The sequence below is a fragment of the Lactuca sativa genome, chromosome 4 (genome assembly GCF_002870075.4).
Source record: "Lactuca sativa cultivar Salinas chromosome 4, Lsat_Salinas_v11, whole genome shotgun sequence".
Lineage (NCBI taxonomy): Eukaryota > Viridiplantae > Streptophyta > Magnoliopsida > Asterales > Asteraceae > Lactuca > Lactuca sativa.
The window spans coordinates 102,126,408-102,198,496 of NC_056626.2; the positions used below are offsets into that span (position 1 = coordinate 102,126,408).

The 72,089-nt window shown below is 36.0% G+C and overlaps 4 protein-coding genes across 4 annotated transcripts; 3 read left to right on the forward strand and 1 right to left on the reverse strand.

Annotated features, from left to right (window-relative positions):
- The first annotated feature begins 4,549 nt into the window (after positions 1–4,549).
- LOC111883022 (uclacyanin 1) lies at positions 4,550–7,326 on the forward strand. The gene is made up of 2 exons (XM_023879385.3): positions 4,550–4,748; positions 6,807–7,326. The coding sequence occupies exons 1-2, from the start codon at positions 4,574–4,576 to the stop codon at positions 7,115–7,117; spliced, it is 486 nt and encodes a 161-aa protein (XP_023735153.1). The 5' UTR covers positions 4,550–4,573; the 3' UTR covers positions 7,118–7,326.
- A 6,360-nt stretch (positions 7,327–13,686) lies between these two features.
- On the forward strand, positions 13,687–14,331 carry LOC111883096 (uncharacterized). Its single transcript, XM_023879472.1, has one exon. The coding sequence runs from the start codon at positions 13,687–13,689 to the stop codon at positions 14,329–14,331; it is 645 nt and encodes a 214-aa protein (XP_023735240.1).
- A 7,111-nt stretch (positions 14,332–21,442) lies between these two features.
- Positions 21,443–22,602, forward strand: LOC111883031 (BAG family molecular chaperone regulator 5, mitochondrial). Its single transcript, XM_023879390.3, has one exon. It carries the CDS (start codon positions 21,591–21,593, stop codon positions 22,224–22,226), a length of 636 nt encoding a protein of 211 aa, XP_023735158.1. The 5' UTR covers positions 21,443–21,590; the 3' UTR covers positions 22,227–22,602.
- Positions 22,603–44,743: 22,141 nt separating this feature from the next.
- Positions 44,744–46,035, reverse strand: LOC111883106 (acyl-CoA--sterol O-acyltransferase 1). Its single transcript, XM_023879480.3, has one exon. The coding sequence runs from the start codon at positions 45,986–45,988 to the stop codon at positions 44,936–44,938; it is 1,053 nt and encodes a 350-aa protein (XP_023735248.1). The 5' UTR covers positions 45,989–46,035; the 3' UTR covers positions 44,744–44,935.
- Between the last annotated feature and the right edge of the window lie 26,054 nt (positions 46,036–72,089).

The window sequence follows — 72,089 nt, forward strand, 5'->3', positions numbered from 1 at the left end:
TGGAAAGCCATGACAATTAGGGTTTACCCTAATTGTCACTAACTATATAAGCATCTTATTGTTGACAAAATCGGCCACTATGTGTGGAAATGAAGGGCTATCCGATTTCATGAAGTGTGGATTTCTCTCTAATCTATTCCAAGTGTATTTGGTGTTGTGTGAACCATTTGAGGTGTCACACTTGGGGCACTAGGCACTCAAGCTTCATTAAGACATTCTACATCAAAGAGGTATGTCATTCTAACTTGATATGTTCATATGAATCTATGTTATTATGCTAGTTAGGATGAATACCTTGGAAAGTTCATATTTGCATGTATAATAGAGAAAACATATATCCAAGGTATTTAGGGTTGCACGTACACTTACGAGTGTTAGAATGCTCAAAACCCAACAAGAATGAGATACTGAATGCTCACCAGGAATACTACATGTTTAATGTGTTCATTTCGAAAATGAAACCCAAAATAGTTAAGGTTGCAATGGAAGATCCTAATTGGATTGTTGCAATGTAATTTGAACTTGTTGAATTTGAAAGAAATAAGGTTTAGATACAAGTTCCAAAACTTGATGATGTTTCGGTCAATGGTTTAAAATAGATTTGTAAAAATAAAACTGATAAAGAAGGCGATGTTGTTTGGAAAAAAACAAGATCGGTTGTAAAAGGATATTCACAACACGAAGGTATTCACTATGAGGAAACCTTTGCCCATGTCGCAAGAATCGAGACAGTTTGAATCTTCCTTGCTTATGCAACACATAAAAAAATTGATGTGTACCAAATGGATGTCAAGTGCATGTTTCTCAATGGAGTCTTGGAAGAAACTGTTTATTCAAAATTTTGAAAAAGAAAAAATTAAATTAGTAGACTTTAGCTAACAAATCATTTCGATCTTTTATGTATAATGCAAATGATCACAATATATACATATAGGATTTTGATCTTTTAAATTAAAAGAATCAATGAGAAGTGAAAAAAAATAAAAAAAAAACATAAATAAACAAAATTACATATTTAGGTCTTTGGAGCTTTAAGACAAAATGCATGTTGTCGTTGCCCTCTAGCCATCCTTGTCATCCACTGCTTTTGGACCATATTCGTCCTTTGCCGATATTTGCACAATGTATCTTAACATTTGTTGGGTACATATTTGCATAGATTTGATGATGCAACATATATACATTATAGTTATAGTTTTACTACTCATTGTAGATAGTCGGTCTTGTCTAAGCAAGTGTAAATAATGCAACTTAGACAAATTGATATGTCAGAGTTTGTTTATTTAATTAATCTAAAGACATGTTGATGTTTCTAAAGATTTATATTGAAGATATATGTTATTGTTCTACTAAACACTAAAGTTCAGATGTTGAAGACTAAAGACCAAATTTGAGCTGCCTTAGTTCATGGGATCTGGAACTAATCTCTGAAGCTATCATGATTATGGTGGTCTTGAGGATCATCCCCTGATGACTAAAAGACAGTGAGGACATTATCTGCATGAAGACTATCCATTCACTGAAGACCTGATCCGCTGGTATTAATGATTGATCAGTATATCCATACGTTGTAGTTCTTATATTGATCACACATTAATGATATCATATGCTGATGACATGATACGCTGATGACCATACATTATCTATTGAAGCTAATAATGCATGAGTTGAAGTTGAAGCTAATCAGCAGATGACTTCCTAATGTTGACGTTGATGCCATGATTAGTAAATGACGTCCTTGTGCTGATGCCCGAATCTGGAGCAAACCAGAATTACTTGGTGAAGAAGTATTCTAAACATCTTATATGATATGTTCTTTATTTACCATATCTAGATTTATATTAGAAGATTCAGTCCCTACAAATTAGGGATTTGATTTAAATGGAAGATTTGGAGAATCTGCAAAAAGTTTTATCTCCTATCTTTATGATAATCAGTTAAGTTAGACTAGTATTTATACTAGATGCTCTGATCATTAGTTAAGAGTTGATGATTTGTATTGTATTTTAAGTGAGAGAGTTTCTATAGAAAGATCTGAGAGTTCTTTGTAAGTTCTTGGAGAGTATTCAAAATATTTGTTATTCTGAGTCATTATGCTTAAAACGTAAAACCCGACAAATAAAATTAGTTTATTTGTTAAATACTTGTGTTTTTATTATGCGTTTCTATTAGATTCATACATGAGTGTTCGGGTTTGGGACATTTAATATTCTCGTCTGCATTTTCTTTGTTCTTCAATTAACTTATAACTTGTAAGTAATCTTAATCATTTCTAATCTTTATAAGAACGAATGTTTTGGTTTAGGTGTGGGACTAGAACTGCACTAAAAAACACCACGCCCTAGGTGCGGGGTTTCATTGCATAGGGTAGACTCCTCCTCTTCCCCTTCCTTCTCTTCATCCCCTCTATCTCTTATTAGCCAACGGCTAGAAAATGTTATATATATATATATATATATATATATATATATATATATATATATATATATATATATATATATATATATATATATATGTGATGTGCACAATTGATACCTATCTAGATTCAAATTTATAACCTAACAAACTTTTACTAACTATGCACTTAGAGGCAGTGTACTTAGTCAGATTATATAATAACTTAAGAAAGTCGGGTGTCGAACACATGAAACGGAATTTAATTAAATATAATAACTACTCCTAATTAAACTAAGAAACAAACTATGATTGAGGGTTTTTACAATATCAGAAGAAGTTAATATCAACCATCAATTAAGTAAACAAAGAAAACAAAGTAACTTCAAGAATTAAAAAAAATATTTCTGCTTAGATCTGATTTCACCTTCTCATATGGTTGATTTCTAATAGATGGATTATATTGATTACCAATTTGTTATCTAGCTATTATGATCAAATATTTAGGCCTACCAATTTATGAATTACCAAGCAATGATCATGCACAAGTTAAACAACAAATTGATAATAAGCACAAATTGGACTATGAATGATAATAGTTACTTTCTTATGATCAAGTTAAGTAACCAAATACAATTTAGGATCTCTAACATAGTTAAATTTACTAAGTTTAATTACTTAATCTAAGATGTGATTAATCCTAACTCTAATTATTTAATGATCATAAGCAACCATGAGACAAATTCATGCAATTAATATGATCAATTATCACACAAAATTTGATTTATAAACAATATAAACTAGAACTAAAACATGCAGGGTTTAATTATCAAACACAAGTAAAATCAATAATAGTCATCCAAAATTTGAAATCAACATATATAGATTAGGTTCATCTTCACCAAACAGAAGTAAAAGAATTTTAGCCTTTCATTGTAGTAGAAAAACACACCAAATTCATATAAAATAAGCTAGATATAGTAATGATTAGCAAACCAAATGGATCTATGCAGAAATATTCTAAATCTTCTTCAATCATTGAGCTTCACTTGATTCTTGGCCTTTTTCTAAGTTTCCAACGGGTTTTAGTCATAATTCTCCTCAGAAAACTGGTTACATTCCTTCAGATTCGATCTAATGTTCGGAATTTTATAGTTGCCAAAATCTGATCACCACGTCGTGGTTAACCGCCACCACAAAATGGTCCTCAAGTGTATCCCGTATTCTCTAAGTCGACTTTGATGGTCACAGATTTTCTTTTCACCGTGTCGTGTTAAAGATCACCAAGACGTGGTCTTATATATTCAAATCTTCATTTTCTTCTTTCCTGCTTTAGCTCATCCATTCATACTTCCAGTTTTGTGTTTCCTTCCATTTTGTCCCAAACATGTCATTCGTACTTCCAGTTTCTTGTTTCCTTCCTTTTTGCCCCAAACATGTCTTTGCGACTACAAAACATATTTCAAATATAATAAGTATCTTTTGTTCCATTTTAAAGCATAATTATACTTAAAAATATTAGAAATAAACATAAATTATATATATATATATATATATATATATATATATATATATATATATATATATATATATATATATATATATATATATATATATATATATATATATATATACTAATTTTTTTTAAAAAAAATTATATTAAAATTTATGGTTTTCTATTCTCCACAAAAAGAGTACTCCATATTAGTATAAAATATATTTTGAAAGATAAAATAAAATATGATTATTTTCTAGGTTTTAAAGAATGACAGAGAATGAAGGGAATAGCTCGATCAAAAGTGTTAGGTTCGCCCATGTTCGATGCCAAGCTTTCCTTTAGTATTTTGTCATCCGTCCTGAATTTTGCTTTTCTAATGTTTGTCTACTACTTCATTATTAACCTACACAATTTCATTAAATTTTAGTTGGAATTCCATGCGTAAACGTATCGGCACCAAACTTATATAATTATATGGCGAATTTTTAATTTATGCATCGAAGGAAGTACACTGAACGAATATGGTGTGTGTTAGCTTTAGAAGCCCTTTCTATTTTAAATCAATAAATGCCATTCACGTGACGATGAAGTAGTTTAATTGAAGATCACGTGCTACCTTTGGTCTTTATAAAACCTCGACTTCCCGCCTCCATTTTCTTTCTCATATTCACAGATAACAAGATGGCTTCAATGAAGTTGGTGGTGGCGCTTTTCTTTGCCACGGTGGTTGCCGGCGGAAATACTGCCGGAGCTCAGTTAGTACACCATGTGCTTTCTGGTGACCGGACTTCAGATATGACCACAGATGTCGGCTCTTGGTCCTCTGGCCGTATTTACCGAGTTGGAGACCATCTTTGTAAGCATCATTTTTCTCTTTTATGTTTTTATCACCTACCAATTTATTTGTCAAAAAATACTTTAGGAGTAAAGTACTATAAAGGCATATGATGTAAGTTCTTTTAAAAAAATATACGTACAAATGACTTAAAAGCCATTAACTTTGACAGTTTAGTCTATGTTTGGCGGACTAGCTGAAAAGCTAGCTGATGGCTTAAAAACTATATGATAGCTGAAAAGCTAACTGATAAAAAATAACGTTTGGTAAAACTAACTGAAAAGCTAGTTGAAATATATAAAATTACATAAAAAGACATATAAAAATATGTGTTTCTATAATTAATTAAATGGTGTATTTGGAAAATTTTAAAAAAACTCCTAAAAAGCTAGTCTAAGTAGCTTTTCAATAAGCTACTTTTTGGCTTACCAAACACGACAACATAAAAAAGCTCAAAAAATAAGCTAGCTTATCAGCTCGCTGTGGCGCGCCAAACACAACCTTAGTAGAAAATTTAGAAATATGTGGTTATATTTTTCCATGTATTTTAATTTCATTAAAACTATTACTTTGCAACTTTTTTTTAATTCTCTTTTCAGGTTTATCTAGTAAACCTAAACATTTCTCTCAAACTTAAGGATTTCAATGAACCATAAATTTTTTTTGAACATTTACTAAAGGATTTTAATAAACCAGAAAATAAAAAGAAAAAACTGAATATTTCTACCGGTTTTAATAGATCAAAACTACACAAAATGGTAAAACTGAAAAAAAAAAATTATAAACATCTGGCTTTAATAAAAGATAAATACGTATATTTGTATTAAACTTAAAAGCATTTACGTCATTTGGTCAAAAATATATTAAACTATGAAACAAATAGTATATGATAAGTACTATTGAGGAAACAACTTGTTGGTTGAAGAAATGTTTAGTAGGAAAAACGAAGATGACTACCAAATTGTACTAAACGAGTAAACTCAAATAAGTTGTATTTTTAATTGGATATTAAAAAATTTAGGTGTCTTTAGAAACACGGTCAGAAAATAGACACATATAAAGAAAGAAAATAATTAATGTTGAATTCGTGTAAACTGTACGTGGGCGTCCTTTGTGGCTTTATGTCCATCAGAAATAAGTAAATGTACCCAAGTTAAAGTCACGTACAAAATAGTTTGTTGAAGATTTAATAAACTATGAAAGTAGGTACAAATAAAATTATTATTATTATTATTATTAGTTTATCTTCTTGTTTTATAATATTAAAAAGATTTATATGTTAAATGGTATATATATATATATATATATATATATATATATATATATATATATATATATATATATATAGTTAAATTAAATTAAATTGAAAAGTATCTATTAGTAGTTTAACAATGATATTTTTAAATTCTATAGTATTTAGTTTTGGATGTTTCAGTTAGTGCATCATTATCCTATAAAATTTTGTTATTATTGAAGTTTAAATCGTTGCTGCAAATTTATACATTCTTCTGGGTTGTATATAATGAAAGTAATTATGAATAAGTTAATAGAGATCTTATTTCTTTTATTGAAATTAGGTTCTTAATATATTTTTTAATTAAATTGTACAATATATATATATATATATATATATATATATATATATATATATATATATATATATATATATATATATATTGATAAAAATTTGTAGTAGGTCCTATCTAATTCCAAGCTTTAAAAAATTATATCTCTTGTATAAATACAATTTTAAAACTTTTATTCAGGATTGCACCTAATAACAATTCTCAGCCAAACACTATTTTTGCAATATAATTTTTTCTGCAAAAATAATTTTAAAGCTCCTAAAAAAATGTTGATAAAAATGATGAATTTCACAATAATATGTATATTTTTATAGTATATGAAAAACAATTTTATAGTATATAAAAAATAATTTCGCAAAAACTTTAAAGCAGAACTTTTTTGTTGCATGTACTTCTTTATTTATTTTTTTGTCTATTATTGTTCACTATTAAGCTTATAAATTATAATACCTGAGAAAACGCAACGAACTTATTTTAAATATCATATGAGCAGTGTTCAGGTACTTGTCACCACAAGACACAATCGTGGAGCTTGCAAGCATCGACGAATACTATTCATGTGATCTAACTAACCCCATAAAGATGTACACCGAACATGTAAATAAAGTGCCCCTAGACAAGGAAGGGATCCGCTACTTCGCAAGTTCATCGTACGAGAAATGCAAAAATGGTCTGAAGTTGCCTGTACACGTAAACCCGCCACGTGACTACCCTGCTGCTCCACCCACCCCATCATCTGCACCCCAGTTACATGGGATTCCAGCCCTAATCGTCGTGTTTATCGGCTTAATTCTCTTTAAGTAAACTTGTAGTGTTGTACACACCACATCGTATGCTTTATATTTTATCGGTGTAGTGGTGGAGTTGTACTGTACAACTCAATGATGCTTTGTTTAGATGTTTTCTATGTTCTTGGATTTGAAATTATTGTTTGTTTGCGTTTAAGGCATATATAGCCTTCTAATTTCGGTACTACGTACCAATGAAATATTATGGGCTTATTATCAATGTCACTTGGGGTTATATTATTGTTATTTGACTCAAATTCCATATTTACAACGATTTATTAATATTGTTATACATCCATTTGAGTAGAATGTTTAAATTTAAGGGTTGGAGATGAAGTGGTAGAAATGATCGGTCGGAGGTGGAGGAGGGCTAATCTTCTGGTGGTTGTTGGTGGTTATGGGGTCTATTCTGACAGTGGGAGACATGGTGGAAGATGAAGTCAATGGTGTGGGAGTCAGTGGACGCACATGGGGTTTTAGGTTTAGTAACGTTTATTTGATTTAAATAAATATGGGTTTTTTGATTAATTTAAACTAAAATATGAATAATAAACACTAATAAAATATTAATTATGGGTAAAATAATAAGTTTAGATAAAATTTGTAACAAAATGAATCATAAGAATCAACCACGCAAAAATTATAAACATGAGGACCATCCATGTATAACAAAAAAAAGAAAAAAAAAGAAAAAGAAAAGTGAAGGATAAAACCAAAATCTAAGAGACCATTTATTTAAACTTTTTGTCTTATGTTTTTTTGTGAGATACGATCCTTGAAGAATTCGAACGGACAATTCTAACTCATTAGATAACACAAATTAGGACTGTAGAAAAAACCCGAAACTCGTTCTACCCACCCGACCCGTTCCGAATTCGGGTAGAATGGGTCAGATAGAACGGATAACGGGTATGAACATTCGGGTAATAGGTTAACCCAATAATAATATAGGTCGGGTTTTAGGTATGAATATTTATTTTCGGGTATACTCGAATACCCGAATTCGTTTTTTAAATAATATCAAATATACAATGCAGTCACGTACGCACACTTCAAATAAAATAAAACTCCTCGTTTCCTTCTTATGAACGACGGCTCGACAGCTGACGCAAACTTGCAAAGGGAATACGACGCTGAAGCTGAAGTCATAAACCGTCATCACAATTCTTAGTTTCTCTCTATCGCACGTAATGGAATTAAAAAAGTACATAGCATATTATAATTATTTGCATTGTTATTATAGATGTACTTGTTAACTGTATGGAGTATTTTTCTACCCAATTTTTTATTAAACCAAACAACATGTAAAAAAAATATCAATAAGTGTCATTTAAGAAATTTTCGGGTATACCCGATAATTACCCGACCCGACCTCAAATCCAAATACCCGAAACCCGAAAACCCGAATTACAATATAGGTCGGGTATCGGGTATTATTTTCTTAAGGAAATACCCGTTCTACCCGAAACCCGAAAATTTTTACCCGTTCGACACCCCTAACACAAATAGAGCTGATCACAAAAATAATAAAAGTGGGAAGAGAATGTCATGTCATTTGCTATTTATCAATATTAAGCGTGTACCATAAATTTCTCTTCTCACCCGCTCCCAGCAAGCACCAAAAGGTTTTTAATTTGACCATGTTATTTAAATAAATTGGTTTGGCCTAAAGCTTGTACGAGCTAATGTCTAGCCTATCTATTAATATTCGATAGTTTGTAAGTGTGTCTACATGGTATCAGAGAGTGCCTAATGAGGAGAAAGCAAAGAATGGTAGATACCGGCGATGGGTGGACTAAGATTCAGCACGATAAGTCGGACATGTCAGACACGTCTACATTTTATGTAGTAGGATTTCAGGATGGGACCAGTAAAGTAGATCTGCGCAGTGTTTATGATAGATTTGGTCAAGTCTCGGATATCTATATCGGTGGTAAAAAGAACAAAAGAAAGCAGAACTTCGCTTTCATCAGATTCAAGGGAGTGAAGGACACAAGAACCCTGGAAGCTAATATTCAGGGGATAAAACTTGGAGGTATAACTCTTATGTCTAACTTGGCTAAGTACCAAAGAGGAATGTCTCACTACCGTGTACCTCTAAGAGGTAGACGAGTAGGTATGCAAATGAAGCCCAAGATCTGGGGTAACGTTAGAGATTCAAGGTCCTTTGCATAGGTGGCTGCTGGCATCCCTGGTACTCGAATCCATAACTCTGCCCCTATCATCTCTCTTAACCCAAAAACTGTGATGGGCAATGGATTCATAAGAAGATGTTGATTGGAGAGGCACATAGCCTTGATCACATTGCCAACCTACCATATCCCATCTTCCATACTGATGACACTAAATACCTTGGTGGATTAAGAATGGCCATTAAGTTTGGCTCGTCTAAAGAGGCACGTGAGTTCTTAGAAGATAAAACTCGTTGGCAGGAATGGTTCAAATGGATGGTACTGGAAGATCATAATGATTTAAGTTATGAAAGGTTAGCTTGGCTGAACATTAATGGGGTTCCTCTAAGATACTGGGATGTTTAAAATTTCTCCTGCATTGCCAGTAGATTCGGGAAGGTGATCTTCCCATTCAACAATATCCTTGACAAAAGAGATCTATCCGTGGGTAAGGTCGGTGTGATAACATCAAGAAAGACGTGGATCAATGAAGAAGTTCAGATTAGTGTAGATAGAGCAGTCTTTGTGGCTGGAGTCATTGAGTATTTTGAAGACTGGTTGCCATTTAACTCCAGCCATTTTGATAAGGATGCAAATGATTCCAACTCTGAGAAAAGTGTAGAAGACGATGTCGAAAAAGGTATCTCCGATACTTGGCTGCCTGAAAATGATGAAGATTTCGAAGACGGTGAAATCCGGCCTGATGGTTCTCCGGAAAACCTCTCGGAGAAGATGAGTAGTCATGATGGAATTGGAAAGTCTCCCAGGAATCTTGTAAAGGAAGTTGGAACGACCTCTGAGCCTATCATAAGGACGTCCCAAGATGTGGAAAAAGTCAACACGGTAAATTTACATGCGTCGATTGGAAATCCCCACGCAGTAAATATAGATGTGATCATTGAGGATACTGGATGCAGAGTGATAAATGATCCGGATAAATCGGGTATGGGCTACAATGTTGATGCTGTTGGGCCTTTTACTGATAACGGGTCATATGACCCCCTAGATCAATTCCTAATTCTTCCCATCCTGCCCTAAATACTTTCACGGCCCAAAATTGTATCTCGTCGTCCAGCTCTAGTCGATGCAGTAGTGAACGGAAGTCAAAAAGAAGAAAGAGAGCCAGAGGTTGTCGATCCCCTGCTAATGCTACCCCCACTCCAGCTATTATCTCTCATCCACTATATGGCAACGATCCTCGACCTCACAGTAGTGGTATATCGTTGGATCTTAATAGGGATCCTTCTATATCAGTATCGACTCATACTCATATCTCATCTGTGGGTTACGAGGAGTCTGTTTCAAATGAAATTCGGCAAATGGTGGCCATTGGAACAGAAGTTGGTTTTCAAATAGAGGCCGATAATCATATATTGGCTGAGGTCGTGGGTGAATTGGGGGATAACAATCCAAATCAATGAACTTCTTGTCACTGGTGGGTGAGGATGCGAAAGTAGGTTGGGTAAGACGATTGAAGATCAAACATAAAGCAACCTTCGTGGGTCTACAAGAAACGCAGATGTCATATTTCTCTAATATTGACGTAAATGGGTGTTGGGACTCTAACAATTTCGATTATGTTGGCGTCGATTCCACCGGGCGTTTTGGTGGTCTTATCTCCATATGGGACACCACTTGCTTCCAAAAATCAGAAGTTATCAAAAATCGTCACTTTCTAATAGTATCTGGTAAGTGTAAGAATTTTGAGAGTAATTTAAATACGATTAACGTTTATGGTCCCCAGTCTTCATCCGAAAAGAAGAAGGTTTGGAGTGAACTACTCAAAATAATCAACGATGGAGCTGGCATGTGGGTTGTATTTGGAGACTTTAATGTTGTGAGAAATGCGGGTGAAAGATGTAACTCTCATTTTTGTCCCTATAGTGCTCGGGAATTCAATTGTTTCATTCAAAGTGCTAACTTAAAGGACTTTAACATGGGTGGCGAGAAATTCACTTTTATGAGCCGTGCAGATGCCAAACTCAGTAAGCTGGATAGATTTCTGGTTTGTCCAAAATTTTTATCATATTTTCCCCTCAGTGTTGTAACAGCTTTCCCTCGGGAGCTTTCAGATCATAGTCCTATTACCCTAACCTCTACCAAGTCAGATTTTGGACCGATCCCGTTCAAGCTATTTAATTCCTGGCTTCTCATGGATGGTTTTGATCAAATTGTAAAGGACGCTTGGGACCAATTTGTTGGATACGGTTCTCCTGATGCGTACTTGGCTGCCAAACTTAGATACTTGAAGGACTCTATTAAGAGGTGGAGGAGAGTTGTGAGTCTTACGGAAAAAAAGGTGTACAACGATACTACGTCTGTGGTTAACAACCTAGTGAAAATTGCGGAGACCAGACCACTTTCTACTGCTGAATTGGATGTCTGGAACACAGGTATCAAAAAAATTGAGGAGTGGGAACGTCTTAAAACCTTGGACCTGAAACAAAAGGCAAGAGTTAAATGGATCATTGACGGGGATGAGAATAGTAAGTTCTTTCATGGTTACATCAACAGCAGAAATAGAAGGAATCTTCTTCACGGTCTCATGATTAATGGGCGCTGGTCAACTGATGTTAATGAGATCAAAGCGGAAGTATTCAGATTTCACTCTATCAAGTTCTCTGAAAATCATGTTTCCAGGCCCAAACTTATTAACCCACAGTTCAAGTCAATCTCAATGATGGAAGCCATTAGAGTAGAATCCCCCATTAGTCTAGATGAGGTGAAGGCTGCGATTTGGGACTGTGGAAGTGAAAAAGCACCAGGCCCTGATGGCTTCACATTCAAGTTCCTTAAAAAATATTGGGACATTATCAAGGGCGATGTGATGAACTTTGTAAATCACTTTGAAAGGTGTGGTTCGTTTGCTAGGGGATGTAATTCGTCATTCATTGCACTGGCTCCCAAAACCAAAGACCCCTTATCCTTGAATGACTTCCACCCTATTAATCTAATGGGATGCTTGAGTAAGATCATTAGCAAAATACTCTCTAATTGGCTAAAGACAGTTATTGGGAAATTAATTGGTGTAGAGCAGTCTGCATATGTAGAAGGGCGATGTATTCTTGATGGTCCCCTCATGATCAATGAAGTATGTTCATGGGCGAAGAGGGCTCGTAAAAAACTCCTGCTCTTTAAGGTCGACTTTGATAAGGCCTTTGACTCAGTCAATTGGCAATATCTTGACTCGATTCTTGAGCAGATGGGATTTGGTAATAAATGGCGGATGTGGATTCGTGGTTGTTTGAGTTCGTCGAGGGCCTCTGTGCTCATTAACGGTTCCCCGACGAAGGGATTCCCTATCTTTCGGGGGGTTCGCCAAGGTGATCCTCTCTCTCCATATCTCTTTATTATTGCTATGGAGGGTTTGAGTGTAGCCCTCAAAACGGCGTGCGATAAAGGCCTCTTTAAAGGTGTCCCGATCCCGAGTAATGGTCCGATCGTATCTCATCTATTATACGCTGACGACACGTTGTTCTTGGGTGAGTGGTCCCGAAGTAATCTTAAAAACCTGGCTCGTATCTTGAGATGCTTCCATATTTCGTCGGGCCTTAAAGTGAACTATCATAAATCGGAAGTTTTTGGTATTGGAGTCTCTGCGTCTGAAACTGTTCATTGGGCTAACTTACTGGGCTGTGTTGCGGGTGCCCTCCCGTTCGATTATTTAGGTGTTCCAGTCGGTGCTAACATGAATATAATAAAAAACTGGAAGCCGATAATTAAAAATTTTCACTCCAAACTCTCCGTGTGGAAGTCTAAATCACTGTCTTTTGGTGGCAGACTAACCTTACTAAAGTCAGTCCTCGGTAACCTGCCTACCTACTATCTCTCGTTGTTCAAAGCCCCAGTGGGAGTTTTAGAGGAATTGGAGAAGATTCGGCGGTCCTTTCTTTGGGGTGGTTGTGATGGGTGTAAGAAAATCCACTGGGTCAGTTAGGAGAAGGTGCTGGCTGCCAAAAGTAATAGGGGTCTTGGTGTGGGTTCCATAAAAGCCTTAAACATTGGGCTACTAGTAAAATGGTGGTGGCGACTAAAGAATGTGAGCCATTCCCTTTGGGCCCGAGTGATCTCCGGAACACATAACTTATGGAATAAACCCGGTGCATACTTATCTAATCAATCGTGTGTTGGGGTTTGGAATAATATTTGCAGAATTAAACATGCATTATTAGAGTATGGGTTAGATGTCCATGACATATTCAATGTTGTGCTGGAGTTGGGGCAACAAACACTCTTCTGGTATGATCAATGGTTGGGGTCCGAGAATCTTAAGACTAAATACCCTACCCTATTTGAACTAGAAACAAAGAAAAGATGTAAGGTGTCCGAAAGAATTGTGGATTCGAACCATGTATGGAGTTGGAAGTCTAGACCGGGTGATCTGGGTTTAGACTCTGCGGTCTCTGCCCTAACTATGGATATTATTGATATTCGCCTCGGAACGGGACTGGACCACTGGAGTTGCAAATTATCAGGTGATGGCAGTTACTCGGTCAGCTGTCTCAGAAAGATTGTGGATGTTTCGCAGGTCTACATCCCTGAGACTTCTGTGATTCTTTGGTGTAAGGTGGTACCCATTAAGGTGACATGTTTTATTTGGAGGGCAGTACAAGCTAGAATTCCAACCACTGTGGCGTTAGACAAGAGAGGTATTGCAGTAAATTCCTTGCTGTGCTGTTCGTGTATTGGGGCGGTTGAATGTTCAGAACACGTTCTTATGAACTGTCCATTTGCGACTATGATCAGGAATAATATATTGGGTTGGTGTGGATTATCACATGTTCAGGACTCTTTGAAGAATTCTTATGATCTTCTTCAATTGGCTGGCACAAGATGGAACTTCAAAAAGAAAAAGGAAAGGCTGGTGGCGATCTGCTATGGTTTGCTGTGGAATTTATGGAGATTCAAAAATAAACGCCTATTCCAAATGGAAGGGACTTCACCATCTTATGGTATCGATTGCATAAAGTCAATGGTTTTTTACTGGTTGAAGCATAGAAATAAGAATAGTATTTGCAATTGGGAGGAGTGGTTAATCTCTCCGTTTTCTGATTTGTAATTTTCAATTTGTTTTGTATTGTTTGGTCCTTAATCTAGTTCCTTGCTAGGTGAAGGCTCCAGTTTTTTAATATATTTGCCGTTTCCAAAAACAAGGAGGGATGACAATAATAACCTAATCCAGACATGAAAAAATGAACCCAAAACTTTTGGGCCTGATTAGAGGTAAGTGTGTCTTGTGATGGAACGGGTTAAGACAAATTAAATATACTTTTAATTTTTTTGTTCATATAAATATTCATATTTAATTAAATAGTGGTATGTGTAACATTTAATGTTTATTTTGTTGGTGATTTTAGTGTCACCATATCATTTTAAGTAACTGGAACCAACATGTGAGCTAAGATGCTTCATGATTTGTACTCTAATATATGTACGGGGTTGTGCGGAGTGCACACATGTATAAGATCAAGTCAGAAGCCGGTTCGACGACTAGTCGGGGGTTCGGGGGCAGCGCCCCCGTGTCCGAGGTATCCAAAGGGGCAGCGCCCCTTTGGCGAGGTCTAGGGGTAGCGCCCCTAGCGGGGTCAAAGGGGCAGAGCCACTGGATGGGGTCCCGCTGCCATGTCAGCGGGCGGGGTCGAGGGGCAGCGCCTCCGCGGGTGATTATGGTAAAACTAACGAAACTTGTTAGTTTTTGGTAACCCTAAATCGTCATTAAATCTGGATTGATATTACTTGTTTCCAAAGCAACTAATAACGGTCCAACCCTAATGAAACCCTAATCGTGTTTAATATATTTACAACTCTTTCTCTTCAGGAGGGGGTTACGATCTTAAGCTCTCGTTTTTCATTATACATTCACAGAATCCTCTAGCATATTGGCTTACGTTTTCTGTGTCTAGAAACGTAAGTGTCCACTTGGATTATCCTAGGCTGAATTTCTTGTAACCCAGGTATAGGGTAGAAATATCAGTTCGAAAAGTGGTATCACGTTCCAAGTTGGTATCCAGATCTCCACCACATACCCTAAATTTTCCTACATATTTATTAAAATTTAATTATATTTTAGTATATTAATATGACATATATCATCATTTAGTTAAGTAGGATGATTTATAAAAACAAAAATAAAAGAATATTTAATTTCTCGTATTATAAAGATGATATATATATTTTTTTCTATAAAACTAATTTATTCAATAAGGTAAAAAAATTTGAGAACTGTAGTGGAACAGTTGAATTCGTTACCACAAGGGGATTTATGGTCAACATTAATTTGTTAACCAATAAATCTATTAAGTTAAAAATAAACAAAAACTATACTATTGCATTGTTATTCGCAGGAACGCGATCCAGTGTTGGATGTATTCTTCTTCCTTATTGATGTATCAATTTGCAATAGGGTGAATCGCTTGCATTTCTATTAAAAATTATTAACCTTTTACTTTTTGCTACAAATTTTATATGAAGATAATGTAGAGTCCTCAAACAATGGTAGGAATTGCTACATTTGATGTAACCAGTGGCGGATGCTAAGAGGGGTCAGGGGGCCATGGCCTCTCCGGCTTAAAGGCTCATAATATTTTATATATATAGTTTTTTTTATAAAAAAATCTAATATCAGTATATTTGCCAAGTGGCCCCTCCGTTTTGAGTTCACCTGTATATGTGATGTAAGTTACAAAACTTTGTTATCAAGTGATAAACTTAACTCATCCGAAAATCACTCACCAAATACGTATTACATTAGGAAATTAATTAAGTTAAGAAACTCTCTATAAAACAAAATAAAAAATCAAATCAAACATAAAATTCTTTTAACTCAAAGATTTGGGTTTTTAAGAAAACAATGGAGACCTAGAAATATCGACGCCGGAAAAATTCCAAATCTCACCGGAAAAACGTTGTCGTCTATCGCCCACCTGCATCTCTCCCATCGGTCTCTGTGACCGCTCGCCGGACCACTGCTTCTCCGTCGTTGGACCGCTTATTTTCCGCTCGCTCTTTTTTTCTCCTTCGTTTGCCGTCCCTCTCAAATAATTTGTTATCTTCTTCGGCTCTTCGCTCTCCACAAGAGTTTTCAGGTATTAATTTTCATTCCCGTTTTTGTGTATGTACTTGCCTTCTCTTTTTTTTTTTTTATTGTTTCTCTTTCTATATGTTAAAGGAGGAGTGTAGCTTTGGTTATAGACTGACAACTGAGAATCACTATTGCTATCCACTCGATTCCTGTGAAGAAATAGACTCCTCACAAACTTATATTAAATATTATTTATTGTTTTTTAAACTTGTGGTAATTTAGACATTTAGTATGCAAATACAATATGTAAAATATGAAGACTATAACAACTATGCTTGTATACGAGTGTAAAATCATAATATATTGTTTATTTAGGTTTTAATATAATAAAATAAATCGGTAACTTATATAATTATTAGTTAATATTTTATGTAGTTCATATCAACTTGTATACGAGTGTAAAAGCATAATATATTGTTTATTTAGGTTAATGAGCCTTTTCGAAGTGGTGATGTATGCCGGTTAGTGGAAAAGTTTTATCCTGGAGATTTTAGTGAACAAGAGAAATTACTTTTGAAGTTGCAACTTCAACACTATGAGATTGATGTTGTTAAACACACAAATTATAAACTATTGATCACATCTATTTCAGAGTTGTGTCAATGGTTGATAAAGACCGGAAGAATGGCTAACTTTCATCTTATTTATCGAGTAGCTAGTCTCATATTTACTCTTCTGGTTTCCACTGCTACTACAGAAAGATCATTTTCAGCGATGAACCTTATTAAAACAAGGTTACGTAATAAGATGGAAGATGAGTTTTTGAACGACTCATTGATTTTGTACTTTGAAAGGGAACTTGCCGAAACGATTGGTCTAGAAACAATTGTGTAAGATTTCAAAAATGCAAAAGTTCGGCGAGTTCCACTTTGAAGTGGGATGTAACAATATTTATTATTAGTTTTCTTGTTTCAAATTTTGATATGTCATAATTTTGAACCAATTTTTTTTTGTCTATATGGTTTTGTTTTAAAGTTTTATTTCGGCCCCCCTAACTACAATGCTTGTGTTCCGCTCCTGAATGTAACAATATTTTTTTCTTTAAACTTATCTACAATTTGAAACGTGCATTGCAACATATTCTTTAATCTTTGCATATTTTGTTGTTTGTAGCCATTAGTGCTTATGATTCTTTAAACACAAAAGGTATCTATATTAATTTGACCGTTTTGTAAGTTTATACTTTAGCTTTTAGACTTTAGTTGGTATTTGCTCTTTGTGGCATAGAGGCTATTGAAGAAAGAATTAATTGATGGAAAATAAATCGTTAGTTTTTTTAATGACTAATGTGTAGGGTATATTTATATGAGAACTGATTCGTATACAACAATTTGTTGTTTTTTTTTCATACACAACAATTTATGTTTTAAAAATTTGTATTGTAAAACAAAAAAGGTATCTATATTAATTTGACCATTTTGTAAGTTTATACTCTAGCTTTTGACTTTAGTTGGTATTTGCTCTTTCTGACAGAGAGGCTGCTGAAGAATAATTAATTGATGGAAAATAAATTGTTAGTTTTTTTAATAATTTAGGTGCAGGGTATATTTATATAAGAGCTTATTCGTTTACAACAATTTGTTGTCTTTTTCGTACACAATAATTTATGTTTTAAAATTTTATATTGTAAAACTCTATAAAACACAAATTGTTGTGTACAGAGAAAAATTATTGTTTATAAATCACTATACCATAACATTTGCATAATAACTTATAAAGTCCTTAAAACTAATTATTTATAGTACGATGAAAGACATTGTTCATAATTTGAGAGACCAAATGACTATGGTTCTAAAACTTTCCCTATGGTTTAATTGATACATTAAACACACATATATGAGTGCACCACTATCAAGTGTGTAAATTTATCCACAAAATTCGATTAATAAGACATCATTACCGGAAATGAAAGAATCATATACTAGAATGGTTGTCTTAAACATCAGTAGGATATCATCTTCAAGTAAGTGTTCTTCAAATATTAGAATATATGTATGTACTTAAAACGTTCTTAATTTTTTTTCATTAATATTACTTTAAAACTTTAAATATTAGAATATATGTAGGATCTTATAACAATTAATTAAAACAATATATATTTTGTAGAACAAAAAGAGTTTTAATTATGCCCCCGATTTACTCTACACATTTAGACGAATATTAACGATACAACATTTATTTGATAACAACCAAATTTTTTCCGTAAAATGTATCAACAAGCGAGTATATATCACCATAGCATTGACAATTCTTTTTTGAATTATCTCATTTTCTGTCGAGTTAAACTTAAAGTTGATGCCCCCGCAACTCTTGTAGTAAACCCATATTTTTTACATTTAAGTAAATTGGGTAAAGAGGTACATGGCATACAATTATAGAACCAAACATTTAGTTCTTTCTATACATTAAAGAAACCAGTTTAGTAAACATGATATAGCCATAGAAGAAAAATGAACGGATGGGATAAAGAGAATATAACTTTCTACATAGGATGCGAGATGGTGATGATGGTTTTGGAGATTTTTGCAGGTTATGAAGTACTTTTTGTAGTCATTGGTTCCACAACAAGATTTGAACTTGAAAATGTAGACATATTCAAGCTCAATCAGATAAAATTGCTCTAAAGATATAAAAAAATTGATACATCAAACAAGAAGGTTTCAAAATTAAAACTAATTATACAAGAAGTCCATAATGCAAACAACTATTAATTTCTTAATCATAAATGAGATGTTTTAAACTCAACAGTGAAGCTCATAACATATTTAGATAATTTATCAACAACTATAATCTCTCATTTAACAAGATCATGGGGGCGTTGAGTGAGGGCAAAATGAACAGTTGCACAAGACCTAATTGTTTTTATTATATATTTTTATTTAAAAATAAAAAATTATAATAAAGAGAAGGGCATTCTTTTTTCTTGTTCGTCCTGGGCCTTTAAAAATATTTAATTTCTCAGGACCGGTCTTGAACAAGATCATTTCAAATGTCAGTTTATTATTATTATTATTAATTATTTTTTTTTGTGGATTATTTAAAACCATTGAAACATATATCTTAATTGTCTTTTTTATTATATTATGTGGTTAATATACATATACACATGGTAAAATTAACTCTTCATTTTTTTTTAATAACATTACATTTTTACCCAATTTGATTTTCGTATTACATATTTGTTATTTATAAACTAATTAATTATTTCTACGAAATATTTATGGACAGCTTATTAATAAAATATATATTTTTTAGTAATTATATAATATTTTAAATTCTTTTTTATTTATATTTTTATGACCTAATAACTTTTTCGTAATATATATATATATATATATATATATATATATATATATATATATATATATATATATATATATATATATATATATATATATATATATATATATATATATATATAAAGCTGCGATTTTTTCAAAAAAAATTTCAAATTTTTTTTTGTGATCTCTAAGTATTTTTTTATGCATTTTTTTTTTTAATTTAAAGGTTTTTTTTGTTCTCCAAATAACCCTTCCCTATATATATATATATATATATATATATATATATATATATATATATATATATATATATATATATATATATATATATATATATATGATTTTCTAGCAAGGTAAAAAGTATTTTTTTCGACATATTTTTTTGCCGAACAAAACAAATTAATCACTAGATGAATAAAAAATAACATGATTAACAAAAAAAAGTCCTGAAAAAACGTTTTGATGATTCATTTTTACGATAATTTTTTTTTAATATTCACTAAAATTGTAATAAAATGATTTTTTCTTGATTTACATTAAAATTAATCATGAAAGTGTTTTTTTATGATGTTTTTCTTGTGAATCATCTTATTTTTGAATTATGTAATTATTTATTTCGTTTGTTTGCTAAAAAATTATACATATACAAATTTTCTTATCTATCTATCAAAATTTTCCTTCTTATGTTATCTTGGTTATATATATAAAGATTTGTATGTTTGTGATATTTTAGATATAATATATATTTAAAAAACGATTAAACAAATAATTGTGTTTACATAATATTTTAAATAGATGATGACATATCAATTATTTTTTTTTGAAAACGATATTATAACAAATTTACTATTGAAAATATAATATAATTAAAGATTAAAATTAATTTAATAATAAATCTCCCAATTTTTATTAAGTAATAAGATGGTTTTAACTAAGGGTGAGCTAAAACTTCACCACTAACCGTAAATACAGTTAATCTATTTTCAAAACCGCTTGGTGCGGTTATTTTTGTGGTATAGTTACATGGTTATTTTTGCGATGAGATTTTGTTTTTTCTGTGTTGCGCTTATTAACCAAATGGATTTGGTGTGGTTATTTTGTGTGTTTTTTAACTACAATTTAGAGTTCAAACGGTTTTAAGAGTTCAAACATATTACTTAGGGAGATGATTTGTACACAACAATTGCTGCTTTAAAATATTGTATTGTGCAACTCAGTAATGCATAAATTGTTGTGTATGACAAAAAATTGTTGTGTACGAATTACTTCCCAATTACTTATAGTAAAAAAAAAACATAAGGTATAAGACATTTAACTTAAATTACAAACAATTAATATCTTAAAAAGATCAAATCAATATTAATTAACAATAATTTCTTAAAATTGTCTAATTTCATCATTTTTCAAAGATAAACATAAAAAAAACCAAAACTTTTATCTTCTAGTATTTTATTTATCTTTTATTCATAAAACTTGTTTTACTTTTAATATTTAATATATTAGTAATTAATAAAAAAAGTTGTATATAATATATGCGATGCGGTGCGGTTTTTTTTACGATTTTTGAAAACTAATAACCTCACCGCACCGCAAATTTGTGGTTTTTGAAAAAACATAAAACTTAACCATTGGTTTTTATTACTGTTGCGATTTATCAGTTGCGGTTTATGCAGTCTTTGCGATTAGCTTTATTTGCGGTGCGTTTTTTTTTATCAGTTTTAACATTGATGATGTTTTAAGTCCACCTCACTGAAGACGAAAATCATTTTCAAAGTTTTAGTTTTATTTTCGTAATATATGTGACGAAAGAATGACGATCCATTAAAATAAGAACGGTCACGTGACCAACGAATAAATAATTACCGACACCTGTTCCGTAATATCAGAAAAATACGATCCTCATCACTCTCTTTTCACACTTCGATCACCATCAATCTCTGTGCAGTGCTTTCTGCCATGAAATCTTCACGAAGAACCCGATTGTACTCTTCCTCTTCATCCTACTCCGCCGACACCACCACCACCACCACCGTCACTTACGCCTTCGAAGATAACAATTTTAACGCTAATCCCCAAACCACTTCCACCGAAACCCCTATCACTTTTCACCTCTCTGATCGTCAATCCACCGCTGCTATTAAGATTCAATCAGCTTACAGATCTCATGCAATCCGCAACTTAATCAACAAGGTAAGAGCCGTCGATTCCCAAGCCGATAAACTACAACGACTGATCCAAATGCAGGATACAGTTGATGCGGTGCGAAGCAACAATCGGGAACGAATCAAGATCAATGAGGCGTTGATGAAGTTATTATTTACGCTTGATTCGGTTCCTGGGATTGACCCGACAGTGAGAGAATTCAGGAGAAGTGTTAGTCGACGGATCGTTGGGTTGCAAGAGATCTTAGACTCTATATGTGAAGCAAGAGAGGCGAATTGGGATGGGTTTTTGAGGGATTGGGACGACGTAATTGTGGGGATCGAACAAGAGATTTGTAGAGAGAAAGGCGGATCTGATGTTCATGAATTTGAGAGATTTTGCGCAGAGCATCTAGGGTTTCAGTGCTTACAGAGATTTCTTCGTCAATGAGGCGCAGGTGATGTTTATTTTGATTCAGTTTCTACAAATTGAATTAAAATCTATTTGGCACATCAATATTTTAAACTTACAGATGAATTTACATGTATAATGCCATTATCCAATAGAAATTGGAAGAACTTAGAAGAAAGTTTATATAACATAGCTTATATCCTCAGACGAAGTTTTTGTGTAGTCAGAAGCTTTTTGATTGCGACTTTTGGATTTTGAGAAGTCCCAAATTCTTGGGGTATGTAATAAATCATATAGGAATTAGGGTAGATATGATAAAGATAAAGACAATGATGTAATTCAATGTCCAAAACTTTAAAGACTTTCATAAGTTCTGGTTTCTTGAACAAAAGGAATTTTATCATATATTTGGATGTTTATTAATGTAAGAAGGTGAGGTCATATTACATGCATAACAAATATTAGGGTGTATACTAATATGCACCAAGGTGAGACAATAATATATGCATCATGATGATTTAGAAACATGAAAGAATGTAATTAACTGACACATGATTTCATATTGGTTGGAATATATGTGTATTGAGATTATGTTGCTGAAAATACTAGGGACATAATTAGTCGGAAATGAAAATATGAAATTAAATTGTCCTAGAACCTATGGGTTCTGTGTTTGTATCTATGTGTAAGTAAATTCATATGTAAATGAATGTGTATAAATGTGTATGTGTATGTGTATGTATGTATATGTGTATGCATGTGCATATAAATTCATGTGTATATATATATATATATATATATATATATATATATATATATGTGTGTGTGTGTGTGTGTGTATGTATTCATGTGTATGTTTATGCATGTTTTAAGTCATCAGGAAATGGATAGTTTAGGTAAAACCGTAAAAAGGACCAAAATTAAAAAAAAAAAAAAAATTGAAGGACCCAGGACCCCTTGTGGAGACAAAAAAAAAAATTCCTAACAAAAATGAGACGGTTTTTTCGATTTTTCCTATTACAAAATGACAAACAACAGGGGAACTCAAAGTAGTTAAAGAACCAAATTGAAAAAAAAAAAAAGTTTAGAACCCCATGGACAAATTTAGGACCGAAATGGGATTGAGGCAATAGTTCCTTGGAGATTTTCAACATTTTCCCGTTAAAAAAAAGGTTGACGCTCTAACGGATTTCCAGTCAACTTCCCTAAAGTAGCGTAATGTATGATTTCATGTTATAAGAGAAATCTCTTATAAGTTTTAATATTTTGGGTCACTTTATAGTTTAATTCGAAATTAAATTTTGTTCATAAAAAAAATAGAACACCGTCAAAAACTTCTATTAGTAACTCTTTGTGGTCGGTTTTGCAGATTTAGCCAGTATCTCGTCTTTTTTCGTTAATTCGGTCAAAATTTTGAGACTTTTATGAACATTACGTTATTTTTAACAAATAACCAAAATATTGAAACTTTTCCGAACATTACCTTCGACTAATGTATATTGTTATCAGCACATCATTTATAAACATAACACATCTTTTTTTTTTTTTTATTATAAACAAAAGAAATATAATTGTTTTAATTTATAGGTGTCATGTTGAGATGCATTTTGTGGATGATCTTTTGATGTTTGTGTTACTGGTATGTTCTTTAATCTAACTACCACTAAACCTCCATAAAAAGCATCAGATAACACACATCCACCGTGAGTGAAAAGCCAACCTTGAATGACATGTAAGGTGTGTAGGCTATGTGCTAGTTAGGTTAAAGAACTTAAGATCAACACTAATACGAGACACCCACATAGTGCATCTCACTTACACCCATAATGATACATAAAAGAACATAGAAAGTTTGAAGTTGTCAACAAACAAATTTTCTACTTAGTCCACCTTTTCATTTCTAGAAATTAAAAGCAAATGTATTTTTTTTATAATAAAAAAGATGTGTTATATTTATAGACGATTTGTTAATAGAACATATATTAGTTCAAGGGTAATAATCTTCAGAAAAGTTCCAATATTTTGAATAAATTAACGATAAAATATCGGATACTGGCTAAATCTGCAAAATCGACCAAAAAGGTTATTCCAAAGTTTTAGTCGATATTATGTCATTTTTTTGTAAACAAAATTTAATTTGGGAATATATCATAAATTTACCTAAAATATTGAGAATTTATAGCCATTTCCATAAAAAGAATTCTAATTAACTAGTAAAATATTACTGAATTACAAGCTGAAGTAGTACATGTTCACGATGTGATCTCTATTTTTAATGACAAAGAATTCATCTTGACCAATGGTGTGAGGTGGCTATTAGTGTATATTTATTTATATTTGTATCGTCTATTATAGAGGGCATGTGTATGTATTTTGTATAAGCGCACATTGTAATTCTTATGTATTTTGATTTATTGAGATGAGAAAATTATCCTACGCACATGGTATCAGAGCAATCCATACACATTCTTTCCTAAATCGTCTCCTTCATCTTCTATAAACCCTAAATTGTCGGTGTTTCCTGATCATCATTGTTGCCCCCTCTTTTTTCTAGATATCATATCGTCTTTACTTTTCATCAGACTTCACAATGGAAGACGTATCCAAACCTCAAGCCATCACCAAGGAGCCTTACAGTATTGCAAACATTTGTGCTTCGATCCCTCTTATCCTAGATTCGATCGTATGAATTATCATGCTTGGAGGGAAGTCTTCGAAACCCATTTTTATGGTTTCCGTGTCGTTGATCATCTCAAAGAACACAAAGATTCTGCCTCTTCAAACATGGATATATGAACGAATTGACAACTTTGTCAAGATATGGATTTATAGTAACCGTTTCCCATCTCTCTTCAAATGTCTCTGAAAAGGAAAGCAAATGGATTTATTTTGTTGACTCAACTCGAAAACCTTTTTCGTTCAAATAAGGAATCGAAAGCTATATAATTAGACAATGAATTGCATAACATTGTCATTGAAGATTCTTCAATTACCGAGTATTGTACAAAAATTAAAACCACTGTTGAACTGCTTGATGGTGGGATTTATTTAAAATTTTGGTTTCTAAAACGACAAATTGGAAAAGGAAGCATTATACGATTGAATAAAACTATTTTCTTCCCACCGAATATAATTTTGAATGTATAGAAAGACTAAAAGTTTTTCTCAACCATAGGGAAAAAATCATTTTTCCCTTAAACTCTTTCTCATTTTTAGAAAAAAATCATTTCTTTTGAAAATTTTTCTCATCCCCAGTTTGAGTCCAGACACACCCGAAGGTATATCCGAATCCCTAAAATGAAGGCTCTGATACCAACTTGTAACACCGTAACTTTTCAAACAAAATTTTCATTTTAAAACTCACGTAATTCTCATAACATAGTTCACAAAACCCCCAAATGATAATGTTTTCAAACACATATTCAGAAATGTTTTAAACACAATCCAGGATCCTCAAACTGTATCTCTGCCTCGTGTGTACAATCAAGCCGAAGCCTTCCCGTGATCCTGAGAAGTGCCTAAAACACATAACTTATAACACGGTAAACACGAAGCTTAGTGAGTTCCCCAAAATACCACACACATCTCATTAGCCTCTCAAGGGTATACTCAAACAAGACCCTCCGGTCAATGTGTCTCAGTGGAACCCTCCGGTCCCACAAATCAGGTAGACCCTCCGGTCCTAACTCAGTAAGCTCAGAATAATACACAACATAAATCACAAAGACATAATGCAGGATATCACAATACTAAAAATAAGTACACAAGACCCTCTGGTCACACAAAGGTTACCACTCTAGGTAAGTATAGTGAGAAGACTCACCTCGTAACCAAGCAAGTAATAATCTCGTACACTAATCTCGAACTAGCCTTCGCTTAACACATAAGATAATAATCTATAATTAACACTTAAATCACGACTCGAAATAAAATAGGATACTCTCTCTCTCTCTCTCTCTCTCTCTTTCTCTCTCCCTCAAACTCTTGGAATGGGTAAAAGACCATTTTAACCCTCCATGGTCCCCATAACCCTTGCCGTGACCAAACCCTAAAGTCAACAGAAGTCAAGACTCAAGTTAACTGTCCATGTTGACCTGAATCGCCGGGTGCATCTATGTGACTCGCCGAGTTCACCTTGCTCCCTCAGAACATCGCGGAAACCCAACTTAACTCGTCGAGTTGTCTCATCAACTCGCCAAGTTACCCATGTCCAGACTCATCGGGGGAAACCCTAGTCGACTCGTCAAGTCCCTTAAGTTAAATTCTCATTCAGACGTTTTAAGGCAGAACCCATGCCCCATACTTCAGATTTGACCTCCTAAGGCTTGATTATGACGTAAATCTTCGATCTTTACATTCATGCATGGCAAATTTGCTCCATAATGCCAATACAAGCTCTAATAAGGGTTAGATGCACAAGATCTTGTCTCTAGCTAAATAAAGCTCGGGTATTTTGTAACGATCCGAATTTGTTTCTGTCAACGGTGATATCTCCCGTTAGACAAATATTTATTTTCGTAAGATTGGTTTGGGTTTAAGGTCATATAATGAAATAAACTAAATAAAAATGATGTTATTTAATATTTAAAAGGGTTAATTAATAATTAAATGGTAAAGATTCAATTAAACTTAGTTAAGAAATTTCTAGGGTAAATATTATTAATTTGAATTGTTTAAATAGAACTGAGGAGCAGGAAAAATATAAAAAGATAATATAAAAGTTAGAATAAAGTTGTATTTTTGAAACATATACTTTATTTGTTAATTGAATGTTATGTGTGGTGTTTAGGTGGAGCCTTGAGAACTTCAAGTAAGTTGAAGACTTGGAATAGGAGGAAGATTTCATCAAGGCTAAAGGTGAGTTCATAGTTTTAACTCACTAAGGTTGCATTATTGAAACGTGCAATCCGTAGATGGTGATTTGATTCACTTTAGGATGACCATGTCATTACTTGTGCTTGATGATGATATGATATTTGTGATGCTAAAATACGCTTTGTGCTAATGCCATGATATGACCTAATTGCTATGTTGCTTACACTTTGATGTCCTTGATGTATACGACATGCTAGCTTAAGTTACTTGAAATATGATGTATGGTTATGTTTTGATGTGTTGGTTATGAATACATTGCATGTTTAATACACATTTATATGGTATGCATTACATGCTTTACTTAATGTATAAATGACATTGCGGGGTTATGCGTAGTGGGTTTGGGTAGTTTGATGACCTTTGCCTAAAACCTTATCCGGATCATTGAGGGTGCCTACTAGGTTGAAAGAGTACCTATAGGAAGAGCTATAGACACAACAGTGATTAGTTGCCGGTCTTTCTAGATGACCGTGTGACACATGGTTTGCGGGCATTTCGATGTTCGTGGGCTGGAGTGATGTTGGTCCCTCGTTCACGGCCAACGTAAACATCACGTGGGATTCGGGAGGTGTATCGTTGGAATTGACACTGTTTGTACTGATCCTGAATGATACCTCGGGGTACTTGTACTTTGCAAATTCGGAGTAGCGAAAGTGGAGTTACTGGGTTGGTGTTTCGGGTGGAAGTCATGAGCCACTTAGAGCATTCAGCTGGCCGTGCACACAAGTAGTGAATGGGGTGTTTCTCTTGGGTTAGGTAGCACTAAGAGACTTTTCTATGAGTCGGTTGAATAAATATAATAAAAGGTTGAGCATGTAACAAACGGTTGGTTGCATATTAAAAGGTTGAATATATAACAAAGGTTGGTTATTGATAAAAGGTTGAACATGTAACAAAAGGTTGGTTGCATATTAAAAGGTTGAATATATAACAAAGGTTGGTTATTAATAAAAGGTTGAACAATTAAAGGTTGCTTAAATATGAAATGTGATTATGTCACAACTAGAAATTTTGTGTCATGTAATCTATACACTCAAGTTAATGTGAATCAAAAACTTAAGAGCATGTGTGATACCTATTAGTATGACATCAAAAACTTCAATCAAATACATCATACAAGTACTTCAAATGGTCATCAAACAATTGGAAACCCTAGAAGTTCCTGTTTAGGTCCACTTTGGACTAGGACTTCCTTATTGGACCCAAATGGACCAATAAGCTTCCAATTGGACTATCATGGGCTTAGAACCCTAATTGGGCTCTAATTGGACCCACAATCATTTATTTCAACATTTTGGGCCATTTTGGGCCTAGAATGAAATGAATTAAAAGCTTTGATCCATGATTAACCTAATCTAGCTTAATGAAGCATAAAAATCACAATTTTATTTTATAAGGCCAATGATCACCCAAACTAACTCTAATATTGGGCTTAGGGGCAAAAAGCCCAAAAATCTTTTCTTCCCTCTCCATTCTCGGCCCAAGCCCAAGGAAAAAGGGGGAGTTGACTTTGGATTGCCACCTCACTTTTATTTGTTGGGTATCCATGCATGCAACTCATACTTCCAAGCACCTATCTCATCAAAGTCACTCTCTTCTTTCCTCTCCCTCACTCTCGGCCGAAACACACACACACATACACAAATGTCTCTCAAACTCTCTCTAGAATACTCAAGAACACATCCTTCCTCTCCACTCAAAAATCTCGAAAATTAGGAGGCTTTCAAGAGGAGATTTCCACAAACTCTTCATCTAAGGTAAGGTTATGCTTGGATCTATGACTTAGATTCTTTGTTTTATCAAAATCTTTTCCTAATCCATGCAAAAATCGTGATCTTACATCCTAGAAGCACATCAAACTCGAGATCTTCAAGAAAAGGGTGCTAAGGTCAAAAATCACCAAGTTTTCTTCCATCTTTTCTTCAAAAACCGAAACCACACCCTAAGGTGAGCTTCATACCCCCTATTTTCTGTTTTTATGAGTTTTGTGTGTGTGTGTGTGGGGGGGGGGGGAATACAAGTGAAAGTGTAGATCTATATGTGTTTTGTATGCCTTGTATGATTTCTATGCTTATATGTGTGTTTTTGTGTGTTTATGATGTTGGATCTAGCCATAAACCCCTAAAAATCGAGATATACTCTATGTTAAATGATACTAGCATCAAATATATTTCTACATACAAAGTGTTTCAAGAAAAATAGCTAAATGGCATTATAACATTTTCTTTGGGCTAAAAACTCAATTTTTGGACATAAAATGTTAAAAATATAAAGTTAAAGGGCCCAAAATGAAATATTTCGAAATCTGATGGGTGAGATGAGTCAAAACAGTTTCCATAATGTATTTTCTGAAAATATACTTTTTGGAGGATTAAAAACATACATTTCAAGCTTAATGGGCTAAAAATGGCATTTTCGGCCCAATAGGGCCCAATATGCGAAATTTTATGTTTTGGAGGGCCAAAACTGTGTTTTTCTGTAAAACAGTGGACTACTAGTGTTCCAAGTACTTTTCAAAGGTTTAAAATGCTTTTCAAATTTAAAAAGGACCAAAGTTGCAAAAAATTTCCAATTTGGGCCAAAATTGTAAAAACTGCGAAAAAGAGGGGTTATAACCGAGAAAACTGTATTTTCAGGGACTCAAACTGTTTTCAATGAAAAATATGCTGAAAAATATCAATTTCAATAATTTTTGGTGTTAAAATGTCAAGAAAAATGATTTAAGGACCAAACCGGAAAGTTATTTAATTAGAGGGTTGAAAAAGTAAATTTACAAACAAAGAGGGGCTGAAAACAGAAAATTTTCAAGGCTAATCCAATACACTCAACTTGATCAAATATTGGCACCATGACTACCGAAGAAATACAATACACAACAATACCAAAAATCGTTGTTAAACGAATTGGTTCGGTCTCGAACCAATAAAAATCCGAAACTACTAACGCGACGATACCTCGATTCACACAAGTAACATTTGGGAATTTAATACACACGTGAGAGTGCACAGACGTCGACGCACCATCTTTGGGCCCCAAAGTGTAAAATCTTGTTTGTTGGGCCTAGCTAGCCCAATGACCTGATCTTAAGGCCCGAAGACTTCTACCTTACGAGTTGTTGGGTCTTACACGATCTAACACGGCGTAAAAGGACTTTCAATGGCTTTTATACTATTGGTCCCCAAGGGTCCTTTGGTATTGCTAGTAAAGCCGGTTATTTTAATGCGAGGCGGGTCAAGGGCCCCTCGTACTCTTTTTTTTTATCCCCAACCGGCTACGGAGTTATCGAGGTCTTCGTGCCCTCTTTCTCTTCGGATGTGGGATTACCTGAAGTCAGGGCAGTTGGATAACGTGATTAGTACGGACGACGCCTACGGGATCGTTAGTATAGTTATAAACTGGTCGTTTGTGTAACGCGTGTTTATAGCAACTCATCATGCGCAAAATAATCCGACGCCGCTTGGAATTGATGACTTCACACGTTGCAATGGTTTTATTTTCAACTTCATGGAATTCAAAGAATTAGGAAAACATTGGGTTTTCCTAGGGTTTTTCAGTACATACGGTTTCGAAATGTACACAAGTTTAATGAACATTTCTTTTACAACTATAGAAACAAACAAGCATACTTATGGATCTTCACAAACGTTTTCAAATACTCTTTTCAGAAAATATCGGATTTTCTGGTGGTTTTCAAAATAATACAAAACGTTGCTTTTCAAATACCGCTTATGAACTCACCAACATTTCACATGTTGACGTTTTTCAAAATACTTGTATTCTCAGGTAACAAGTGAACCAAAGGAAAATGTACTCAGTGATGGCTTGCAGTTTATTTATTTATGAATCAAACAATTTATTTTTGGGAATGTAATGTTTAAACAAGGTACTTCATGTAAACTTTATCGGTTGTACTATATTAATGCATGGTGACGAATGTTGTTACGTTTCATATATATATATATATATATATATATATATATATATATATATATATATATATATTCAATGTTATGGTATTCAATTAAGTCACGACAGCCCTCGGACGTTTCCGCCGTCTGGTTTGGGGGTGTGACAGATTATTTATATGTTATGCGGTTGCTTATGTGGTATTTGGTTGATCATATATGTTATGTGGTAGAATTGTGATTAAACATATATGCATCTTTGCGGTTGAATAATTATGAGATGCGGTTGTTTTCTAAGTGGTATTTGTCTATCATTTTTATGCTTCATCATAAAATGAATGATTGACCCATTTGGGGTTGTATGTTTTATGTGCAACTTTATGAACTCACTCAGCAGGAGCTGACACTTGTATCTTTTCTCTTTTGTGCCTTGATTGGTGCAGGTAGTTTAAAAGATTGGCCTTGGTGAGAGGGGTTCTTATGGGTAGTAGATTTATATTAACGATACCACTCTTGGACACGTTTTGATTCTTTACTTTAAAGTACTTTGTTTACTTTTAAATGAGATAGAATCATGATTTTGATTTTTGAGGTAATGTTGTGATTTGAAAATGTTTTAAAAACTAAGTCTTCCGCTAACGTATTCTGTTAAATAAATGTTTTAAAAAGAAACAAAAATTATGGTGAATATCACGATGTTACATATTTGGACTCACAAGACCTCCTACACTCTAGATCTGAGGTTTCAACCTCAAATCATGCTCAAAGGACTTAAATGACACAAAAGGGATGGGAGAAAACCCTAGAAGCTCCCTAAACCATGATCTCATAAGGAAATGATCAAGGTAGCATCTTTTTACCTCCAACTGAAGCAAAACTCTTATGAACCTCTAGATCCAAAGCCTCCTCTTGATCCAAGCTTTGATACTCTCCCCTTTTCTTTCAAAAGTGTACTAATAACCACAATATTAGCTCCTCTCTCACTCTTTAGCTCAATTGGACGATTAGGGTTTCTCTCGGGGTGTAAGGTGACTGGTGAGGCGGAAATGAGGGCTTAAGGCCCTTTAAATAGGTCACAAACCCGGGGATTTAGGGTTTCCTCACACATCACCAAATCGGCGAGTCAGCTCTCTGAATCTCCAAGTCGGTCATTAAACCCGCATGCTCAAATCCGACTCTACTCGACGAGTCGAACACACAACTCATCGAGTCACTCAGTAAATATCAAAAATAAATAAATAAATAAATTTAATACCTGGGAGTCGGGATGTTACTTCATTAGACCATTCAAAATCCTTGCCAGGATTGGCCCAGTAACCCATACACTTCAGTTACCATAAGAACTCAACAACATACATCCCACATTCAACGCGACCAACCCTAATAAGTATCTGACCGTCGAAACTCTTGTATTCCCACTCGACGAAATAAAGGTAAACAAGAACCTACACCCCGAAGAGGAACATGTGGGGATCATGGACAGGGAAATCAAAAGAAGGAAACAAAGTAAAATACCAATTGCGAAGGTCCGCTAGGACATCAAGCGAGGACCCAAATTCACTTGGAAACATGAGAATCAGATGAAACGAAAATACCCACAACCTTTCCCTCAGGCTACCAAGAACACGTTCAAGATACGAATTTCGGGAGAAAATTCCCTCTAACAGGGCGATGATGTGACAACCTGAAAATTTAGATCAAGCAAGGTCAAAATTGTAACCATGTGCAAGTGAATTCACAACATAGTTTGTGGCAATAAAATATTACAAACAAAGAGGGCATTGTTGTATAAGTTGATATAATATCTATACTTAGGAAACCATATCGTAATTAACCTTGAAAATCAACAAAACATAAACAAAACCACACATTAATAAAATACCCCTAAGACCGAAATCACCCCTTAGTGGGTGATCTCTAAACCGAAATCACCATTTGGTAAGAAGGTAGGACCGAAAACGCAACAATGGAATAGCCTAGGACTGAAATCACCTGTAACACCCTGTTTATTTAATAAATAAATAAACGAATAAAATAAATAATAATGGCCGTAAAACCCCGATATGTATTTTATATTATTTTAATTTAGCATTAAGGTGATAGTAAGTTGATAGGAGTGGTTGCTATTGGGACTCGAATGTATTAAAATCTAGAAATGTGGGTTAAAATGTAACTTTCGTACCAATTATGAATAGAATTCTGATGCTAGGGGCTGTTTGGCAATCTTTTTTGACTTGTATTGAAAGGAATTTTAGAGTCAGGGGGCTGGAGAGTAAATTTTGGCCTTGCTTTGAAGGAAAATATGAAGGGAGGGACTATTTGTGGCATTATGGAAAAATGCCTAAAGGCGTCGGGTATATAGGGAATAAACTATAACCCTATCGACCATTTTATGCAGCTGTCACCCTCCAACCTTATAATTCCCTCCAGCCGCCACCATTCACATCTTTAATCTCCGACACCGCTGCTACCTCCAACCACTAATGTTGGGAACAAGAACCGGTAGCGTGAACCACCAAGCCGCTGCTGTAGTCGCTGTTGCCGACTTGCGCAATCGTTGATGAAGCCGGAACCGACAATCTCCGCCACCCCGCTCCACCTTTCTTCTTCTTCTTCTTCTTCTTCTTCCTTCTTATTCTTCTTCTTCCTTCTGGCGCCAGCTGCACGTACGTCTCACGATGGTTGTCGGCGTTTCTCCGACCACCGTAGCCTTACCATGACAATTACGACGTCGCACCGCTGCTGTTCTCGTGGAAGACCAATCGTTGCCGGATGTTAATTTGTTGCGGCTGGCAGCCTCCCCGGTCATTGACGCCGCCGCTGCCACTCCGTTGAAGACCAAGATTAGCCGCCTGCCACCGTGAAATGGTGGCTAAGTTCGATGACTCGTGAAGTTGAAGTGTTTTTGGGTATGTTTCCATTATTAGTGTGGTGTTATTTGGCCAGAACTCTCGAGAACAGCCACCACCACCACCGTGAGTTGGTGGCTACCGCCACGTGCCACCGCCAGCCACCACAAGGGTGGTTGCGTGTGTGTGTTTATTTTGTGAAGTGTGTGTGTTATTTTGTGAGTTCATTGTAAATATTGTAAAAAGCCAAAGGAATAATGAATTTAATATAATAATTAATAATCATTTGCAACCAACCTAAGTCAATATTGGACTTAATGGATTAAGTCCTTAATAGGTTAAGTAGGAAAACTTAACCCTAATCATCATTTTATGTGAAACCCTTATTTCACTTGGGCCTTGAGTTGGACCTTTCCATTGGGCTTTGGTTATTTGATTATTAATGGGCCATCTAAGAATAATAATATGGACTCTAGTATATGTTGATGGGCTTAGGGTAAGGCCCATATGAGAGTTTGGGCCCAATTTGGAAAATTGGTCTATAGTCCGGGCCTTAAGGGTTATATGATATTGGGCCATTAGAATGTCAAATGTTGGACCGAAATAAATGTTTGGGCCTTTGAATAAGACCAGGTAAAGGCCTGGGTCCAATTTGGAAAATTGGGTCATATGTTGGGCTTTGATTCCTAGTTTGACTTTTGGGTCTATGGATTGGCCTTGGGGTGGAATAAAGCCAAGCTTGGGGTAATGTAGTAATTATCCAAAGTATGTACTTATGGTTATGTAGTGGAAACCAATTATTAATTGGGTGAGGTTTTGATGTTGACAGTTCGGGAACCTGACAACCAGCACTGGGGTTTTATTTGCGGGACTTCAGCAGTGCCAGGTGAGTCTCCTCACCATACCAACGGGTCTAAGGCACCAATGTCGGCCCATGTTATGATATGTGATACACTAGTTGAAGTTGTATTGTGTGATATGTTAGCTGGTTATGTGATAGGGAGATGCTAGTGATTATGTGGTATGCTAATTGATTTTGTGGTACGTGATATGCTAGTGGTCTTTTTGATACTTGCATGGAAGACCTCGGTCGGGTAGCATTCACTTTTAGCCTTGGATTTGGTGACGTTAGGATTCGACGCATGGACCCGATCGATTGGATCAGGAGGTTGTTAGAACTACAGTGGCATGATAACTAGTGACAACTAGTTATAGAGAAGGATTTCATTCAGAAGTCATGTAGCGCGACTGTGTATGAGTCTTTTGGCCCCGTAGTCGGTTTGGAACCCGAAATTTCAAATGATTGCCAAAAGAATTGAGACCAGGAAGGCCTCAGTAGATTTTAGAAAGCAGTCATGTAGCAGCATACCGCTTCAGGCAGATCAGTGTTCAAGCAGTTTCAGCATTTGGGTAAAGTTAGTATGTGTGTTTTATGCTGCATATACGCATGGAATAGCTGGTTTATTGGGGATTGACAAGTCACCCACAACAGGATTAGCTGAGCCTTGGCCAAGTGTAAGTGATTTGCAGGGATAATTGGGTCTATGAACCTGTTTTATGGTGGGAACCTCGAGCTATCAGAAGTTGAGAAGCTTGTTGAGGGATGAACTGACTGGATTCAACGACAATGATTCAATATGAGTAGTCTGTTAGGAAATCAGACCATCCCAAGACAACAAATTTCAGACGGAGTAGATGTGAACTTGTTGCGAGGAATTCGTTCACCTGCAGATTTTAGGGCCTTGCGAAGATTGGACATAGCTACCCTGAGAAGGCTAGGGTGTACCCAGGATGGTGACCAGGTTACTAGAGTGGTTGGGTGTGTAAGGAAGGATAAAGAATGATTTCGAGGACGAAATCTAATTTAAGTGGGGGAGAGTTGTAACACCCTGTTTATATAATAAATAAATAAAGGTATAAAATAAATAATAATGGCTGTAAAACCCTGAGATGTATTTTATATTATTTTAATTTAGCTTTAAGGTGATAGTAAGTTGATAGGAGTGGTTGTTATCGGGACTCGAATGTATTAAAATCTGGAAATGGGGGTGAAAATGTAACTTTCGGACCACTTATGAATAGAATTTTGATGCTAGGGGCTGTTTCGCAATCTTTTTAGAATTGTGTTGAAAGTTAGAGTCAGGGGGCTGGAGTGTAAATTTTGGCCTTGCTTTGAAGGAAAATGTGAAGGGAGGGACTATTTGTGGCATTATGTAAAAATGCCTAAAGGCGTCGGGTATATAGGGAATAAACACTAACCCTATCGACCATTTTATGCAGCCGTCACCCACCAACCTTATACCTCCCTCCAACCACCACCATTCACATCTTCAATCTCCAGCACCGCTGCTACCTCCGACCACTAATGCTGGGAACAAGAACTGGTAGCGTGAACCACCGAGCCGCCGCTGTAGTCGCTATTGCTGCCTTGTGCAGTCGTTGATGAAGCCGGAACCGACACTCTCCGCCACCCTGCTCCATCTTTGTTCTTCTTCTTCTGCCTTCTGCCGCCAGCTGCACGCACGTCTCACGATGGTTGTCGACGTTTCTCCGACCACCGTAGCCTTACCGCGAAACTTACCACATCGCACCGCTGCTGTTCTTGTGGAATACCAATCGTCGCTGGATGTTAATTTGTTGCGGCTGGCAGCCTCCCCGGTCATTGACGCCGCCGCTGCCACTCCGTTGAAGACCAAGATTCGTCGCCTGCCACCGTGAAATGGTGGCTGAGTTCGAGGACTTGTGAAGCTAAAGTGTTTTTGGGTGTATTTCCATTATTAGTGTGATGTTATTTGGCCGGAACTCTCGAGAACAGCCACGACCACGTGCCACCGCCGACCACCATAAGGGTGGTTGCATGTGTGTGTTTATTTAGTGTATTGTATGTTATTTTGTGAGTTCATTGTAAAATTGTAAAAAGCCAAAGGAATAATGAAAGTAACTCAAAACCACCACCAGCCGCTGCGCTTGGTGGCGGTGTGTTTATTTCTGTTTGATTCGTCCCGGATGAATGAAACCCTAGTGGGCCCAATGAAGCCCTAATGGGCCTATTGAAACCCTAATGGGTCTAATGGACCCTAATTGATCTAAGGAAAACCCTAATGGGCTTAAGGACCTGGTTTTTAGCCTATTGGGCTAAGATGGGTTGGAAGCCCTACTTAGGGTTTGTAAAACCCTAAAGCCATGAAACCCTAATTTGGGACTTATCGGGACCGCATCGGGATTATTTAATGAATTTAATATAATAGTTAATAATCATTTGCAACCAACCTAAGTCAATATTGGACTTAATGGATTAATTCTTTAATGGGTTAAGTAGGAAAACTTAATCCTAATCATCATTTTATGTGAAACCCTAATTTGACTTGGGTCTTGAGTTGGACCTTTTCATTGGGCTTTGTGTAACGCCCGTAGATCCGGGCTAGTCAATTTAGAGATAATAGGGGTCGAAAAAGAATTTTCGACAAATGATTATTTAGAATAAATAATATTAACCAAGTTTTAGAATATGTCTCAAGGGTTCCGTACATATAAAGAACACTGAAATCCGAGTTATAACGAAGAAGTTATGGCCTGTCGAAGTTTTACGGCAAAACCGGCACGGCACCGGGAGACGTAAATAGTGAATTTACGATGGAGGACTTTTTAGCCTTAGTTATCTAAACCAAAGTTGTAGTATATGTTAAACCGAGAACATACAAAAAAAAAAGAACGCCCAAATCTGACTTCGTATGAGGAAGTTATGATTTTTCTAAGATTTGGCATAGCAGTGCACGACCTGAAACTCGAATTTTAGTTCGAGCGGTTTTTGGATTACTCAACCTTAATAAGAGTTTAAAATCTCATTAATAGGAACTCAACGGTAAAAATACAGACGAAAACGGAGTCCGTATGAAGGAGTTACGAATTCTTCGCGGTCATTTAACAGTCTAATATCCTCCTACTATTAAATTTACAATCGGTTGAGAATTAGCAAATGGAGTAAAAAGGAAAGTTGTAGATCTTGTTTTTACCTATGCGTGGATATAAAGAACGTCAAAAACGGAGTTCGTATGCGAAAATTATGAATTTTTAAAGATTGGCTGTTTTACCTGCGTCCGACGCCACTTTTCAGCACCAGACTTCGCCTTGGAGCCTACACAAAACTCACAACGTGAACACCCTTTTTCACGACGTGAATTGGCCCAGACAGCCTATAAATAGAGGCGTAAATCACCCCCCCAAACTCACACCTTTCATACTCTTTCTCTCCCATTACCCCCAAACCATCTTCCCCTTTCCCTAGCACCTCCTAGGTGCTAGAGGCGAGTCCCGGAGCGCCAGACGGCTCCAAGAAGAAGAGTCTTTCGGCTCGGGAACGCTGCTCCAGCGGAGACCGGTTTTCTTAAAAACCCACTGTAAGTGAGCTACGCCCACATTATTTTTAATATAGCTTTCAAATAATTATAATAATGTTATTAGGTCCTTAAAATAATTATTTGGGCTATTATTATGAGTTATATAGAGTGTTGTTTAATGCTTATATAATAATAATAATAATAGCTAGACTATTAATTATTTGCGGTTAACGTTAGACTAAACCCTAGTAGTAATGATACTAGGTTTTGTCAGAGGAAATTGATTTGATATAACGAAGAGCTGTCCGAGTGCCAAGACACCACCTTATCGGGTGAGTGCATAGTTACTTTCATCTTACACATAGATATGAATTATTTTATATAAATTACGTGATATGTGTGCATATTATCTGAGTACTTGCTGTCTATGCTGGATGAACGATTTTATACACGTTTTAAATGATTTAAACAGTATATGTATTTTATATCTACGAAAATGTTGGGGTAAGACATGGGTAGATGTAATAGATGAAATATGAGTTGGATGATGAGCTGAGAGGTGAAATAGACCGTGAGGTGAGGGTGAGAGGTGGACGATGTGAGAAGCCTTTTTCCCAAATGATGGCCCCGTCATTCAGTAGAGTATGGATGACAACCACAGACTATTCTAGACAGTCTAGTGGAACACTAGCAGACTCGCAACCTGTAGGTGTTGTGAACGATGTGTTCACCGGTGTACTCTAAAAACCCATTTATATGTATTGCGAGTGGACTCTCTAAAACGATACTGTCAATAAAACCCTGACAGATGCGCCTAAAGGACTCTACCGGCAGAAGCGCCTAATAGAGAACCTCATAACCCCGGCAGATGTGCCTAAAAGGACTATTCCAACAGATGCGCCCCATAGAGAATGTCACAATTTGGGCAGCTGCGCCTAAGTGACAGAACTAGCAGTTGTGCTTGACAGATGGATCATTTACAACGATGGAATTCGTACCTATCCCTTAGGACACTCCTTAGGAATGCATGAACAAGAAATAGCTGATTCTTATTGTGGGTTGAAAACCCTATGTTCTCACCAGGTTGCCCAACCTGACCCACTCAGTTTATTTATATCACAGGTGTCGATATGAAGTGACATTACACTGAGAGATTAAAGAGATGTAGATCACTAGTGTAAATAAATGTAAGTTCCGTTTATGCTTATGTTCCTGTATTGACAATGACATCCCAAACGTTTTAAAATGAATAAAATACGTTTCTTCGAAAATGTTTAGATAACTTATTTATCGTATTTTTTTGGGAACAAATTTCGCAACATTTTTTATGAAAAGAAGTACTCTGATTTTTATAAAGCATAAACAAAATCGGTCTTTTCTGGCCGTGAAAATAGGGATGTCACACTTTGGTTATTTGATTATTAATGGGCCATCCAAGAATAATCATATGGACTCTAGTATATGTTGATGGGCTTAGGGTAAGGCCTATATGAGAGTTTAGGCCCAATTTGGAAAATTGGGCCATAGTCCGGGCCTTAAGGGTTATATGATATTGGGCCATTAGAATGTCAAATGTTGGACCGAAATAAATGTTTGGGCCTTTGAATAAGACCAGGTAAAGGCCTGGGTCCAATTTGGAAAATTGGGTCATATGTTGGGCTTTGATTCCTAGTTTGACTTTTGGGTCTATGAATTGGCCTTGGGGTGGAATAAAGCCAAGCTTGGGGTAATGTAGTAATTATCCAAAGTATGTACTTATGGTTATGTAGTGGAAACCAATTATTAATTGGGTGAGGTTTTGATGTTGACAGTTCGGGAACCTGACAACCAGCACTGGGGTTTTATTTGCGGGACTTCAGCAGTGCCAGGTGAGTCTCCTCACCATACCAATGGGTCTAAGGCACCAATGCCGGCCCATTTTATGATATGTGATACACTAGTTGAAGTTGTATTATGTGGTATGTTAGCTGGTTATGTGATAGGGAGATACTAGTGATTATGTGGTATGCTAATTGATTTTGTGGTATGTGATATGCTAGTGGTCTTTGTGATACTTGAATGGAAGACCTCGGGGGTTCCCGGGGCACTTAGGTGTAAGACCTTGGAGGGTTTCCTTGGCATCCTAGGTCAAGACCTCGGGGGGTTCCTGAGGCACTTATGTGTAAGACCTTGGAGGGTTTCCTAGGCATCCTAGGTCAAAGACCTCGGGGGGTTCCCGAGGCATTGGACTAAGATCATGTGGGGGTTCCCATGACACCCCGAGTTAGACCCTAGAGGGTTTCCAGGGCTTCCTTATGTGTTGTTTTTTCATGGATTATGTGTTCTGTATTGCTGTTTAGCTAGCATGATATGTTGTACGTGTTTGTGTGTGGGTATGCTCTAGGGAACTCACTAAGCTTTATGCTTACGGTTTATAGTTTTGGTTTCAGGTGTAACGTTTCAAAAGAAAGGAGCCGGCTTGGTTGCAGCGCATCTCACTATGTTTTCCGCACATGAGATCCTTGGGATTATACTCTGATATTATTTATGATGACGTGTTTGATTATTGACACACTGGTTTTGACATGAGTTAATATTATGAATGTTTTTATACTAATGGTTTATATAATAACTTAATTAAAAATGAAATTTTTGGTCTTCAATTTTGGGTCGTTACATCACTGTAATGGGCCACACTTTGGTCGAAAACACCCTTAATGGGTCATTACTTTTGCCGAAATCATCCCCATAACCTCTTACAAATATGATTTCGGTCTAGGAAAGGAAATAGACAATAATAGTTGACTTTTGTGATACATATTTCAACAGTTTCCCATGTAGACTGATACCCAACGAACTTCCTAGCTATTATCCCACAGTTATCAAAGTAAGCATCCTATCATGTACCACCTTATCTTAAGGCCGAACTCATACCCCAAACTCCACCATTTTCCATCGTCTCAAATAACCAAGTCCAACCTCCAAGTTTAAAGATCTTGAAGTGTATTCTTAGATTTGGTAAGTATTCCTTCAAATCTAGTGTATTTATACACTTTTATGTTAGTTTAATTAGATTTACCCACATATTATTATATGTTAAACTCTTAGGATAACATTCTTGCCAAGAAAGTTCAACCACCACCTTCAAAGTGTTAGGCTTGGAAACCTTCACACCATCTTCTCAAATAATCCACAAAACCACTCAAGGTGAGTTCATACCCCCATATTTTCAAGCTTTTTATGTTTTTTTAGTGGGGGGGGGGGGATACAAGTAAAACTTTGTTTATCACACTTTTTACACGTTTTCATCTTATGTTAAAGATAAAATATTATTTGCATAACATATGGTTAATACTAGTTTTTGTATAATTATTGTGATACATATATATATATATATATATATATATATATATATATATATATATATATATATATAGTTTGGATTGCAAAGCTAACAAAACAAACATGATCTATTTTATAAAATCATATGAAAAATTTATGATTTGTAAAACTCCATGGTTTTTGAAAACTTTTATTTAAAAGATAGTTTTTCTAGCAAAAATGGTTATGTTTCAGTCATTTACTAATTTGGTGGGTTCCAACCCAAAGATATTATGTGTTGATTTCATATTTTAATACTAGACAAGAATACACATTCATATTTATATAAAAGATTATATAAATAGATTCAAACAAACAAGATAAATTATAATTGGTATAGTTTGGAAGTCACAAACCACACTTTCATTTCAGGAAATACATATAATTATTCAAAAATATAATTATTTCGCTTTACAAGAATGAGTCATAGTTCACGTAAATCAGTTAATGCTCTTGTGAGACACACTCTCTTCACGTACTTCACCTAATGTACACCTTAAGTCCTGCATTATAACCAGAGTCTCTTGGAAGGAGAGCGAGACCGTTGTGTATAGATGTATACGAGATTGACAACCCTGCACCTAAGCTGTTCACTATAGTTAGACTGGAAGTCTAGGGTGACAAATGTCTACCAGCTCCAACGCCTGAAGAATGCCGTACATTCCACTAGTCGTATTAAGTATGATTATAATAACTCACATAGGGATTAGCACCACTACTCTCTTTACGGGGTAACTTACACTTCAATAATTTTATAAAAAGATAAAGCTACATACTATTTTCAACACATCATTACTTACATTTTGGTTTTAGGGTTTAAGACTACTATTCATATTTAAGAAAATATTAGATTTTCTGGAACATACACTCTCACGTTACAAGGAAAAGATACAAAGAAATATACTTACATTTACGTTTTTGAGGATAAGACCTACAACTCGTTTTAAAGAAAATATTGGATTTTCTAGAAGTTTACAAAGCCATTTTACACAAAACAACTACAAATCTTTCTCATTCCAAAATGCTTATGAACTCACCAACTTAATTGTTGACACTTTTCAAAATCACTTGTATTCTTAGAGAATCAGTAGACAGGTATTCACAACATTTTGAGGCCCGACATCGCTACATTATGTTTTCTACTTTTGTTATTCGTATTTAACTTTTGAGCAAAGCAAAGTTGTAAACGATGTAAACATGTATTTTCAATGTATGAATGTTTGGGTTGCTATGTTTCATTACTATTCAATTGTTATGATATTGTACATGAAGTCACTCTATCCGCCCCCAGACCTTTCCGCCGTTCTGGTTTGGGGGTGTGACACCATGGGGATAGCCTGTGGTAGTACAAGGAAAGACCATATGGTTAGCCTATGACACTTGTATGCAAGACCATAGGGGTAGCCCATGACAATGTATGTATGGTGTGTGGTATTTTGGGGAACTCACTAAGCTTTGTGTGCTTACGGTTTTGGGGTTTAAACATTTTTAAGAACTTCCAGTTGTAAAGGGAAGGGCCCGGCTTGACCACAAAACATTTCTACGTGAGGATTTTCCACATTGATGATTGTTATTTTACTCTGATGATTATGATATATTTTTACTATGATGGATTTTTAGGGCAAATATAATGTGATTTGATGAATTAAAATGAAAAAAAAATCATATTTTTGGGATGTTACATAAATATTGAGTTTCAAACCAATATCTTAATTTCTTATATTGTTTTGATTTGTTGATACAAACTACTGAGAGAGAAATAAAATATAGGTGGGTGAGGGGGGGGGGAGGGAAATACATACTTTGTTCTTCCTCATCGCACTGAATCTAGAGCTTCTTGGTGATCGAATAATTAAGATATGAGAAATACATACTGGGCGTGTTCGGTAAAACTAGCAGGTAGTGGGTAGCTTGTAGCTTGTAGCGTTTTGTTAAACGCTACATGAAGTAGCATTTGGATTTGGAACGTTTTGATTAAACTAAACGCTAAAAGCTTGTAGTGCCAAACGAGGCTTTCTATTTTAAACGGAGCGTTTTGTCAAACGCTAGAAGCTAGAAGCTCTCAAACGCTCCACTATCTTCTTTCTCATCATTTGCGTGTGGATAGTTGTGGAAATTTGCAATAATTGAATTTTCATGGTTGATGATGGAGTCCAAGATAGTTATGGATTTCACTTTGTGAAGTATCAAGATCTTGTCGTCGACTCCCTCCTTAGACCTTTGAAGCAGATTCTTGATCGAGTAAAAGATAAAGGGATTGTTTCTTATGCCAAATGTGTTTTCAACACCGTTGATCACCTTCTTCCTTCTCTAAGTAATAATTTCCTTATTTGCCTGAACGAACACAAAGAAATAACAAACAAACATTTAACACTTAATAGTCACAAATGAATGCTTCTAAGTTGACCTTAACATCTATCCTACGTGGTCCAAAAATCGATCATATAAGGTTAAAGATTTACACCAAATGTGTTACTGTTTCTTATGCCAAATGTGTTTTCAACACCGCTGGTCACTTTCTTCCTTCTCTAAGCAATCGTTTGCTAATTTTCCCGAACGAACACAAGAAAATAAGAAACAAATCATTTAACACTTAATAGTCACAAATGAATGCTTTTAAGTTGTGCTCAACATCTATCCTATGTGGCCCAAAAACCAAGTGTATAAGGTTAAAGATTTATTTACTAGGTTACATTCGATTCCCTTAAAATACATAAAAAAAAATAGATGATCTTTTAAAATAAATAAAAATATTTATAGGATTAAAATGATATTTTCCCTTAAAAAGACCTTGTAGTTCGTATGTAGTTCATTTTTGAGAGACTTCGTTTTTCCAACTAATTTTTAAATTTCTTAAAAGTTTCCAGTTTTAGCCTATTTCAATACTTAATTTGAGACAAAAGGTTAGCCTATTTCACTACTTTGACATATATAAAAAGGGTTTGTTGTAACCATATTATACATGCTTCTCAAACTCAAAGTACCATGTTTCCAATTTTTAGTGTATCCAATGATGGGATTCTCATGAATTCCAGTTTTAGATAAAGGTAGGGTAACTTATCAAATAATCCTATAAAAGAGCATGTTACTATCCATTTGTAATTGTAGACTAAAATATAATATAATATACTCTATTTATTATCTATAATATTAATATGTCTTTTTTTTTTTTATCCATAATACTACATTTTTATCGGACATTTACACATTTTGCAAGAATGAGTTGATAATTGGACAAAGTCATCCATAATTCAAATTGTGTATGGCAAAAAAAAATATACGGATCTTTTTTTTTTTTTTTTTTTTTTTGTGTGTGTGTGTAAAAGAACATCATTTTCCCGAACATGTTTAGTACAACATTTAGTTTGTATACATTCCACATAAAAACATACCAAATACACCTGGAATATCTGTTTCCCCTTCTATATAAAACGACATGCATACTCGTTAGGGTCAAGTAGATGACCAGTTTTAACGAACCCTATAAACGCCATGGTCTCTCTACAAATTCTAGCACACGGATCTAACCGCAAGAATGGTGGAAAGAACAACCACAAGCCAGTAATCGTTATAAACGTCAAAGTTAATAGCCAGGTCACAACAGGTGGTTGCTCAAACCTCCGACCTGTGGTTTTCTTCATCACAATCTCCATCCCTACACAAATCCCATGAATTATAAAAAACCAAGTCACTTCCCATGTTGGCGTATATTGACCAAGATGATAGAAGATCAACTCATGCATAAGCCCAGACACTAGAAACGTTATGAACACAGCTGGCACTGATACCCATCTTTCAGGAACCAGATGTCTAAAAATGGCACGAGCTGGATGGTAGACTGTAGGGCGTAGTGTATCAGAAACCATAAGATTCCACCTTTTTCCCCAAAAGTTTTGTATAGATGTAGAATGATGAGGCTCATCGAACTGTGGTTCTAGCTCAACCCCAAGCAGGGTTCGAACCAAAAACGCAAGTGCTGCCAGAAATTGTATGAGCATGAAGACAAAGTAATACGCAAGACAAGCTGTGATCAATAATGGGTGAAGAAAGTCTTTGTAACCATATGCTTTAATCACAAAGATAAACAAAAGAACCCTTGGAACGTAATCTATGTGGGATTTCTTGGTGGTTTGATGGGATGGAGATTCTTGATCTTTTAAGATCTTGATAGGAAGACAAGCATTAGCAATGAAATGAGATAAAGAGAGAGGTGGGTGTGAAGATAAAGGGCCTTGACCAAAGGCGTAAAGAATGATCTTGAAGCTTCCAAGCCATGTCATGAAGAAAGAGGTTGGTCCAGCAAAGAACACCGTTTGGAGATTTAAGGGAAGACATAGAAAGATAAATATGACAGGAAAAAGAGCCACGAATCTAGTTGCCCCTTTTGCAATAAACATGCCAACACTATGAGAATAGATGAGAGATGCCAAAGCTATGCTCAAATTTACCATAAGATTGTATACCTCTCCCTCCATCTCTATGGACAATAGGACACTTTGTCTTTACGTATTTGCTGCTTCTTGTCACTAACTTAAGAAGTTATTAGCGAATACTGAGTTATATATAGAGGCAAAATAGTTGAAATAGTAAATTACAATTTGGTCCCTATGGTATTCCGCTGTCTACTGTTTTGGTGATACTTTTGAGATGTTGATGTGGTTGGTTCTCCTTGTTTGCAAATCCATCAGGTTTGGTCCCTAAGTTCGTTACCATCCATAAGCCTCCGTTAGTACATATAAAATCACGAAAATGCCCTAGTTTTTGTCCATTTTCATTTTGCCTTTTTCTTGATTAAATTTATTTTAATATGCCTAGTTTTTGTCTTTAGGTTTGGTCCCTATGTGAGTGTGCATAGTCGATCCAGTTAGGTTAATATCATATTTATTCTTAAACTCTACAATAGAAGCACATATAGTCTTCATTTATCTACAATTTTATAATTTCAGCATCAATAGAGCCCAACATTAATTATCACCTTTAAATGGTCAAGATAAAGGTAGTTATTTTTTTTTGAAACATCAAATCTAACCTACTTTTAAACTACGTCTTAAATCCACATATATCCACAACGGGACTTGAACCTCAACTTCAATGAGGGATGACAACACCGGATACCGTTGGGCTAGAAGCCCTTTGATCAACGAATTTTGTCAAAGAATTGTCTGCTTCTTTTCTTATCTCAACTTCTCTTTCGTAAAGAAGTTGATCAACGAGCTTAATCATTTGTGATTTAGTTGTACAAAATGTTCTTGCTGAATTTCCAAATTGCATTTATCCATGGGAGCAGCAGTTTTTGTGTTTTTCTATAATTTTGTGTAATTACTCGATAATAGCTTTGCAAGCGAGATGCAGAGTGCTCTTGTAGCCATGGCTATCTTGATTTTATGATTAAGCTCTACACCAGCCCAAGAGATGTCACCTTGCAACTTCATTTGACATTCTTTGAAGATTTTGACAAACAAGGAGTATGTGGCGATGTGGATCATGTGTTAAATGCTTTCCAGATCTCGACCAAGTACGCTGATTGCTAACGTTATATTTTCTTGACCTTCTAGTTTTCCCTATTTCACAAATTCTAGTAACGGATTGACTCCTCCTTCGATTATCAACTTCCGATAACAATGGTTGTCATGTGCCGATGTGACAAGAGACGCCTTGAACCAAGTGGTTTTTAAGCTTATGGTGGAGGTAAAAGCCATCGGTATTGAAGGCTGCCAACATTTAAGAGAGGGTTGCATGGAGACGGTGGTCGGCATGGAAGGTTACATTGAACCAACAAAGTCAGAGACAGAGATAAATGAAAGGATAATGGAGTATATGGGGTGTAACATCCTTAATGATAATCGAGTCTAGGGGGTGTAACATCCTAAATTTTTGGTTAATGAAATTAAAATATGTTTGTATCATGAAACATGTTTATATATGTTTCTTGAAATAGATCAAGGGCGTGTTCGGAAAAATTAGTTGGTAGCGGGTAATTTGTGGCGGGTAGCGGGTAGCTTGTAACTTGTAGCTTCTTGTTAAATGCTACATGAAGTAGCATTTGGATTTGGAGCGTTTTGTTTAAACTAAATGTTAGAAGCTTGTAGTGCCAAACAAGGTTTTCTGTTCAAAACGGAACCTTTTGTCAAACGCTAGAAGCTAGAAGCTCTCAAACGCTTCGTGTCGAACACGCCCCAAGTCCTTAGAAAGTGTAAAATATGGATAAAAGTATGAATTATGTCAAATATGACTCACTGACCAAGTTTATGAGAAATCCATGTATAAAAAAGTTGTAATTTGTTAGAGGACGAAAGCTTTATGCTTAAAATTGTTTTTATGCAAGAAACAATAAGTAAGGACAATGGATGCTTTCGTTATGTTAGAAAATAGGACAAATGTAGGAAAAAAACCAAATGGTAGTGTAAAGAATTAAACAAATGATATTAAACTTACTTAACCTACGTGCAAATATAGAAAGCCTATTAGAATTTTGAAGTCTTAAGAATATATGATAAAAGGGTTATATGCAAGAATCTTGATAAATATCTCAAAATGGGACAAACATGAGAAATGGTATCGATTATGTCCTATGAGTTATACTATAGTACATATTTAATTGGGAAATGTTATAATATATGTTGGGAGTAAAATGGTGTAAAATGATTAGTATTTGGACATTAATATAAAGAAAAAACAAAGTAGTTTGCTATAATTGGTAAAGGAACAAAGTAGATTGCTATTATGTAAAATGGTTAGATAAACAAATATATAGTTAAAGTAAAGTTAAAAATGGATTATAAGCATGACATATATTAGAAAACATTATTTTTGTGACTAAATACAACAAAAAGTATGGGAAGCACAAATCCAAAACACTAGTACTTGTATTCGATTTCTATAGTGCAATGCTTAGGTTTTACTAGTAAAGGTCATGTTCTAGTACATGGAATAAGTGGTTTTTTTTTTATCTCATTGTGTTGCCCTGACAAAATGCAAGAGTTATAAAAGATAATCAACTCATTTAGAGTTGAAATAAATAAGTTATGATGTCTGGAAAATGGCAACATTCATAATTGTTGTGAGGAAAGTGTGCAACATCCTATGTTTAAGACCAAATAACATGATATTTAGAGCATACAATCAGTTAATTCTTGATTCATAACTATATTCAAGAAAAAATGGAATGATTAGCAAATGGAATAGACCCGCACAAGCAAGACTCGACCCATCTAAGTGTAACACAAGGAAGACTCAACCCACATAAAATTATATGCAAGTTTTTTAGATGCTTATGAATAGTCATCATATAATATTGTGATATCCTCAAAAGGAGTTAACTAGCAAGTTTTACTTTGGGTTTTATGCCTTTAAATAGAATATTGTCGTATCTATTGCCTTTTGGGTGAAACCAAAGAAGATTCAAAGGTGGGAATCTAGATTTAACATTATATAAATTGAATTAAAGGTATATATGTAATATCCCAATTTTCATAATAAAATTTTCAATTTTAGATAAGATAAAATGCCTCAATTTCATAAACCATAATATCGATAAAAGCGATTGTTCAATAAGTCAAATCTCAATATCATAGTATAAAAAAATAAACGCAGAATGTCAAAAACATGGAAGTTGTTGATAAGTGTGTCCAATCACACCTTTAACTTCCCACAATCTAAAGAAGTATCTGAAAATATTTAATCCACAATTGTAAACCAAAGCTTCAACTTCTCCAATTAACTTTTTTGTTTTCATCAGACTTTAATTCCGAAGGTGGAATCATATCGGGTTCTCCTCCCAAGCACTTCCTCAAGTAACAAACATAAAAGGTATTATGAATACCTTCTAGTTCAACTGGAAACCCAAACTTGTATGCTTGATTCCCAATCTTCTAAAGTACATTGAATGGCTTAATAAAACATGGAATTATATTCCCACATTTAGCAAATCTGATAAGTCCTTTCCATGGAAAGACTTTAAGCAACACCAAATCACCGACCTCAAAACTCATTCGTCGACGTCTCAGAGGTTCATAGCTTTTCTGATGACTCTAAGCAGCTAGCATTCTTTCTTGAATGATCTTCACTTTGTCAATGGTTTGTTGAACAGTTTTAGGCCCCACAAAGTGTTTTTCTCCAGCTTCTAGCCAACAAGATGGTCCACGACACTTTCTCCCGTACATCACTTCATTAGGAGGCATCTTGATGCTTGAGTGATAACTATTGTTGTGAGCGAATTATACTAATGTTAAGTGGTCATCCTAGCTACCAATGAATTCTAAAGAACATGATTGTAACATATCTTCCAATGTTTGGATAGTTCTTTCACTTTGTCCTTTAGTTTGTGGATGATAGTCAGTATTTAAACACAGTTTCGTACCCGAATCTTCATGCATACTCTTCCAGAATCTAGAAGTGAAACGACTATCTTTGTTTGATACAATCGATTAGGGTACACTATGAACTTTGAAAATATCTTTGACGTAGGTTTCTGCTAATTCTTCCATAGACCAAGTCTCTCATGTGGCTAAAAAGCGCTCACTATTCATCAACCGGTCTACTCTGACCCATATCATGTCTATAATTTTTCTTGTATCTGGAAACTTGGTTATGAAATCCATGGTAATGTCATTCCACTTAACCATGGGTATCGGTAAAGGCTCTAACTTCCCATATGGCTTCTGATATTGTGCTTTAACTCTTTAATAAGTTACACATTCAGATACGAATGTTGCTACGTCGATCTTTATTGTTGGCCACCATTAATAACGGTTTAGGTCTAAATACATCTTGGTGCTATCTAGGTGTATAAAATACTTGGTTTTATGATACTTTTCCATCTCGTATACCACACATCTTCGACACCCAAATACAATTGTGGAATACTTTTAACCCTTGACTGTCATCCACAAACATTAACTGTCACACCCCCAAACTAGAACAGTGGAAAAGTCCGAGAGTGGATGACTTCATGTTAAGTATCACAACAAATGTAAAATAGTAAAACAGGAAACAACATCCATTGCATTAATATAATAGTTAATACATGTGTGTTCATTGAATAACTGTATGACACTAAAAGTATAGCAAACTAAAAGGCGAGTCTTGAACATGCTCTGTCTTCTCAAAAACTACGCGATTGTACATGTCTACTGGTTCCCTGAGAATACAAGTTATTTTGAAAGAGAGTATCCGAATTTAAGTTAGTAAGTTCATAATTATTTAGTATTTAATGTTTGTAATTGTTTCATGAAAATGTTTGTATTTGATCTTATGAAAGTGTTAGTTTACGTTCTCTAGAAAATCCCATATTTTTTATAATAAATGAAAAGTAGTCTTTAAGCCTAAGACCCAAATGTTTGTATGTTCTGATCTCTGTACTAGAATAATGTATGCTTGTTCTTTGTAACAGTGTAAATGTATGTTTGTACTTATAACTTGTATAATGTATGTTTTCCATAAAAGTATACTATCTTTACTAGAGAAATAGTATGCTTGTTCATGTATGAACCGTTCCGTGTGCAGATAATGGAAAATAATAACCTGTAGTAGTATTGTTAAAATAACACTACCGAAGTAAGTTTGTTTTGTAAACCGACTATAAGATTTCTAATAAATTGAAGTTATATATATATATATATATATATATATATATATATATATATATATATATAGCTAGGTTCAAATGTGGATTGACATTTATTGTGTGGACGTTATGCTATTCTGTGAGAATTACAAAAAAAAATGTTGTTTGATAATATGAATACGTTCAATCTTATATAATTATTTTAATTATTAAGCATTCTCACTAATTAAATCGTCTATAAGGTTATTAGACACTTTTTTTTAATTATTCTCATTCTGTCAGAATGTTATCAGGATGTTTATCGAGTTGTATTCTGTAAGAATTAAAATAAATAAAAAACGATGATGAGAACAAAAAAGAATTAGAATTGGTGAGAATTCATTAAAATAACAATAGTTTTGTGAGATTGAACGTATTCACATTACTAAACAACATATTCTCTTAGTAATTTTCATAAAATAGCATTATCCACACGTCCACACAATAGTTGTCCATCCACATTATAACCTAGTCCTATATATATATATATATATATATATATATATATATATATATATATATATATATATATATATATATATATATATTACTCGTAAAATGGTTGAGATTATCTCCCTGTGAGTTCCTATAACCATACTAACCCTATAAGCCTGATAACGACATTTTTGAAGCGTCAAAACTGGTAACAACACTTGTCATCCCAGGTCTGCCGACCTGACTGTAGCTAACAGTCAGGATGTGGAATTGTCAGTCCCAACATATATCTATAGATAAATGTCATGGCTCTCCCTACAAGAGACTCTAGTTATAAGCGTAGGACTTTTTCCCATACTTAGATAAGTACACAAGAATGACTCACAATTGTTTGACGCATTACGAGTAATAATTGAGAATCCTTTTTGTTTATAACTTAACCATGTGAAAATAGTTTTTGTTTGTCCCTTAACTATATTAGTTACAAATTGTAGGGAAAATGACCTAAGAGACCATCGAAGTTTCAAATTCGTTCGAAAAAAATCATTCAAATATTACATGCTCAAAAAACACCATCAAACTAAGATATATGTTCAAAACACACTAACCAAGTACATGTTCTGTTCAAAAAACACCATCTCTATGGTTTGGGGTAACTTACATATTTAGTCCCTAACTTTTTTTTCTTAACTCGGACGGTCCATTTAGTTTAAATTTGCTTCGAATTTGGACCATGATCGAGTTAAAAAACTAATATACCCTTATTACTTTCATTTAACATTATTGTTATTATTTATTAATTATTTATACAATTTATGTTATTATTTATTATAAATATATCAATTGTATAAATAATTAACAAGTAATAAAAATGAATGTTAAATGAAACTAATAAGGGTATATTAGTCTTTTAACTCGATCATGGTCCGAAGGAAAAATAAATATAAACGTTACGGACTGTCCGAGTTAAGAAAAAAAAAGTTAGGGGCTAAACATGTAAGTTACCCCAAACCATAAAGATGGTGTTTTTCGAACAGAATATGTACTTCGTTGGTATTTTTTGAACATATGTCTTAGTTTGATGGTGTTTTTTTGAACATGTAATACTTGAATGGTGTTTTTTGAACAAATTTGAAACTTCAATGGTCTTTTAAGTCATTATCCCTAAATTTTAAGTCTGTTTTCCATTTTGTTATGAAAATTGTCGTGTTCTAAAATGTATGTAAATTGTTTGTAGTTGTAATATTTCTCTGATCTAGAAAATAGTATGAATTGAATCCTTAAACTATACCTATTATAGTTTACTAGTAAGTTTGTTTGTATTGTAAATGATTTGAAGAAAAGACTCATTTGCCAAACGTATGAAATTGAGTTAAGTATGTACTTCGAAAATGGGGTTTAATATTCATGTATATATTTAGTAGGTATAGCTATGATTTAGCCGACAGTCGGACTAGTGATCCTACCCTAAGCCCACAACCAAACAAGGAACATGAGTCAAGGTATTTAGCAATAGTCCTAAGTCCGATAAAGCATACTTATACATAAATATATAAATGAATACGATTTTGATAATAAACAGTAGTCTAAAATAGTTTAAAAGAGTTTTTGAAATGATTTCAACAACTTATAAAAGCATAAGAAATCCTTTATTTGTTTGTTTTTACATGTAATTGTTAACACAATATAAATTGTGTTCTACGTGTATCCCCCCTAAAAGCATTTAAAAAGGTAAATTGTAGGGGTATGAACTCACCTTTTGTGAGTGATTCCATTGGAGGGTCGATTTAGGATGTTCTTCCACAAGTTAGATCCCTAAGCAAAACGAATCCTATAAGCATTTCATAATATATATGTATATTTTTAATGAATATAGTCACAATTATGATAAGGAAATGGACTGATTTGTAAGTTTAACTTACAAGGAAATGTGTTAGAAGCAAAATAGATGGATCATTGGAGCTTACGGCCAGAAGAGGATGATGTTCTTGGGTTTGCGGTTAATTCATTACCATAACTATGTTAAGATAATAAAAGAGATAAGTTTGACTTTCGTTCGATATGTTTTACTTTAGTTGACCAAGTTTGACTTTTAAAAGAATGAAATTACGGGTTGTCACATTAACTTAATGCACAGACGTTCTTATTTTTTCTTATATTGTGCTAAAGCTCTTCTCTGAGCATCTTTAATCTTCTGTACAATCATTGATATTACCTCAATACTCAATGATCTTGCACTTTTTTTTTTTGCTTTGGATTCACTTTTCTATGAATCTTTGTATAGATCACATACATTTCAAGTATAATAAACAACAACAAAATCACTATACAAAATAAAGAACTAAAAAATAAAGAACACAGAGAATTTCACCAAATTGTCCTTCACCAAGAAAGAATTTGTCTTCACCAAGAAGACAGTTTTTCACAAATACGGTCACCAAGACATTGACGACACCAATTCTTTAACATTAGGGTTTCACCCTAAGGTTATCAATATACTAATCTAATATAGTGTAACATCCCGAAATTCTGGTAAAGCTATTTAGCCCTTCTCTTTTGTCAAGCTGTCAAGCTTGGCCCTTGAGTGAATTTTGTGGCAAATGAGTACGCGGGGCGTACTGGGGAGTATGCTGCGCGTACTCATGCGCTTAATTTGGACGCGGACTCGCCTGGGTACGCTGGGCGTAGAGTGTCCAGATGTAAACCCTAATATTTGGCCTATGCACTATATAAGGGATGCTAAGGCTCATTACTTAGCTACCATACCAGAGAGTGAAACCCTAAGAGAGCCTTCCTTCGTCCCTAAGTGTGTGTGTGAGTGTTTTGAGCTAAAAGTGCCTTGGTGTGTTAGTGAAGAAGAAGGAAAGGAGCTTGTGGAGGCTAGAGCTTGAAGTGCAAGTTTGGACCTAAGATCCTCAGAGGAAGGAGCTTCATCTAGAGGTATAAAGTTCAAAACTTTCCTCTTTATTTTGGTTTGATGTTGCATTGACCATTTCTAGGGTTAAAAGTCCCAAAGGTGGAAACTTTATGAGTGTAATGGACTCCATGGGCCCTGATCTGTCCCATTTCAGTGATATTTTTGTTATAGATCCATAAAAATCCCAACTTGGTCGTTGTTATGAGGGCATGCTTGAGTTATGAGCTTTTTAGGGTTGGAAATGGAATTTTATGGGTGTTAGTGACTTGTCCAGCCATGCAAAGGCTTAAAGTCACCAACTTTATGGATTAAGAGGCTTGGAAATGGTCAGATCTAGAAGTTGGACGTGCGTCTTAACTGTTTAAGACCCTAAGAGCAAAGGTGTCTGAAACTGGGAGTTACGCGGGGGCGTAATCCCAGTACGTGCAGCGTAGGGGGTTGCGTTCCTCATTTTTGTGAGGTCTCTGGGTACGCCCAACGTACATGTTTGGTACGCGCAACGTAACCCGGAGAGTTAACTTTTGTTGACTTTTAGGGTTTGGTCAACTTTACGGTCTTGGAGCCATGAGAGGGGTAAAATGGTCTTTTACCCTTCTAAGAGTACTAAGAGAGGGAATAGTCTAGCCTTGAGAGATGTATTGATTAAGAGTGTTTATTTCATATGATTAGGTGGAGGCTAGACTAGATTTTTACCGAGTTACCCGAGGTGAGTCTTCTCACTATACTTTACCTAGAGTGGTAATTAGAGTTATGTGACAAAGTATTTTGTATGCTTTTGCATGATGTGATTTCTATGTGATTTATGTTATGTATGTTACAGAGTTTACAGAGTTAGGACCGGAAGGTCCACAGAGTTATGGGACTAGAGGGTCCCACTGAGACACATTGACCAGAGGGTCAAACAGAGTTATAGCCTCGAATGGGTAATATGTGTTGTGTGTGGTATTTTGGGGAACTCACTAAGCATTTATGCTTACAGTTTTGTGTTATGTGTTTCAGGTACCAGTGAGGATCGCGGGAAGGCGCCGGCATGATCAGTACACACATGAGGAGCTTTTACATATTATGATCTTGGGATGTGTTGTTATGGATTGTTATGTGATACAATGACATTTTTATAACAATCATGAATGAAAGTGTGTTTTTAAAACGTGAAAAATTATTTGAAAAATTTAGGTGTTACAAGTTAGTATCAGAGCCTTGGTTTGAGGGATTCGGGTGCACCTTCGGGCGAATCTGAGCTCAAACTTAGGATTTGAGAGATTTTCAAAATAAAATTCACAAATTTTTTCTCAAAGAGTAAAAAGTTTTTGAAAGAGCATAGCAGAGCAGTGTGCACGATCAGCTAGCCCCGAACGGTGATTTCCCAAAATACCCTTACATTATGAGTTAAGAGTTATGTTATGATATGATATGCATGCTAGAGTAGGCTAGGAATTCTAATTAGGACTAGAGTGGCCTGATTTGTGATGCCTTAGCCTAGGGGTTTTGTTGCTAGGAGATGCTTGAGAGTGAATAGATAGCAGCGAGGAGCTTATGAGAGATCTGCTAGAGAGTAGACTACGCATAGAGAGAGTATAGTACTTGGGACTTGGGATCCTAGGAGGAGGACTTGGGGTGAATATTGATGCGGTATGGACGGTAGTATTGGGACCGTACTACCGAAGGCACCGGATCAGTGCGCAGCCCAATTAAGAATCCTTAGGGTACCAGGGATCGAGTAGGAATGGGATATCGAGTGTGTGTACACTCGAGCGAGTCTCTGATATCTTGTGTTGTATTTCAGAAAGACATCATGGTTGGGACACGCCACACACCTGAGAGCAGTGGTGTTAGCGATGAGGAGATCCGCAGATTGATTCACGAGGAGGTGGCTACTGCCATCCGAGCTGAGATACTAGAGATGTTTGGGTCTATCAAGACCACCCTGATTGAGACTTTTGACGAATGTTACACCGCTCTCACTAATGCTGCTATTGCTGCAGCCACTGCAGCCGTTGCTGCTGCGAGGCCACAGGGGGTGACTTGTTGCTGTACCGAGAGTTCAACAACATGAAGCCACCAGAGTTTGATGGGACGCAGAATCCGATCGCTGCGATGAGATGGATTTCGGATATTGAGGGATGCTTCTATATGTGTTCTTGTCCGGAACATCTGAGAGTTTGGTTCGCACTGAACCAGCTTCGCTTGGGGGCGAAGGACTGGTGGAAGTTTGTGACAGCGCACTATTCTTCTGCAGAGCTTGCCGCGGTGACCTGGGAGAGGCTCACCGCTATGTTTTGTGATGAGTACGTCCCCCCGGTGGAAAGGGAACGTTTGGCCCAAGAATTCTTGACCCTCAAGTCGGGTACCGAGTCTGTTACAATGATCACCAGGATGTTTCATGAGAGGGCGATGTTCTGCCCTGATCACGTGTCTTCTGAGCAGGCACGCATGAGCAGATATTTGAGCATTTTGAGGAGAGACATCCATGAGTTCATGGCGAACTCAACAGTCTGGAAATTTGCCGAGCTTCAGGCAAATGCCCGGAAGAGGGAGATTGAGCTAGAGACTCAGGCCAGGAAGGAGGCAGAGTCTCAAGGGAGGGATCGGCGACCAGCACAGTCCCAGTCGGCTGCCAAGTGGGCTAAGCCCGTCGATTCGAGATCAGGGAACCAGAAGGGCCGCACTTGTGGCAAGTGCAGCAAGAGTCATGAGGGGGTGTGTAGGGCAGGGTCTTGCTACAAGTGTGGCAAGGAGGGGCACATGTCTAAGGATTGCCCTAGGGGTTTGCAATCTGTTTTCACTGCAACCAGACCGGACACCGGAAGGCCGAGTGTCCGCAGTTACGAGGGTTAGCTCATGGAGCTTCACAGGGATCTGCCCCTGCTGCTGTACGAGCTACGGAGAGTCGATCAGTAAAGGCCGAGGCGCCGAAGGCTCGCGGGAGAGCCTTCCAGTTGACAGCGAAGGAGGTCCGCGCAGCGCCCGATGTTGTGGCTGGTATGTATTCTTTCATCTATTTATTTTGAGTTATGGTGTTATGCTTATATTATGATATGCGTAGGTACATTTCTTGTGAGTTCTCTACCTACTTTGGTGCTATTTGACTCAGGTGCGAGTCGGTCTTTTGTGTCGTTGGCCTTTAGTCAACACATCAGTATCTGTCGGGAGGCGTTGAGTCAACCTTTGCGAGTTTCCATAGCTGACGAGAGAGCGGTGTATGCCGCTAATGTGATTCGAGGATGTGTACTCGAGATCTTTGACGTTGAGTTTCTGATTGATTTGGTCCCGATTGCTATGGGAGATGTCCGTGTCATCGAATGCGAGCGTCAGCTAGTGATCATACGAGACCCTAGTGGGGGAGTTCTTACGGTTTATGGCGAGGGTACCCATTCGGGGTTAACATTTTGTTCAGCCGCTAGAGCAAGGCAGAGTCTACAACAGGGCTGCAGTAGGTTTGTGGCTTATGTGGTGGATATGAGAATTGGTGGAGAGAGACCGAGGTCGGTCGATGAGGTCCCGATAGTGCGTGAGTTCCCGGATGTGTTCCCCGAGGAGTTGTCGGGTGTGTCTCCTCAGAGGCTGGTGGAGTTCCGTATCGATTTGGTTCCAGGGGTAGCGCCTATCGCCAAGGCGCCCTATTGCCTTGCACCTCCAGAGATGCAGGAGTTATCCTCTCAGCTTCAGGAGCTGCTAGGAAAGGGGTTTATACGGCCGAGTAGCTCGCCGTGGGGAGCGCCGATCCTTTTTGTCAAGAAAAAGGATGGTTCACACCGGATGTGCATTGATTACCGGGAGTTGAACAAGCTGACGGTCAAGAACCGTTACCCCTTACCGAGGATCAATGATTTGTTCGATCAGTTGCAGGGAGCATCTTGGTTCTCCAAGATTGATTTGAGGTCTGGATATCGTCAGATGAGGGTGCGTGATGAGGATATCCATAAGACAACGTTTAGGACTCGTTACGGGCATTACGAGTTCATGGTGATGCCTTTCGGGCTCACCAATGCACCGGCGAGGGTTCATGGATCTCATGAACAGGGTGTGCAGGTCGATTTTGGATCGTTCGGTGATCGTGTTCATTGATGATATATTGGTGTATTCGAGATCCAGAGAGCAACGTGAGGAGAATTTGAGGGAGATCCTCGGAGTTCTGAGATCGGAGAGGCTTTACGCCAACCATAATGGGATATTGGTCGATCTGGTTTCTAGGACCCCTCGTCAACCAGAATGGGATATTGGTCGATCCGGCCAAGATTGAGGCGGTGATGAGTTGGGAGGTGCCAAGATCCCCTTCAGAGATCAAGAGTTTCCTGGGATTGGCCGATTATTATCGGAGATTCATCCAGGATTTCTCTAGGATTGCTGTTCCTCTCACTAGACTGACCCGGAAGGGCGTGGCTTTCAGTTGGGGCCCGGAACAGCAGGCCTCATTCGAGACACTTCGCCAGAGATTGTGCGAAGCCCCAGTGTTGGCCCTTCCAGAGGGAATGGAGGACTTTGTGGTATATTGTGACGCGTCGATATCGGGACTGGGTGCGGTGCTGATGTAGAGAGGGCATGTGATAGCATACACATCGAGGCAGCTGAAGCCTCATGAGACGAGGTATCCTACTCACGATCTAGAGTTGGGGGCTGTAGTGTTTGCCCTCAAGATCTGGCGTCACTATTTGTATGGGGTTCGGTGTACCATATACACGGACCACAAGAGCTTGAAGTATCTGATGGATCAGCCCAACCTGAACATGCGCCAGAGGAGATGGTTGGACGTGGTAAAGGATTATGAGTGTGCGATCCTGTACCACCCGGGCAAGGCTAACGTGGTAGCCGATGCCTTGAGTCGTAGGGCAGAGAGTGCTCCATTTCGAGATGTTTCTTTGAGGTTGACAGTGATGACTCCGGTGTTGGGCACCATTCGGGAGGCCCAGGTAGAGGCCATGAGACCGGAGAACCGCAAGCGAGAAAGGGTGATCAGACAGATATCTAAGTTCATTGCCGATAACCGGGGGCTTATGATCTTCCAGTGCAGGATTTGGGTTCCATTTGAGGGCGGGGCACGTGCCATTTTGATGGAGGAGGTGCACAGGTCGAGTTTTTCAATCCATCCCAGGGCCACTAATATGTATTTGGACCTGAAAAGAGACTATTGGTGGCCCTGTATGAACAGGGATGTGGCATGGTTTGTAGAGAGGTGCTTGACCAGTCGCAGGGTTAAGGCCGAGCACCAGTGTCCACATGGCAAGTTACAGCCACTTGAGGTTCCCCAGTGGAAGTGGGAACATATTTCCATTGATTTTATCACCAAATTATCGAGGACTGTGAGAGGTGTCGATGCAATTTGGGTGATCGTTGACAGGATAACAAAGAGCGCTCATTTCCTTGCTATCAGTGAGAGCTCTTCTGCAGAGAGGCTGGAAGAGGTGTATGTGAGGGAGGTGGTATCGCGGCATGGTGTACCGATCTCGATTGTGTCAGATCGAGATGTGCATTTCACTTCCAGGTTCTGGAAAAAGTTCCATGAAGAGTTGGGTACTAGGCTGCATTTCAGTACCGCTTACCACCCACATACGGACGGACAGAGTGAGCGGACGATTCAGACGCTCGAGGACATGCTTCGGGCATGTGTACTGGATTTCGGAGGGAGTTGGGACACGTATTTGCCTTTGGATGAGTTTTCCTATAACAACAACCACCATTCGAGCATTGGTATGCCTCCCTTTGAGTTGTTGTATGGGAGGAGGTGTCAGACTCCTATCTGTTGGGGAGAGGTAGGGCAGCGAGTGATGGGCAGCACTGAGATAGTGCTTCAGACGACTGAGCAGATACAACAGGTTAGACAGAGGTTGCTGACGGCCTAGAGTCGCCAGAATAGTTACGCGGATAGGCATCGATCTGAGCTGGAGTTTCAGGTTGGAGATTTCGTACTCCTGAAGGTGTCTCCTTGGAAAGGAGTGATCCGATTCAGGAAAAGGGTCAAGTTGGGGCCCCGGTACATTGGACCGTTTAGGGTGATCGCGAGGGTGGGCAGGGTAGCATATCGATTGGAGCTACCTGCGGAGTTGACCCGGATTCTTGATACCTTCCACGTGTCTCAGCTGAGGAAGTGTATAGCCGATGAGTCGGCAGTGGTGCTGTTGGAGGATATCAAGGTTGACGCGAGTCTGAATTATGTTGAGAGACCGATCGCGATCTTGGACTAGAAGGTCATGGTTTTGAGAAACAAGGAGGTGCCTCTGGTTCTGGTCCAGTGGCAGCATCGGAGGGGGTCCAAGATGACTTGGGAGCCGGAGTCAGAGATGCGGGAGCAACATCCGGATTTGTTTTCGGCATCATAATTCGTGGGCGAAGTCTGGTTCTAGTGGGGGAGAATTGTAACATCCCGAAATTCAGGTAAAGCTATTTAGCCCTTCTCTTTTATCAAGTTGTCAAGCTTGGCCCTTAAGTGAATTTTGTGGAAAATGAGTACGCGGGGCGTACTGGGGAGTACGATACGCGTACTCATGTGCTTAATTTGGATGCAGACTCACCTGGGTATGCTGGGCGTACCCAAGGTTACCCTGGGCGTAGAGGGTCCAGATGCAAACCCTAATATTTGGCTTGTGCACTATTTAATGGATGTTAAGGCTCATTTCTCAGCCACCATATTAGAGAGTGAAACCCTAGAGAGCCTTCCTTCGTCCCTAAGTGTGTGTGTGAGTGTTTTGAGCTAAAAGTGCCTTGGTGTGTTAGTGAAGAAGAAGGAGAGGAGCTTGTGGAGGCTAGAGCTTGAAGTGCAAGTTTGGACCTGAGATCCTCAGAGGAAGGAGCTTCATCTAGAGGTATAAAGTTCAAAACTTTCCTCTTTATTTTGGTTTGATGTTACATGGACCATTTCTAGGGTTAAAAGTCCCAAAGGTGGAGACTTTATGAGTGTAATGGACTCCATGGACCTAGATCTATCCCATTTCAGTGATATTCTTGTTATAGATCCATAAAAATCCCAACTTGGTCGTTGTTATGAGGGCATGCTTGAGTTATGAGCTTTCTAGGGTTGGAAATGGAATTTTATGGGTGTTAGTGACTTGTCCAGCTATGCAAAGGCTTAAAGTCACCAACTTTATGGATTAATAGGTTTGGAAATGGTCAGATCTAGAAGTTGGACGTGTGTCTTAACTGTTTAAGACCCCAAGAGCAAAGGAGTCTGAAACTGGGAGTTATACGGGGCGTAATCCCAGTATGCGCGGCGTAGAGGGTCGCGTTCCCCGTTTCTGTGAGGTCTCTGGGTACGCCCAACGTACATGTTTGGTACGCGTAGCGTAACCCGGAGAGTTGACTTTTGTTGAGTTTTTGGGTTTGGTCAACTTTAGGGTCTTGGAGCCATGAGAGGGGTAAAATGGTCTTTTACCCTTCTGAGAGTACTAAGAGAGGGAATAGTCTAGCCTTGAGAGATGTATTGATTAAGAGTGTTTATTTCATATGATTAGGGGGAGGCTAGACCAAATTTTTACCGAGTTCGAGATTACCGAGTTACCCGAGGTGAGTCTTCTCACTATACTTTACCTAGAGTGGTAATTAGAGTTATGTGACAGAGTATTTTGTATGCTTTTGCATGATGTGATTTCTATGTGATTTATGCTATGTATGTTACATAGTTTACAGAGTTAGGACCGGAAGGTCCACAGAGTTAGGGCCATAGGGTCCACAGAGTTATGGGACTGGAGGGTCCCACTGAGACACATTGACCAGAGGGTCAAACAGAGTTATAGCCTCGAGTGGGTAATATGTGTTGTGTGTGGTATTTTGGGGAACTCACTAAGAATTTATGCTTACAGTTTTGTGTAATGTGTTTCAGGTACCAGTGAGGATCGAAGGAAGGCCCCGACATGATCAGTACACACATGAAGAGCTTTTACATATTATGATCTTGGGATGTGATTTTATGGCTTGTTATGTGATACAATGGCATTTTTATAACAATTATGAATGAAAGTGTGTTTTTAAAATGTGAAAAATTATTTGAAAATTTTGGGTGTTACATATAGAAAATCCCTTTAATAAAGGGATTGTATATAATCTATATATAAACAAATCGTTATCACCAAGATATCTTCCTACTATGTATAAATGATATCATCCTAATATAAAAAGATCACTAAGATCATGGGATGACGCTGACGTTGATCATTCTGGAGCTAAACTTGGCGTTGGTGCTGGTGCTGGTGTTGACGCTGATGCTGACGCTGGCACTGGTGGTCAACATGTAATTGTGTTTAACTCATTAGATCATAAGGTATGACCTTACAATCCCCCTTATCTGATGATGTCAAAACTAATCTTCCAAGAGTTCTTTAGCTTTAATGAATGCTCCTTCTGAGTAGGTATATGTATCCCATTTTTTAGTTATAAGCAATAGAAGCAGTAAGAGCAGCGGAAAAAATTAGTGTATCATGATTTGCAGTGAACTGATAGATGATAAGGAGATGGTAGAATGTTGATATCAGATCCCCATTATATTTTTCTCCCCCTTAAATGTGTAATCTTCTTTCAAGAGTGTTTGGTATGAATGATCAAGTAACAATGTAGCATAACTAGACATTTCTCCCCCTTTTTAACAACATCAATATGTACTGCCTTCTTTTTTACTTTTTTTTTAAGAAGACAGCAAGTAACCTGAAATAAAAATAAAACATCAAACAAAGTTAGAGGATAAAATAGGTGTATCACACTATTTTGTTGCTGTAATAGTAGATCATTTACATAGAATTGCAAAGTCTCATCAGCGTATGATTTTAAATTTTGAATTATTAATTTCTTTTATTAGAAGAATAAAGGGCGAGAGTAGTTAGGTGGATGTAATACATCGTGGTACATGATATATCTATCGGCAAAGATTTTACGAATTCTCATTAGAAGAAATTTGGCGATAATGGATTGGTATGTGTGATAAGCTACGATGCATAGCCTAACCATCAGCCCACACTTTCGAACTTTTATCAGTGTGTGGCATTACATAATGAATCATCAAATTCTCATAAATAAGACTTGTGGAGGAGAAGTAGGATGTCTCAATCAAGCTGAGTAGAAATCAGTGTGATTCATTAACAATGATAACACATCAGCAAGAAGTGGTTTAATCCTTGCATTATAGAGTTAGTTGTAATCTAGAATCAAAGATTCACCGTCAATTCATAATGTTACCATGTTATACCTCAGACTAGGATGTCAAGGACATAAATAACCCTTTGTCATTTAAGGACCAGACAAGTATCTCTTACGCTGATGACTATGTAATCAAGGTAAGCCACTGAGTAATGCTTCTTGTTTCAGTAGAACATGAGACTTGATGCATACGGCAAGCGTGCTTCTAGGGATAGAGACGGAATCAAGTAAGAGATGATTAACCAAGAAAATAAAGACCCAAAGCTTACAATAATTTTATAATTAGGACTAGGCAATATCACTTAGAAAGTTTGGACAATACTTGACAATCAACATGAGTGGGTGACCCAATGTCATCTCACTAGATGGTCTCGCTGATGATATACTTAGAGAGATTTAGGCACATACTACAACATGCTTCTAAGGACACTATCTAGTCATAAGTTAGATACTTAGCTCAATACATGCCACTGTCAAAACATCAAAACGTACAATGATATTTCGAAAGAATAACCATACCTATTGGAGCTTATGTAAGATCCGGCTCCAGAAATCAACTGACTTCAAAGATTATTATAACTAGCTTGTCAATTTTTCAGCTTGATTGCCTTTTTCAAACCTGATTTCTCACCCTAGGCTTGTGGTTCAATTGTTTGCAACATCTTGTATACACAATGTAAGATCATCATGAAATTTCTTGACAATTCAACTAAAGTGATACAATGAAGTTTCAAATCATGAACTAGATGTGTATTGACACATTAGGTAGACCGTCATCAAGACTGACTTGAAACTATCTAAGTACATCACATGATCAAGCATCCATGTTATCTCTTGTTTAACTTCAAATCAGTGCCTGGGATCAAGAAATTTTGAACATACAATAAAAATATAATTGTTAGGGTCTTTAGGGGGTAGATAAGTTTTAATGTTCATAGATAATTTGAACTGAAATGCCTAGTATGCTCAAGAATCATATCAAAGTGATATTGATAAATAACATATGATACTAATAGGTCACACTAACAACAACTTGATACAATTGATTATTTATTAGAAATTGATTTTAATAAATATTCAATAAAATTCTTATAATTAAAATGTAAATTATTTGTTTCATGGAAAAAATAATTTTCATTAGCGAGTAATATTATATTATTTCATATGGTATGAATTAATAAGTCATGCACAACTGTTTGGACTAGTTGAAAATCTTTTTTTCGTTTACTTAAAAGACAAAGTTTATATTTTATAAACCTTGAGTTTATAAAATTTAAACTAGATTTCTTCTTCTTTATGCAATTTTCAAGATATGCATAAAAAGAAGAAGTGTATGACTTGTTTAAGCATGCTTTAAAGGCATGGGAGACATGCTTATGACAATGGGGAGAAGTTTGCTTAAAGTGCTATGGACTAATGATTAATAGCTTCACTTTTTGCATATAAATAAGAGACGTGCATTTGGCTAAGTGTGCTTATTCTCTTCCTTGATGCAAGGCCAAAACTTGTTTCTTCTCCATCATTCTCTCTAGTTTTTGTTAGAAAATTGAAGTTACTTGCATCTTTAAGTGTTACAACTATCATTTTTAGCTAGAAAATTTTGTCCTCATGTAAACATCAACTACTGTAAGACTTGTACTAACACATTAAATTTTACATGATGATTCTAATGAACCATGTATTGTTAAAAGGCAAAGCGTATATGTCTCTCTATCTCTCCCAAATCTCTCTATGTATCTCAAATCTCTCTCAAATGTCTCTATGTATCTCAAATCTTTCCCAAATCTCTCTATGTATCTCAAATCTCTTTATGTATCTCCAATATCTCTATATACCTCAAATCTCTCTCAAATCTCCCTATGTATTTTCCTTATTCGAAACCAACTCAAAACGAAAGGAGAAAACTTGAAAGAGCAAGCCTAGTTCGGAACCCCTTAAGTGACTTCGGACCCTCCTACTCGGATAATCTCGCTTCAGACATCTGCTATTCTGGAACTGCCGACTTCGGAAAGCTTCGCACCACTCCAGAAGATCTCGCAGCTTTGGACCGAAAGCCTTTGCTGCCTCGGAACCCTAGCAACCTCGGAAGGAAAGGACACTGGATAGGAGCTGACTTCACAACCCTTGACTCCGGGAGCTACTGTGCGACTCCGGAACCTAAAAAGAACTTCGAAACTCATGGTCTAACTCTAGAATTCACCATTTGACTCCAGATTTTAGACCATTTCGGACCATTTTATTATCTTACGAGAATTTGATGTCGGGAATTCCACAAAACTCGTATCTTTCATAACTTAGACCCCTTAAACCCCTATTTTATGCCAAAAATTAAATGTTAAAACATAATTACACAAAAATAGTATCTTGAGTTGACAAGGATATTATTTTAAGATCATAAAGTGATAAGAGGGTTTGACTTTATGAGTTGATGTAGTTCCTATTCTCCATGCAATTCACAGTAACCCATGCATTACCCACCAAATAACAATGGTTTGAACCTTCAGATTTCCAAGCACATATTTCCCCCTTTTATTGATTTAAGTAACAACAGTAAGAGAGCTTTAAACTCCACCAATTTTCTCACTTCTCTAATATTCTCTCTAACACTTCTGTCAAAAGTAAGAGCAAGGATCTTGCTAAAGGCTTAAATTCTTAAATTCTCCTTAGAGTTTTAAGTAAGTTATTCCATTCATCTAATATTTTATATATAACCAAGATAAATTTGCATTATTCCACCAGTAATGATATGTGAGAAAAACTCTTAGGACAACATTCCTTCCAAGGAAGTTCCTCAACTCGTCTAAAAGTTTAGACTTGAGATCTTCACCCCATCACTCCAATCAACTCATCAACCAACTCAAGGTGAGCTTCATACCCCTATTTTTGAGTTTTTATTATTTTTGGGGGAGAATATAAGTCAAAGCCTTGTTTAAATCTTGATATATTTTCTTGATATACATGTATGCTAAGTTATATCTGCTAAAGTTATGAAAAACTCCAAGAACTCGAAATCTCGAGCAAGTCTCAAGAGTTTGAACCATAATTCACAAATTATGTATAGAAACAAGAACTAGTATGTTACAAAGTATAAGTCAATTTTTTTATGAAAATAACAAATAGGATTTACTTCAAAAATTGCTTAAACAAGTATTTTGGAAGAAGACCACTTTCAACAATTCACATAGCCTTAAACCACCTTTTGACAAATATGAGTCTTATTTGATAAATTATAAAATGAAGGACCATTTTTGCCAACATTAATAATATTATGTCATTTTTGACAATCTTGATTCAAAAAGGCGTATTTTATATAAACGAAAACGAAATATCTAGTCAACGAGTACACTATTGTTATTTATGTAATAAATAACGGATTACAACGATTTTTGCACAAACACCTGTTAGTATTCTAGTCAGACGCATCTTCACAGTACCTATATATATATATATATATATATATATATATAATAGTGTACGCTTAAAGTCCTGTAAGAGTTATAATCAGAGTCTCTTGGAGGGTGAGCGGGAATTTGTGTATAGATCTATTACGGGGTTGACACCCCGCACCTTCACTGTTCACTACAGTTAGACCGGTAAGTCTAAGGTGAAAAATGTCTTAAACGAAACCGACGCCTGAAGAACGTCAGAACAGGCACTCCGTCATATTAATATGGTTATAACGACTCACATAGAATATAACAATTATTATTTAGAACTTCACGCAAGTTACACATTTCGATTATAAATAACTATTGTTTGGATATGTTAAACAAAGCTTTTACCACACAAGTCTTAGGATTTTAAGACTACTATTTTATACATTAGAAAATATAGGATTTTCTGGGGAAAACGATTTTATACGATTTCGAAAACGATAAACTAAAACACACAGGCAAGTATACTTGATTAGAAACAAGACTTACAACTATTATGATAAGAAAATATGTAATTTTATGGTTTCCAACTATCACAGATTTTTATACAAAATGCTTATGAACTCACCAACATATTTTATGTTGACGCTTTTCAAACGACTTGTATTCTCATGAAATCAGTAAGCAAGTTAGTGGAATGCGAATTCAAGATTATTTTGATGTAGTTTGGAATTTACTCAATGTTGTCTCTTTTGTGTATTTCAAGAACATAAACAAGATGTAAAATAATGTATGTTTGATATATTGATGAATGATGTTTGGATTTGCTATGTTTCATTTATATTAAATTGTTATGATACTGCACAATGACGTCACCTGCCTCCGGACGTTTCTGCCGTTCTGGTCCAGGAGTGTGACATTAAGCCTTCTTTAAGTTCATATTGGTTATAAACTTAAAGATTAAGGGTTTAAGACTTTTGGACTAGCATTTACATCAAGTTGAGTCATTGTCGGTGTCTCAAAGGTTCCATATTCTTCATTGTAACGCCCGTGTTTCCAGGCTACGTTGATGTAATAGTCTAGGTTAACCCTTGTAACTCTTTTTGAAGTATTAATGATAAAATATTTGAGTATTATGTGAATTATGTGTATTTGTGTGCTTATTACTTAATTATAAAGATATAATGAATAAAGGATAAAAATAAGCGTCAAAATTAAAGTGTGAGATAAGCCCGACATCTTTACATAAAGTTGTAGTGGTCAAAACAAGGATTTCGGAGTAAAGAACGCCTAAATCCGAGTTATAACGAAGAAGTTATGACCTGTCGAAGTTTCGCGACAGAACCGGCACGACGCCGAATGACGTAAAATATGAAATTGATATAGAGAGATATCTAGCCTAAGTGATGTAAACGAAAGTTTTAGAGTTCGTTAAACCGAGAGCTTGCATAAAGAGAACGCCCAAATCTGACTTCGTATGAGGAAGTTATGATTTTTCCGAAGTTTCGACTTAGTAGTTTGCAGCCCGAATCCTCGATTTGAGATCGAGTGATTTTTAGCCGAAACAATCTAAATGAGAATCAAAGATCTCATCTATAGTAGTGAAACGGTAAAAAGATAGGCGAAAACGGACGTCAGATGAAGAAGTTATGAATTTCTAACGGAGTTTTCCTGTCCCGGCCTACTAAAAATAATATAATAAAAATAAATTCAAAATTAGTGGTAGGAGTACAAACGAGAGTTGTAGAGCATATTCTCACCTACGCGTGAATATAAAGAACGTCGAAAACGGAGCTCGTATGCGAAAGATATGAATTTCTGAAGTTCGGGACACGAAATCCGATCCTGTGTCAGAACTCACGACGTGAACAATGTGTTCACGACGTGAACACTATGTTCACGACGTGAACTCAGAAAAACGTCACCTAGACTCTGTCAGACCCCACTTGTGATGACACATGCAGTGACGATCAAGCCCTACGATGTGAGCCTTAAAACACACGACGTGAACCCTGAAATCTCAGCCTATAAATAGAAATCAGTGGTCAGCTGATTTAGGTTGCTCATCTCTTACTCTCCCACTCTCGATACTCTCTCTAGGCCCTATTTTAAATCCCTGAAGCCCCGGTGTTCATCCCGAGACCCGAAGCAAGTCCCGAAGCTCGAAGATCCCGCGAAGAAAAGAGTTTCTGAGCCGAAGCTCTACCTGCGAGAAGCCCGGTGTGTGAAGTGATCCCGGTTTCACCGAAGAATACTACCATTACAAGTCGTAGTGTTGTTTGATCGTCTTCTGATCAAGTGAGTGTGTAGTTACTTCCTTTTAATACATAAATATGAAGTATTTACTATGAAATACGTGTTATGTGTTTATATATTGGTGTTGATTTGAAGGGGGTACATAATCTCTTTCAAATGCACGATTTTATACCAGTATCGATTTAACGTACTAAGTATATGTGTTATGTGAGTGTATCGATGTTATCTTCTAATCTCATATATATGATTTATTCTCTATGAAATACGTGTTATGTCTATGTGCCTCATCTTTTATCTGGAATGTGTTTTGAATAAACATACTATACAGGTTTTAAACTATGTATAAAAATGTATATTTTATCTACTAAAATGTTGTGTACAACATGGGTAGATAGTTGTCTTGTGATAAAAAGATGAGAGGTCTCTATGTTTTTGATTTAGTCATCTAGCGGAGTTTAGATGACGACCACAGACTTTTCTAGACAGTCTTGTGGAACGCTAGCAGGTTCGCCACCTGTAGGTGTTAATGAACTTCGGTGTTCATTCGTTGTACTCCATCCCTCTCATGGTTGCCTTATTTGACTTATATTGTTGAGGAACACCCGAAGCATGTGTTGTCGCCCCGATGAAATATTCTTAGACTAGGTCCCTTATGTTAGTTGTCTTAGGGACGTAAAGTGAGAATAACAGGAATGGGTAATTGGGTTATTGTTGGTTGGTGGAATTAAATATAATTATTTATTGTGGGTTGAAAACCCTATATGCTCATCAGGCTCCCAAGCCTGACCCACTCAGTTTCTATGTGTTACAGGTAGTGGCAACAAAGCATAAGTTGGATGACTTTTCAAGTTATTTTTGGATTATAGACCTGTTGTTGTAAATAACTGTTGTAAGGGCTGTATTGAAATTTTTATGCTTTTGGTTTGTTTATCGGAACATCACATCCCGAGTATTGTAATATAATGAAAAATACATTTCTTTAAGAAATGCTTTGGTAAATCTTATTTTATGATATTTTGTTTTGGGAACAAATTCCGCAACTCTTTTAATCAAAGGATTACTCTGAAATTATTTTAAAAGCATAAATTAAACCGGTCTTTTCTGGCCATGATTTTGGGGATGTCACATTCATCAACTTCCTAGCTTCCCAAGAGGACCCAAAGAACTACAAAGGTTGTTATTTCTTCACCTCTTCTTTGGTTGGTGTTTTAATCTTTCTATAACTTGCAAGAAGATCCTTGGTGGGTATAAAATGTTTATGATAATTCGAAAATTAAAGTCTTCTGTTGCCGTATTTTTCAAGTTTATGAAACTATTTTTGAAATAAAACCCAAAAATTGGTATCAGAGCCACCTTGCAAGTTTGGTTAGATTTTTTTTTTGATTTTTGGAAATCTTATTATTTGGAGAATATGGATAACTTGTTTTGAATAAAAATAAGTTCATAGATATTTTCTATGACAACTTTTTTTTGTTATGTGACAAAAGCTTCATGCATCTTTTGTCATTTAAAGTTGGCTTGATTAATCTTTCTCTCTATATCAAGGCTAGAAGGAGTAAAAGACCCTTTTAAAAAGAATACATACATGGATATCATACACATTTAGCAATGCTTGTTACAAAAGGATTTTATCATAGTCATGTCATTAAGTTTGGTCCATATCATACTCATGACATTAACTATGATCAAACCTTTTCACAAGTAGCTATGATTAGATCAACACAGATATTATTTAATATATATAACTTCATATTCTTAAATATGAGATATTTCAAACAGATTTCAAGAAAGACCACTTTTGTTAATAGACATCTACTAGAATACATTTATATAGCTTAGCTCGTAGGTTTTCTTAAACTATGTTAGCCTAACAAAATGTGTAATGCTTATGACTTATGGATATAAAGAAAACATCACAAGGTTGGAATAGTCATTTTGATATGAACATACTAGGTATGCTTTTATATCAAAATGAAAAGGACATGTGTTTTTACTAATAAATAATGAGAGCATAGTGATATTCCTAATACTGTATGAGTGAGACATACTTAATCATTTGAAATAACATTCTGGCTATGAAGGTTGCTTCACCTTGACTCAGAAAGTATTTCTAAAATGAAAGACTTAGGAATGACATGATACATTCTTGGAATGTTAAATCTATTGAGATAGATAAAGATGAATAATAAAATTTTTAAATTATGTTGCATGAATTAACAATATCATGAAAGAGGTCATGATACAAGATTCCTTTGAAGGATTCTTGGCATTGTCACATGAAACCATTTTAACCCTGTCTCAAAAGGACCTATCACATAGGTTTGAGCTAGATGAAATGATTTATATTCTATTTTCATGTAAAATTAATCCATCATTTATCTCATATTATGCACAAGACTGGGTATATGATTATGCTATGAACATATCATAATATACTAATTGAATAGATTGTTAAGTCACTGGATGAATATAAGAACATTATAGGAGTACTTAAGAAGAACTAAGAGAATGTACATGAGATAATCATTTTAGAAGAGGATATTTATGTAAAGAGCTACATAAAATGTTGACTTTAAAAGGGTATGTATAATTATGAATTATAATAGGATTATGACTTCATTATGGAATAAAGAGTAAGTTTTGTTGGAATAAGGTCCAAGCAAAGCATAATAGCACAATCTACTAAATAAGAATACAATACTACTTTAGAAGCTAAAATTAAATACAATTAGATGAATGAGTTCATTAAATAACTATGTTGATGTTTGTCATTCAAGGATTACATAGAAATCTTTGTGAATTCGAGAGTATACTTAATCAAGCTAAGAGACACTATGTCACGAAAGAACGCCAATCATATTCTCTAAGCT

What these genes read in the sequence shown, in the direction of transcription:
- LOC111883106 (XM_023879480.3), bottom strand. Translation starts at nt 45,988, where the DNA reads ATGGAGGGAGAGGTATACAATCTTATGGTAAATTTGAGCATAGCTTTG.
- LOC111883022 (XM_023879385.3), top strand. Translation starts at nt 4,574, where the DNA reads ATGGCTTCAATGAAGTTGGTGGTGGCGCTTTTCTTTGCCACGGTGGTT. An exon ending in CCGAGTTGGAGACCATCTTT is followed by an intron (nt 4,749 to 6,806) that starts GTAAGCATCATT and finishes TCATATGAGCAG; the next exon opens with TGTTCAGGTACTTGTCACCA.
- LOC111883096 (XM_023879472.1), top strand. Translation starts at nt 13,687, where the DNA reads ATGGATATTATTGATATTCGCCTCGGAACGGGACTGGACCACTGGAGT.
- LOC111883031 (XM_023879390.3), top strand. Translation starts at nt 21,591, where the DNA reads ATGAAATCTTCACGAAGAACCCGATTGTACTCTTCCTCTTCATCCTAC.